This window comes from Acomys minous (genome assembly GCF_964271855.1).
Source record: "Acomys minous genome assembly, chromosome: 5".
Taxonomy (NCBI): Eukaryota; Metazoa; Chordata; class Mammalia; order Rodentia; family Muridae; genus Acomys; species Acomys minous.
Window position 1 is genome coordinate 80,114,372 of NC_140494.1, and position 72,089 is coordinate 80,186,460.

Below are 72,089 nucleotides of genomic sequence, written 5' to 3' on the forward strand. Positions count from 1 at the left end.
GAATGGATTTTTTGGGTGGACTACAGGAGATGAGGGAGTAAATATTGGGAGAGATGACTGGAATTGGGAAGCATTTTAGTGGTGAGGTAGAAATTTAGTGTAACCAAAACTTCCCAGAGTCTACCAGAGTGATCCTAGCTAAGACTACTGGCAAAGGGGGATTTGGAGCCTGGACTGGCCATCTTCTGTGAGAGACAGAAAGAGAATGGAAAGGAGAGAGAGAGGAGAGGAAAGAGGAGAGGAGAAAGATAGACAAGAAGAGAAAAAGAGAGAAGTGTAGAGATAGAGCAGTAGAGAGATAGAGATGGAGAGACGGAGGGATGGAGGAGGGAGAGAGCCAGAGACAGAGGCAGAGAATTTTCTTCATTTAGCTTAGTCATTGAAGTATAAACTGTTTGTAAATGTTTGGATCTTCCAAGTAGTAGAACACAGAGAGACATTGCTGTAGTGTCTTTACCCAGGAGGCCTTTTACACCCACGCACTTGTTCCCAGTACAGCCCAGTAGGGAGACTATGCTTTCTAAGGTAGAGTCTGATTAGCTGGTTTGTCATTCAGCCGTTAGGGAAAGTAATCTTGCCTTGTTAGAGCCTGTAAGTGACAACACAAAGCTGATGTAGCACTATAGTCCCTGATTGCTAGTGCCTGCTTACCCAGATTTTCTATCCCATATTATCATACACTGGTGATTATGTGTGTTAATTAACTAAACCCCAGCAATACTACACCCTGGTGATTTTGTTAGTTTGAAGTAAATCAGTAAAAGGACTGGGAAGAAGTATTGGATATCTCCTGCTGTTTATCGAGTTCAGGCAAGTTATTCTCACCCATTTGATTGGGAGAAATGAGGAAGTATTAGTACACATGAATAAACGCACACACACACACACACACACACACACACACACACACACACACACACACACACACACTTTGAAATTATGTACTGTGCCCATGTGTCAAGATCCTGTCTTATCCCAAAGTTCTTAACTATATCTGTTGAAGTTCAAATTATTCACTAAGTACAATAACCCTCATCTAATATGAGTGAACTTGGAGACAGGATAGGAATTAATTTAAAATGTTCAAAAGATGCTGCTTATCTTTTTATGTACTAATCAATAGAGACAATTTATCTGCTCCTATTTTCTAAAAATAAAGTCATTTTATAGAGCAATGCCACAGTGGAAATTGATCAAAGGCTAACAACAAAAGGAATTGATAAATCTAAATGTACCTTGCCAGGGTGTCTGGGAGGGCCTCATGAGACTTGTATTAGATCCAATTTAATTAGCAGCTAACTTTCTCTCACAGTGGTGTAAAATAGTATGAGAAATTTGCAAATTAGGCCAAGTTGAGAGAAACAGCACATGCTAAGAACAGAGGAATTGATTAGAAAAATAGAAGACAAGAAACAGCTACAGAACAAAGAAAGGTGAAAATGTCAATGGGAAGTTTAGAGTTTGGGACAGAATACTACAACAGCAAGAGAGAGAGAGAGAGAGAGAGAGAGAGAGAGAGAGAGAGAGAGAGAGAGAGAGAGAGAGAGAGAGAGAGACTATAAATTTGTCAATTTTTTCAACAAGGCATGTATGTCATTTAATTTATAGCATTTTTAATAAAATTCTTTGTGATTAAAGTGTCCCCATTCTAATCATTTTGACAGCTTGACATGTAGTTCACAGTCATTAAAATCTGCCTATTTAAGATGTACAAAGTAGCTCTTAGTCTCAAGATGATGAGACCACTGCCACAATCTACTTTAATACCACTTAATCCTTCTAAAAGGAAGCCCTGCTCTCATCCCCAGGAACCAGTAAACGACTTTCCATTTCAGTGGAATTAACTATTCTGGACACTTTATGGAAGCACGTGCAATCTTTTCAGGAGACTCAGTAATGTGTTCTCAAGGTTCATCCATTTTATCATGTGTGAACTATATCTGTTCCTTTTATTAGAGAAGTGCTATACTTGTGAAAACAGCAAATGAGGGGAGGATTTAGCAGTGTCTGTATTGACTTCTGACAACAGGAAGACACTGCACATTCTAAATAGACACATTTTGTGGAATGTGAATTATATGTCAAATTGTCAAAAATAATTGGATCGGGAAAGCTTAAATCATGTATTACATTGTAAAGAGGCTGTAAATTAAAGGCTACAGTTGACATATTGGGAAACCTATGAAAGCTTTGGTAATTTTTTAGAGCACCTCTCTCAATTTGTTGGTGGTGTTAACTGTCCACCTTAAACTGTCCCATGCCCCATACATGCCTAGCACATGTATGATCATTGAGTTTAGCTCCAGGATTTTATATAACACAATCCTCATTTATCAATGCATGAACAGTTATGTCTTTTCCATGTTTTTGCTGCTAAGAAAGGTGGTTATAAATATTCATGTGCAACTTTCTCCAAGGACTCAAGCTGTGATTTCTCCTGGGATGTGCTTAGGGGAAGAATCACTGGGTTGGATAGTAAGTCCGTGTCAACAATTGAAGGACTGCCAAGCTGCTGTCATTAACAGCCACAAAATACTGCTTTACAGAGACCAGCACTTGAGCCTGGGGTTTCCTCTATTCTTTGCCCATATGCTTTACTGTGTGTCTTTCTTATCATAACCATCCTTTGGGCTGTGAAGAAGTGCTGTCCTTAAGTGTTTTTGAATTGCCTTTCTCTGAAGATGAATGATACCAAGTTCTCTGATTCTTATGCCATGCTACACTTGAATGTATGTTTCAAAAAATATCTTCTCAAGTCTTTATATCTTTTATCTTCCTGCCTTCCTCTGGCAGGACCTCATGTGACATAAGTAGGCACTGAATCTTCTATGTATCAGAGCACAGCCTTGAAGTCCTGATCCTCCTGCATTTAACTCCTGAGTGCTGGAATTGAGGGATTAGCTCAGCATTGCCTCAAAATTGTGATATCCCTGCCTACTTTTTTTTAAATCGTTTCCTACATTATCACTGAGGATTCTTTCACCCTGTTTTGCTTTTTAAAGATGGTAATTATCTTTAATTCATCTTTAAAGATGATTATTATCTATCTATGATATACATCATATATAAGCAATTAATAAAATTTCTTCCCATATCCTGAGAACCAGCTATTTTGATGTGTTGTGCCACTTTCATGATGGCATTCCTTAAAACACTAAATCACATTATTCTGAAATCCAGTTCTTTTTTCTTCTATTCATCCTTATATTGTCAATGTCCTATATAAGAGAAAATTGTGTAACACCAAATTGAAAAAATGCTCAGTTACATTTCTTAATAGTATTTTAAAATAGTAATTTACACATTTAGATCCAAGATCCATGATGATTTAATTTTTATCTGTGGTCTATCTGAAGGTAAAACATATTTTAATGTAATTAATCTGTTTAACCAGCAACAACTTTAAAAACATATTCATTTATTACAATGATATATTTGCTACTGTTATAAAAAATTGAGTACTCATATAAAGGCTTTCGTCTTTCCTTTCAATATTATACAATTTATAAGTAAAAAAGCAAAGATGGAATCAATTCATCAGAAACTATGAAGATACAAGAAAAGGCCCTTTCTCAAACTCTTCTGAGACAGTGTGGCTCTGCCAGCATGGTGCCATGTTTCCTCTAGAACGGAGAACAAATGTTAGTTGTCTTAGGACACAGGTATTGGTACCTTGGTATAATAAACTAGGAAACTAGCATGCAACAGGTTCAAATGGGCTTTGGAGCTGGACTACCATGAACTTGACTCCAGCAGTCTTCTGTTAGTTAACTCTGAATCTCCAAGACAATTCTTTCAAAACCTGGCATCATCTCCAATATATCAGACACATAAATAGAACCATGTTCTTTGTGCTTTGAAATAGGTGGTTGTTGCTACTAAAATTGTAAAGACTTTGTTTTTGTCATTGCTATAACCATTATCAAGGGAATCTGTTGCTAAGCAGAGTTTCTTTGTAAAGTATATTCCCAGGGATGCCAAGACTTTGGCTTCTTGAGGTTACATTGTAATTTATAAAGCCATCACATTTGAGAACTGTGCAATCAAGTATAAATAATATGAATACTAAAACACTAACAATGCTAATATGCTAAAAAATTTCAAATTTTATATCACAGTGTTTTAATTCTGTGACACATGATTTTCACTATTGACTGAAAGTGCTTATGGCTAAATTTTAATTCTCACCCTTGATTGTAAATACTTCTATTTTCCTAATGTATGGATTACATTAGGAATCCATTCTAACGTCTTCAGAAATGGTCTATAACATCATGTGTCTTCTTATCTGCTCCTCCCATACCTCTCAGCATATTCCTCACATTATAGAGATGTGTGGTAATACAACATTCCATGCCTTTGTGGCTCTAACTTCCAAGTGGCTCTTGGCCAACACTATTAACAGCATGGCCTCTGCTGTTAAAAGCTGGTGTATTTGCCTGTCAGGTTCCTATTTCTTAGGATGAACATCTAGGTGAGATGAGACAGAGCAGGCTTTTAGAAGGTGCTTGACAGATGGGCTTTGCCTGCTTGTAGCCCAGTTAGAATCAATAAAAACTTGTCACACACAAGAAAAATTCCTGCTCAGAGTAATGAGCACTGACTTATACAATTTTATTTCTACCTCTGCAAAATGCTTCTAGGCAGAGGTCAGTATTTATATGGAAGTGCTTGCCTCTGGTGTTTATTTTCCAGAAGGGATTGTTGGAAGTCTCACTAGACTGAGATTCTGGAGATGCAGGGTAAAGTACTGCCAATTCATTGTATTCTTCTCACTTTCTGTCCCTTACTCAAACACACACACACACACACACACACACACACACACACACACACACACACACATACATGCATGAACACATGCACACACACCCCAGATTAGAAAGATTGATGAAGAGCAAGCAACTTCACTGAATATGTCAGTTCTACTTACTGTGTGACTTCTCAACACATCAATTATCTCCTTTGTAAAATGGAAAGAAGTATCAAGAATTGTGTGGTATGTATTATTTTTGTTGCAATTCATTTGCTACAATTGGAATCAACACTCCATAGATGTATGCTCTATCTTAAACTTACATTATTTTAAACCAATATATTTTATTACAACTCATTAACCGATCATATGTCACTTATAACCTAACTAACCAAAACAATAAGAAGAGTGGGTTAAAGAACACAACAACAAAACTGTAAGAATATCAGTTTCAAGGAATGATTCTCCTGGCATAATCTGGAGGATTTCTTCTGTTGCACCCTGGAGTGACCAGAACCCGGAACCTCAGGAGGAACCTGAGCCCAGAAGCCTTTCCTTGAGAGGTTCTCTCTAGGAACATCTTGAAGTAGAGCAATGAACCAACAAAACTATCAAAGTCTCCAAAGAGCCCCACCTCCAGTTCTGGGCTCATTTATATATCTCCTCCCAGAGTCTGTTCTTTCCAGTTGACAACAATCAAGCTCCTGCACTAGGTGGTTGGTCTTCTAGTGGATTAACCTCACCTGTTCTCTCACAAGACAGTTCACGAACCCACACTTGGGATCATAAAAAAAAACCAGGTTTTTCTCTCCTTCATTAACCAGGAGCTGGAATCAACATAGATGTCTCTCAACTGAATAAGACCAGTCAATTAACAACAAGATCCTTGAGTAAGGGTCCTGTAATGACTCTGAGCCAGCATATTCTTTCTTTGTGTCTAAGTCATTCCTTGTTTACTCATTTTTCATTAATACCCTGTAAGCTAGTTTAAAGTTCTTCTCATTTATAATCAAAAATCAAAATGACCTGAGTCTAAGAAGGCTTTTCGTGTGAGCTCTTTTTTTTTAACTTTTAAAAATTAATTCATTCATATTACATCTCAATAGTTATCCTATCCCTTGTATCCTCCCATTCCTCCCTCAAACCCGCATTTCCCCCTACTCTCCTTCCCTATGACTGTGACTGAGGGAGAACTCCTCCCCCTGTATATGCTCATAGGGTATCAATTCTCTTCGTGGTAGCCTACTATCCTTTCTCTGAGTGCCACCAGGTCTCCTCTTCAAGGGAATGTGGTCAAATATGGGGCACCAGAGTTTGTGTGACAGTCAGTCCCCACTCTACACTCAACTGTGGAGAATGTCTTATCCATTGGCTATATCTGGGTAGGGGTTCAAAGTTTACTGCACGTATAGTCCTTGGCTGGTGCCATAATTTGAACAGAACCCCTGGGCCCAGATCTGCCCATCATAATGTTCTTCTTGTAAGTTTCTAGGACACTCTGGATCCTTCTATTTCCCCACTCACTCATAATTCTTTCACCTAGAGTCCCAGTAAGATGTCCTACACTCTATCCCACTTTCCTGATAAGTAAAAATTTTCATGGGACATGCCCCTTGGGCTAGTGTCCAGATATAAGTGAGTATTTACCATTTGATTCTTTCTGCTTCTTGGTTAACTCGCTCATTATGATCATTTCTAGTTCACTCCATTTGTCCCCAGATTTTGGGAATTCCTTGTTTTTAACAGCTGAGTAGTATTCCATAGTGTAAATGTATCACAGTTTCTTTATCCATTCTTCTACTGAGGGACACTTAGGCTGTTCCCATGTTCTGGCTATTATGAATAAAGCTGCTATGAACATGGTTGAGTAAATGTTCTTGTTGTGTGCTAGAGCATCTTCTGGGTATATTACAAGGAGTGGAATAGCTAGGTATTGAGGAAGCTCTATTCCCAGTTTTCTGAGATAACACCAGATAGACTTCCAAAGTGGCTGTACTAGTTTGCATTCCCACCAGCAATGAAGGAGTGTTCCTCTCTCTCTCCACATCCTTGCCAGCACGTTGTGTCACTTGAATTTTTTATCTTAGCCATTCTGATGGGTTTAAGATGGAATCTCAGATAGTTTTGATTTGCATTTCCAGGATGACTAAGGATGTTGAACATTTCTTTAAGTGTTTCTCAGCCTTTTGATATTCCTCTGTTGAGAATTCTCTGTTTGGTTCTGAGCCCCATTTCTCAATTGGGTTATTTGGTTTGGTAGTGTTTAATTTCTTGAGTTCTTTGTATATTTTGGATATTAGACCTTTGTCAGATGTAGGATCAATGAAGATCTTTTCCCAGTCTGTAGGCAGTCACTTTGTTCTTTTGACAGTGTCTCCTGCCTTACAGAAGCTTCTCAGCCTCATGAGGTCCCATTTATTGATTGCTGATGTTAAGGTCTGGGCTGTTGGTATTCTGTTCAGGAAGTTGTCTCCTGTGTCAATTTGTTCCAGTCTCTCCCCCCTTTTTACCCTAGCCGATTTAATGTCTCTGGTTTTATGTTGAGGTCTTTACTCCACTTACTTGAGTTTTGTGCATGGTGACAAATATGTGTCTAATTGCATTTTTCTACATGTAGACACCCAGTTAGACCAGCACCATTTGTTAAAGATGTTATCCTTTTTCCAGTGAATAGATTTAGCTTCTTTGTCAAAAATCAAGTGCCCATACGTGTGTGGATTCATTTCTGGGTCTCCAATTCGATTCCATTGATCAACCAGCCTATTGCTATGCCAGTACCACAGTGTTTTAATTACTATTGCTCTATAATACAGCTTGATATTGGGTATACAGATTCCTCCTGAGGATCTCTTATTGTATAAGATTGATTTAGCTTTTCTGGGTTTTTGTCTTTCCATACAAAATTGAGAATTAACTTTTCAATGTCTTTTAAAAATTGTATAGGTATTTTGATAGAGATTGCACTGAATCTGTAACCTGCTTTGGTAAGATGGCCATTTTTACTGTGTTAATTCTCCTGATCAATGAACAGGGGAGATCCCTCTGTCTTCTAGGGCTTCTTCAATCTCTTTCTTCAGGGACTTAAAGTTTTTTCCAAACAAGTCCTTCACTTGCTTGGTTAGAGTAACTCCTAATTATTTTATATTGCTTGTGGCTTTCATGAAGGGTGTAGATTTCCTAATTTCTTCTTCTGCGTGATTGTCATTTGTGTATGGGAAGACTAGTGACTTTTTTGAGTTAATTTTGAATCCACCCAATTTGCTGAAGGTGTTTATCAGCTCTAGGAGTTCTCTGGTGGCATTTTGGGGGTCACTTATGTACACTATCATATCATCTGCAAATAGGGATAGTTCGACTTCTTCCTTTCCCATTTGGATACTCTTGATCTCCTTGTGTTGTCTTATTGGTCTGGCTAGAACTTCAAGAACTATATTGACGCAATATGGAGATAGTAGGAAGCCTTGCCTGGTCCCTTATTTTAGAGGAACTTCCTTGAGTGTCTCTCCATTTAATTTGATGTTTGCTATTGCCTTGCTGTATATAGCCTTTATTATGTTTAGGTGTGTGCCTTGTATCCCTGATCCCTTCAAAACTTTAAACATGAATGGGTGTTGGATTTTGTCAAATGCTTTTTCTGCATCTAAGGAGATGATCATGTGGTTTTTTCTTTTAGTTTGTTTATATGATGGATTACATTGATGGATTTCTGTATATTAATCCTTCCATTCATGCCTGGAATGAAGCCTACCTGGTCATGATGAATGATATCTTTGATATGTTCTTGTATTTGTTTTGCGAGTATTTTATTGAGTATTTTTGCATCTATGTTCATAAGAGAAATTGGTCTGAAGTTCTCCTTTTTTTTTGGGTCCTTGTGAGATTTAGGTATCAATGTGACTATGGCCTCATAGAAAGAATTTCATAATGCTCCATCCATTTCTGTCTTTGTAGTAGCTTGAAGAGTATCAGTATTAACTCGTCTTTGACAGTCTGGTAGAATTCTGTGCTGAAACCTCTGGCCCTGGGCTTTTTTGTTGTTGTTTTGTTTTTGGCTTGGGAGACAGACTATCAATGATTCCTTCTATTTCTATAGGGGAAATAGGACTATTTAATTTGTTTATCTAATCTTGATTCAACTTTGCTATTGGAATCTATCAAGAAAATTGTCCATTTCCCTTATATTTTCAAATGTTGTAGCATATATGCCTTTAAAATAGGATCTTATGATTTTTTGTATTTCTTCAGTGTCTATTATATGTCCCTTTTCATTTCTGATTTTGTTGATTTGGATAGAGTCTCTCTGCCTTTTCAGTAGTTTGCCTAATGGTTTGTCTGTCTTGTTGATTTTCTCAAAATATCAGCTCCTGGTTTTGTTGATTCTTTGAATTATTCTCTTTGTTTCTAGTTTCTTGATTTCAGCCCTGAGTTTGAGTATTTCCAGATGTCTACTCCTCCTGGGTGTTTCTGCCTCTTTTGTTCTCGGACTTCTAAATGTGTTGTTAAACTGCTTATGTGGGATGTTTCCAATTTGTTTTTTAATGGCATTTAGTGCTATGAATTTTCCTCTTAGCATCACTTTCAATGTGTCCCACAAATTTGGGTATATTGTTCCTTCTTTTTCATTGAATTTCTGGAACTCTTATTTTTTCCTTTATTTCTTCCCTGATCCAGGTGTCATTAAGTAGAAAGTTGTTTAGTCTCCACGTGTGAGTAAGCTTTTTCTTCTTTCTGTTGTTGAAGTCCAGCCTTAGACCATAGTGATCTGATAGGATACAAGGCATTATTTCAATCATTTTATATCTGTTGAGGCTTGCTTTGTGACCTACTATGTGATCAATTCTGGAGCAGGTTACATTGGGGTGCTGAGAAGAAAGTATAGTTTTTTGTGTTTGGGTGGAAAGTTCTGTGAACATCTTTTAGATCCATTTGATTCATAACATTGGTTAGTGATGTTATTTCTCAGCTTATTTTCTGTTTCAGTGACCTATCCTTCAGTGAAAGTGGGGTGTTGAAGTCTCCCACTATTACTGTGTGGGAGTTGATGAGTGTTTTAAGCTTTGTTAATAGTTCTTTTACAAACGTGGTGCCCTTCTATTTGGAGCATAGAGGCCATCTTGGTTGATTTTATCCTTGATGAATATGAAGTGTCATTCCTCATCCCTTTTGATTAATTTTTATTGAAAGTCTACTTTATTAGATATTAGAATTGCTATACCAGCTTGCTTCCTGTGACCATTAGCTTGGATTATTTTTCCCTGCCTTTTACTCTGAGGTAATGTGTGTCCTTGTGGATGAGATGTATTTCTTGAATGCAGAAGAATGTTGGGTCTTGTTTATGCATCCACTCGGTTAGTCTGTGTCTTTTTATTGGAGAATTGAGACCATTGATGTTGAGAGATATTGATGAGCAGTGACTGTTAAGGCCCTTCATTTTGATATTTGTTACAGCTGAGAGTTTGTGAGGTTGTGATTTTGTGATGATATAGTTATCAATTTCCTGTGTAGTTTTGGTTGTAACTCATCCGTGTGGGGTAGAGTTTCCCTTCTAGTAACTTCTGTAAAGCTGGAACTGTTTGAATTTTTTTCTTTCATGGAATATTTTGTTTTCTCCATCAGTGGTTATTGATAGTTTCACTGGGCATAGTAGTCTGGCCTGGCATCTGTGGTCTCTTAGGGTTTGCAGGACCTCTGTCCAGGCCCTTCTGGCTTTCATAGTCTCTGCTAAAAAGTTGGGTAAACCTCTGATAGGTTTACCATCATATGTTACTCTGCCTTTTTCTCTTTCCACTTTTAATATTCTTTCTTTGTTCTGTATATTTTGTTTTCTATTTTTATGTGGTGGGAAGATTTTCTTTTCTGGTCTATTCTATTTGGTGTTCTGTAGGCCTCTTGTATGTTCATATGCATCTCCTTCTTCAAATTGGAAAATTTTTCTTCTATGATTTTGTCAAAGATATTTTCTTGGCCATCAAGTTGGGCATCTTCTCTTTCCTCAATGACTATTATTCTCAGATTTCGTCTTTTCATGGTGTCCTTGATTTCCTGGATGTTCTGTGTCAGGAACTTTTCAGATTTAGCATTTTCTTTGATGGTTGCTTTGAGTTGTATAATTGTATCTTCAAGTCCCAAAATTCGTTCCTCCATTTTTTGGATTCTGTTAGAGAAGGTCATATCTTTGTTGCTTGCTCTCTTCACTAAGGCCTCTTGGTCACATTTTTCTTTTGTGTGTTCCTTTATCATAGATTCCATTTTCTTCTTCAGATCTTGAAGTGTTTTATTGAATTCCTTCATCTGACTGTATTTTCCTGAAATTCTTCCAGTGTTTCTCTATATGTCTCTTTTATGTCTTCAACCCACTTTGTTGTATCATCCTGCAATTGTTTACAGATTTCATTCGTTTCTTCCATTATCATCTTCCTTACGAAGGACTTGAGGTCATTTTCTTGTATTTTGATTGTGTTTGTGTTCTCTGGGTTGGTTTGTTGTTGTTGTTGTTTTGGTTTGTTTTGTTTTGTTTTTTGGTATAGCTGGTATCTGGAAATGCTGTGCTGTTTTGGGTTTTGTTGTTTGTGTTCTTATGCTGTCCTTTAGTCATGTTCCTGTTTCGTTGATGGGATGTGGCTTCTGGTGTCCTTCACTGGTTGCTGAGAGTGGATACTTGGTGAATGATTATAGGTTGCGTACTCTTGCCTGTGGGGATCAGGGAGTTTTTCCCTGACACAGGCAAGTGACATAGTTTCCACTCCTGGAGACCTTTATCTACATCTTAGGCTCCAGGCTGGGTCAGCAGAGGTAGACTTCTGACTGGTCCCTTTCACATTAGTGTTGTGACTCAGGACAGCTGTTATGGAGGTCTCAGATCCAGGCTGGCAAGTTCTGGCTTGGCAAGATGCTCCCAGTTTCCTGCGCTTCCCGTGTACCTGTAGTCCAGACTTCACCAGGCTCAGACCCACTGAGCTATGGGCACCTTTTAGACCAGTATATAGATACCTCAGGGGTGTTCAGCCTCTCCGGAGAGCGTGGGAGATCCTGCTGGGGCTATGTGAAGTGTCCAAGCTGGGTTCTAACTGCTTGGGTCTGCAGGTTCTGTCCCCTGTGCCCAGCTCCAATCTGGGCCCATTTAATCCTGTGAGCTGTGCGCACTCTCTCTGATCTAGGTGGACCCAGCCCCATGGAAGAAGATCCTGCCAGGGCTGTGTGAAGTTCCAAGCTGGGTTCTAACTGTTCAAATCTGCAGGCTCAGTCCCCTGCACTCTGCTCTAATATGGGCCTTTCGGCCCCTGTGCTAGGTGGACCTAGCTGCTCAGTAGCCTGCTTTCAGCTCGAACTTGGGCCCATTCCACCCTGCAGGCTGCGTCTACTCTCTGTGAGCTAGGTAGTAGACCCAGTTGCCTGTGTTTCTGCGCAGCATGGGGTCCTTTCGCAAATTTGGTGAGGCGAGTGGATGGTGCCAAGGGCAGCTTCCCCTGTTTCCCTGTGATTTCCACAGGCCATGGGCTCCGGTACTGACCCACACACTGAAATCGGGCTCTATCTGCCTGCTGCCGCCCACAGGTGGGTTCCGTTTGAGTGTCTGGAGAGTGGGTTTAGAACCTCTGTGGTCTGCTGCTTGACCTAGGGCCAGGCTTGCTGGTGTTCTGTGCTATGCAAGACCCCACTCACCTGAAGTTCTCTAGATTTAGCTGTCTGTGGCTCCATTCAAGTCCCCTGTCTCCATGCAGTAGCTCAGATACAGTGCTTGCTGGTCACTGCCATCTTGGAACTCCTAAACTTACATTTTTAACATGGATCACAAACCGCAGTATGCTTTAAACTCTGCTCTTGCTGAATATAGCATAGCATTGTCCTATTCAAGCTTGCATATCTCTCATCCAGTATGTGGTCATTTTATCAGGGGGTTCAGGTGCCCTTCTGTGCTTTGGAAAAATTAGAGACAAAGAACAAATAGTATATAAATATATAAAATATCATCTTTTGTTCATGATGTTGTTGACATTCATTGCGCTACTGGAGGGCAAAATGGCATGTGTTTGCACGCTGTAGCTTCCTCGGTGGATTTGATTTCATAGATTATGGCATGTTTTCCTGATGCTTGTTTATTACATACAAAGGCATTACATTCAGTTCAGTAAAATGGAATTCAGGGAACATTCACTACTGAGAATAAGGTTAGACCTCAATCAGAAATGCCAAGCTAAATCCTTTGAAAGATAAAAAATACACATCCCTCATCACTTCGTCATGCTCCACATAGGTACCATCCTTTGATGTTTTATGTCTTATTTGTATTATAATCATGTCTCCTTGCATTCGGGAGGAAAACTGGATTTGCCAGGATGATACTGGCTTTAGGCAAAACATATGCTTTATATTTATCAAAGCTTTTTACAATTCCTGTACACTCTTTACTAGGATTCATTGTTATGTTATTTCAGTTACTCCCCTTGATTTAAAATATCTTATGCAGACTACTTTGGACTGCTGCTTACTTCCACACAGAGATGGAGGAGTCAGCAACAGCAATTTTCATATTTCTTGTTTTCAAACTTTGCAAATTGGTGGAATCAAAATTTAGTTAAAAGAAAGCACACATGAGATATATGCTTTTTTTCCTACAAGGTGGTAATGATTCAATCTGGTTCATTAATTGAAGATTCAGAGAGAACACTCACTGGTGTCTTGTGGTATCATTCATACAGGAAATGCAAGTAGCAGCTGCTTGCTGCAGTGGTAGCTAATGTGCTAACTCACTAATTAGAGAAATGCAAATTGCAAACACATATTTTGCTGCCTCTAGGGCCCTGTTGAAGAATCAGTGCAGAAAGGATCCTTAAAAAAAAAAAAAGGACTCACCTTTGGGGGATCTTTAAAGAAAGATGCAGTTTGTGCTTCTTGGTGCATTTTGCTGAAGTAGCAGCTGGTGTAGATGAACAGAAGTTAAATAAAAGGAAGCTTAAACCACAAGAGCAAATAGAAGCATGCCAATAATAACATGAGTAATCTACTTATAAAACAACCTAAGGTCACATAATTTCCCACCTTGTTGGTTCAAGGGGTAACTGCTAAGAGTGTGTTTTATGACAGTGTTTGGAGGAAGGAAAGGGAAGTAGAAAACAATATTATTATAGTAGTCTCCAAAAATACAATAAATATTATTAAAGTGTATTACAATCTCCCTTTTTTCTTATTTTCCTCTTCAAAATGGCTGATATTTAAATAGCAAATGGTGTAAGATAAATTCACAAGGAGAGGGGAGTGTAAAAAAGCAGAAAAAATGCCTAAAAGTCATAAATAATCATTATCATCTATCTAAAATTATATATCTATATAAGATCTAAGTCTCTCTCTATATATATACTTTATAAATTGAATTGTCCCATCTGAGCTGATTGTGTTTTTTCTCCTCAAGAGCCACTGACTATCTGTAATGGCATGAAAAACTCATATTTGAGTTGTTAGTCAGGGTTGTCCAAGAGACTCCCAAGAGTTTATATGCTATTCCTGTTGCCCTTGAGAGGTGGAAAAGAATTTTTTATTGCTAAAGATACTACACACACTGGACACAGGACTCAGAGGACCTAAGATAGGTCTGACCTGGACATCTTCTCCCTGAGTATAACCTTTCATGGGACCAGAAGATGCCAAGGGAGAGAAGTCAACAATACTCTACGCAGTTGTGTAACCTATTACCACAACAGTGACCTGACTGTCATGGTAACCTTCATGTACAATAGTGCCAGGCATACCTTGGCAGTAACTGACAGCTTTCTAAGTAGACTTAAGGCCCACTCATTGAGGGTAATAAAGAATACTACTGAAAACATAGCTACCTATTTGGGCTTCGAGGAATCGTGGATCTGGGAGGGAAATCTCCAATTGCCAACTTTACTAAATCAACATAATCCATAACTACACTCTAAGTATTTATATTTATGCCCGCAGACAACTGTTGCTCTCATCCCTCATCAAAGAAACTTTCCTTTACAACAGACAGGGACCAATATAGAAAACTGTAACCAGCCAATATATAGGGAACAAGAACCAGAGATTATGTGGTGCCGAGTCTCGGCTTATACATCTATAACACAACTCTTGCTCCTAAGGTTCAGGGGTCCTTGTGGTTGAGAAAAAGTGTAAGATTGTATGAGCTATAGGAATAGGAAGTTTGCTGGGAGATTGTGTCTTCTAAAAGCATCTAAGAAGTTACACTCATAGAATCTCATCCACATTGTTTCCTAAGCAAGACCTGAATAGGGTGCCCCGGCAGATTGGATATATAATTTTAGGGCTACATATGTATATAAGAACAATCAAGGACATAGAGGTCATGATTTTGAGAGTGATCAAGGGGGTACATCAGAGACGTTGGAGGGAGGAAAGGGGAGTAGAAAATGATAATAGAGCCTCTTTATCAATTGTGAGATGAAAAGCTATAGCTACAGACATGGACTAATTTAAGTGCTCATTCTTTGGTTTGCTTCTGCCTAATGATCTGTGTACTTTACTGCTACTGGATTAACCGATTTTTAATTAAGCCTAACTAATTGTGTGGGTTTTTTGTTTTGTTTTGTTGGGGGAGGCGTTACTGATTTTTTGTCTTTTAAAATGAGGCTACTTAACTCCTTGGGCTGAGACCTCAGTTTTCCTTCATAAATTATTAGACTATAAGTCAAGGGCCTGTAAGCTTCTACTTTACAAAGTCCATGGATATTCTGTAGTTGATGAAGTGACATGTACAAAATATGTTCTAGGATTCTCAGAAACAGTGTTTGAAAAATAAGAGATAGGTCACATTTAAGAGACAGGAGGGGGAAGAAGAGGGAGGAGAAAGAAAAAAGAAAAGAAAAGTAAAAAAACATATATTTCATCTGGCCCTGTCTCCACACATTGGAGGAGCACAACTGGAGTGCTGTGTGAATGGGGGTGTTGGTTCATTGTGGCGCTGTCCATCTATACTCACTAAGTGAGCACTGGGGTGATCACATGCTCTCAGTATAGACAAAGCACAAATGTCTTTACACAGTTCTTTACATTAAATCCAAATATTTCTAATCAGTAACGGAATCCAGGAAACTGCTATACTTTTTTTTTTTTGGCTTTTGGAAAGCAGGCTCTGTAGGACACTTTAACTTGTCAATGCAAGGGCTTTCTAATGCCCAGGAGGAATAAAGTTTTCCCTCAGTTCACAAGTACAGCATGTTGACCTTGGACTCATAGACCTACATTCCTCTGTCTCCTGAGTTCTGGGATTAAAGGTATATACCACCCAGTATAGACCTAAGCTATTCTTTTATTTCTTTTCACAACATGGAAGGTTAGCTCGGTTGTTTCTTGCCCAGAGGGGTCCCCATGTTTTTAATTCAATTTAATATTTTTGAACACAGGATTTAGCTTCTTCCCACTTTTCAGTGCCCCTTTATTTCTTGAACCATGCATGCGTGTGTGTGTGTGTGTGTGTGTGTGTGTGTGTGTGTGTGTACGTGTGTGTACAATTTTCTTCATTTGCAAAATGCTCCCTTCATAAAAGTGTAGCATAGGACAGTGTCTAAACTAGGTTTTTTGAGAAGTCCTTTTCCAACACAATTAATCTAAATTAATCACCTTAGCCCCAGGCAGACTCTTCAGACAAGGGCATAAAGCAGCAACATTTGTCACCAAATGTCACAAGAATCATATATAGGCAACATACTAAAATTCTCCTCCTTTGAAATCCCTTAGCTAGGCCCCCACAGTTTAAGTCACCACTGCCTTCCATGCTTCTGCTAGTATTGCCCATTAAGCCCTGCTTAAAGCATTCCACTGCTTTCCTAAACAAAAGCCCGAAAATCTTCATTCCTCCAAATAAAGGCATGGTCAGGCATATTGCAGCATTACCCCAGGCCCTCATACCTTCTTCAGTCCAATTACCACCAAATCAGGAAGCATGGCAGCATGCCGGCAGACATGGTGTCGAAGAAGGAGCAGAGAGTTCTACGCGCTGCTCCTCAAGCAGCCAGGCAGAGTTTGTCTCACTGTCTATAGCATCTTGGGAATAAATAACCTCAAACCCTGCCCCACAGTGACACACTTCTTCCAACAAGGCCTCACTACTTCAATTAGGCCAACGCTTCTAATGGTGCCCATGCTCCATGAGTTTATGGGGCCAAACCTATTTAAACCACCACACTTTATTTCCTCAAATAGTAAGAATTCATTCACCCTGTATAACATGATTTTCACTCAGAAGAAGTAGACATAAGCAGGGACAGTTTTATGAAATGTATCAAAATACCACATTACTCTACAAGAAAATAAAGGCTTAAATTATGACATGATAATATATGTTTTTAGGCACAAAATTCTGGTTTAAGTTAAAGCAGCTAGGTTTGGGAGTTTCATACACTACATTTATTTATTTATTTATTTATTTATTTATTTATTTATTTTGAGACCGAGTTTCTCTGTGTATCCCTGGCTGTCCTAGCTTCACTTTGTAGACCACTCTGTAGACCAGGCTGGCCTCGAACTCACAGCGATCTACCTGCTTCTGCCTGTTGAGTGTGAGGATTAAAGTTATTTATTTATTTATCCATTTATTTGTTTGCTTTTGTATTTATTTTTGAGTCAGAGTCTTGATATGTAGCTCAGCTTGCCCTCAACCTTAAAATTCCCTATCTCATGCTTCCAAGTACAGGAATTATGGGGTTGTGCCATCCCTCTCTTCTTGGTTTTCTTTTTCTTTATTTTTATGGAAGAAATAGTTTATTTGGAAATTACAGTTTCAGAGAGTAAACCCATGACTTGAAGGCAGGGAAGATAATGGAGGCAGGCAGCTATAAGCTTACATTTTGATCCATGAGTACAAGGCAAAGAAAGCCACACTGGGAATCATGTGGGATTTTAAAACTTCAAAGCCCACCTCTAGTGACACATGTCCTCCAACAAGGCCATGCTTCTAATCCTTCCCAAGCCGTTCCAATAACTGGCGACTAAACATTCAAATCTATGGGCCTATGGAAGCATTCTTATTCAAACTACAACACTAGGTAAATCTTCTCCCATTGAACTATGCTTATTTCTGAGCTTTCATTTTCTTTTCTCTTTTTTTAAATTCATATCTTTTTAATTTTTACATATCCATTTATATTACTATACATACATAAAATAAACTTTATACAGCAAGAAGAGCCACAAAACAATCAGGAATATATAAATGTTACATTCATAGTATTTTGGCAATTTTAATTGGCAACCTTGAAAAAATTTCCTGTCTTGGTGAGTCTAAAATTCTGAATGAAAATCAACATCTATCATATTTCAGCATTATCAACTTAAAACATATGTCTAGACCTAAAAATATCTTAACCCCAAAACAATTAAACTTACTTGTAAAAATAAAACTATTTGGTCTTCAACCCCATCACAGACTTGAGAATGAGTAAAATTATTTATCTGAGTACACAAGAAGTTCAGGTTAGGAGCTTCCAAAGCAAAAAAAAATATGACAGAGACAGTTTGCTGTCTGAACAGTCACCCAAAACTCTCTATAACATTGGAGCATCATCTTTAGCCTTCTGGTCCAATATATCTGACAGACATATTTGTGAGGCAGGAACTATTAAGGATTTTCTTATCCTGTCCTAGCAAAGTTTGGTCATCAACTCTGCCTGCATTCAAGCTTGTCCATTTTTACTCTAAATTGTGTCTGTGGCCAAAACAAGTACATTTTACCCAGTGTCTGGTTTGCCACAACTGAAGTAATCTTCATAAGGAGGTTTTTTGGCTTCATCATCTTCTTTGAGGTAGGCTTTGTGTTGCCAGGAGTTAACATGGTTTTCTAATCATAAGTCAGTTCCACACTTTCTCACACACTATCTAACTTTTTCAGGTGATGAATGAGATGTGGAAGAATAAACTGGAGATTATAAACTATAAATATCTTAGCAGAGTCCTATGCCTCAAATGTGATAAGGATGGGGCTCAGCATCTTGACTTTAGAGGATGTCATTACCACCACCACCATCATCATCATCCACAACAACATCATCATCAACAATAACAACAACAACAACACACACGTGTGTGTGCCATTAAATCTATTTTTCAGGGGGACACAGTCTTAGGAGAACCATTCTTCTTCCTGGAGCTGCTGTTTTCTTGTGTGTGAGCTGAAAATGAGTTGCCACAATGAACTGATCAAAGCTAAGCATATAATAAAAGCCTGGGAACATCCTGAAACAGTACAGACTTTGCTGAGTGATGAGGATCACAGGGAGATCTTATAGATTTGGAAATGTCTGGTTCCATCCTAATACTGCACATCTTTATGTTGGTATATTTTTATACATTATGTTAACTGTAACAAATTATGCTTTTAATCATCACATTTTTATAATTATATATAAGCTTATTTTGATCACATATTTTGCAACACTACACACATTAGCCCTCACTCCACTCTCCTCTTTGTCCTATCCCTACCCTAAAAGTCTCCTGTGAGTTCTCATATCCTTTATTTAGCAATTCTATATATAAGAGAAACTGTGTAATATTTGTGCTTCTGAGTCTGGTTATTGTGTTGAACGTGATGATCTCTAGTCCCATCTAGTTTCTTAAAAATAGATTTCATTCACACACATCTTTATTTGTTCATTCATTGATTTATAACTTGGCACGACTGAGTGGGCAGATATCTGTGACACTCTGATTTTTCTGGCCATTCAATGTGTATGGTTGGTACAGCAGTGACTTCCAGTGGCTGCTTTATTTTACATCTCTACTAGCAATGTACAGGACTCCCTTTTTCTCTAGTATCTGCTGGGTTTGTTTTTCCTGTGATGTCCTTTGTGACCTGAGTGAGATGAAATCTAAGTGTGGCTCTATTTTGTACTCCTTGATGGCTAAATTTTTTTGTCAATATACACCTAGTGAGCAAGTACCAGGTGCACATCTTGGAATTAGAGCTCCAATCACATCTTCAGCCTTCAATTGTCCTCTGTATAATAGAAAGAAACACAGGGCCAATGATTAAATGGATATATTATGAGGAAAATTATGTCATACTTAAAGCTGTATTTAAAGAAGGCTTAGGATCTGGACAGACACACAGCCCTATAGTCCCAAGAGACTGAGTCAATTTTCCCTTGTCAGTAAATAAATTCTGTCTCCTAAAACAAGACCAAAAAAAGAGCATGATTTAAACATTCAATAAATTTAGTATTGCCAATTAATTTATATTCAAAAACTATCTTACACAGTCTTTGATTAGCTGTATTGAACAGTGATCAACTAAGATAAAATGTTCAGTAAGAACAATGTCTACATGTATATTTTATATAAGTGGATATACCATGTGTATGTATAATAGATGCATATCAAAGTACTCTCATTTTTATTCTGGTATATTTATGTTAGTAATAACTAGAAAAGTCATTGCTATATTCCACTGAATTTCCCTTAATGATCATAATAGGTTGACGCATACAGACAAAACATACTTAAGTGAATAGCATGGCACAGTAATGAAGATGTCAGAGATGATAGTAATGGCTCCCCGGGATGCATGCACATGGTGAAGGAGCCATGGGTTCCCTTATGAGTATCTGAGGTGGCAAGCTCACCCTTAGTCATGCTTACTCATAGTATTTGTCATTGAGTAGGTTCTTAATGAATGTGTTTAAATTAAGGCCACACAGAGAAGACAATGTTATTATTCATGAAAGGCTCTCCTACTTGACCTTTCAGTTCTGCTTCCAACAGAGAAGATGAATGCAATGGCATCTGCCATCATGCATGCCTGCTTATGGCAGGTGCTGTGACACTAACCCTGGAAAAGATGTTTTCTCAACATTTAGGTGCAGCTGCTCTCCATCTCCTTGATATACTGATTGAAGAAATCTACTTTGAGGATATTTTTATGAACATATTTTATATATTTCTGACAAAGAAAAGCTGTCTCTCTTTGGAGTTTCCTTTCCCTGGAAGGGAAACACAATGACTCATTTGTCTTAGTTGGAAAGTGGCTATGGTAATGTCTGGTGCACAGTGGGTTCTCATATTGAGATGACATAACTTTGCTTTAAATTCAGTTCCATTTTCCCATAGAATCAGGGCTGTTAAATTGTGAACATATTTTTGCTTTCCTGCTTCATAAAATACGAGCTGGAAGCCAGATGGTACTTCCCACAAAAACATATGGAAGACAGTTTACAAGGAGGGCTCTTGCAAGATACATCCACACTTAGCACAGGATACCAACAATTTCACCCACACTTTCATGATCCTTGTTGGGGAGAAGTCTGAACAGATCTTATTCATGGAGGGAAACACCTGAAGAAAGTTTGTATAAACTGCTTCATTGAAGGACATGGCTTTTCAGGACAAGAGATTGGATGATGTAGGGTGCTGTGAACTGTGGTAGGATAAAGTTATGAATTCTTTACCTTAAAGGTATATGACATAGACTTTGGTGTGAGTATGAAATATGGTCTTGAAATATATAATGTTTTTTAAATTATTTAGTATTTAATTCCATATTTATTCTTATTCTGCTCCATGTCCATGGATGGCATGGATAAATATGAAAAGGGGATGCTTTTTACTCCTTGCTTACTGGGCATCACTATAAAAGGGTATATATATATATATATATATATATATATATATATATATATATATATATATATAATGTGTATCGTAGTATTTCTACAGTAGGCTGAATTAAAGACATAGTGAAACACAAAGAGGACAAATGCTTAGAAGCCAATGAAAGAAGAGTAGAATGGCCGCTTCTTATATGATGTGTTCTGTTCTCTAAATAAGATAGATTGTTTTTACACAGCTTCTTCTTTAAGTTCACGATGTCTGTCAGCTATTAAAACATGTTTGTTTTGCCTATACTATGAAGTTGTTTCCAGAAAGAGTATCATTTGAGTTAATATCCGAGTAAACAAAATGTTCTTTAGCCCTGTGGGTGGGAACCATGCAAGCTGCTGAGGCCAAGGGAATAAAGCACTAGAATCAGGAAATACATATACCTTCTCTACTTGAATCTTCCTTACCTTGGGACTCAGAGATCTAGTCTTAGGGCTTGGACCCAAGTATCTCTCACAATCTTCCAGTTCCATCCTCACTCAAGATCCTAGTTCATTGGACCCCAAGAAGCCAAAACTGTATGAGTTACTTTTAATGCCTTTTCTTTGCATCCATTCATGCCCCTAATTCCTCTGTTTCCATGCAGAATGTGAAGAAATAGAAAACTGAATTGGCTGTGTGAAAACCTTATTATGGCTCTCTCATCTTCAGTTTTCTCATATGTGCAATCTAAAATAATGTCACACCTTCATGCTGTGATAGAAATTGGGGCTTATGATTTAAAACTGAGCAAAGTAGAGAGATTAGAAAGAATGCACACACACACACACACACACACACACACACACACACACACACACACACAGTTTGACCACCCATGCATACATGCATCTACACATAGGGATTGACTTTAGCTTTGGAGCTTGACTAGTGGAGAGCAAACAATTAGATCACTGATCACTGTTGAAGAACAGAAAAAAAAAAGACATTTCATAAAAACATCATATCTTAGTGGTAATAAACTTATTAAGGTAAGCTATCTTATTGAGAGTGTGGACTGGGAAGAGAAAACACAGTGAACATTAGGGGTATCATCGTGGTGGGAAGCTCTGTGCACCATGCTCAGGTCTAGCCTAAGCTGCTGGAGCAGCAGGAGAGTTATGTCCCCTTGATTTCCATCACAAAGATGACAGAATGAAGGGTTCACTACTCCTCCCCCTTGTGGCCAGAGGTGAACACGTTTCTAATGAAGAGATGCTATCAATATCCTCTGGAGTATTGTGTCTCAATGCCTGTAAGACATCTAACATTCATTACATAAAACTGCACCTGACATGTCTGCCAATAAGGAATCTGTAACAGAGCTGGAGCCCTTACCTTGGTGGCTTTTGCTACACACACTAACAGAGCTCCTGGGACAAGAGACCTGATGACAAGAAGGGAGGTTGTTCCTGATCTGTTTGACTTCAACACTTATGGTTCTGGATGAGATGGTGCAAATCCTCCACAGTGTCAGGTGCATCCACAGTAATTAGCAAGTGAAGTGTTCATGAGTGTTGCAACACACCGTTTCAATATGTCTCCTCACCTTTTCAGTCCCCCACTGCTTCTGTGTCCTCAGAAATCTCTGTTGATGTTCCTTTTGTGCCACAGGCTGCTGGAGCGAAGGGAATTACTTATATTTCTTAAACTTACTATGGCACTGGCTCAGAATGGTGTTTAGGACTGACTCATATGTCTTACTGCAACACGTATACACACACACACACACACACACACACACACACACACACACACACACACAGATTGTGTACCAATGTACTTATCCTGGTGCTTTTTAATCTGATGACTGGTGTCTGTTGGAGGTTTAAATCACACTTGCATGATTCAACAAGATGGAGTCAGGAAAAAGATATTTAAAATAAACACTGAACATTTTGATGGCTTAAGATACATCACAGCTTTTATTTACTTTCTGTTTTAAACAGAAGTTGGAGACTACATAGTTAGGAAATCCTGTTACAGTTTCAGCACTATGCCAAGTACATTGCATACAATTTTATTCTCATTGTTCCATCAGTAGCATCAATTCTGTTTCTGGTGATAAAAATGCACGTTCTGAAAGGTTGGGTAACTTGTCATCACCTTGCAGCCGTTAAGAAGAAGACCTGAAATTCAATTATATGTTTTCCTGCCTCCAAAATCCTGTACAGATAAGTACCACTACCCACTGCCCCCACCCCCAGCTTCCACTTTTAACATCACACACTGAGAAAGCCTGCTTATTCTTCTGTGGATTTCTAAGATGTGCTGAGATGCTGTGATATCATGCAGCCTGACCATGCAGAGGGGAAAAAAATCACTTCTGTGTGAGGACCATGAAAATCATCTGTTACTTCAGTCATCTGGAAGTGTATCTATCCCACCTGACAGCATTTTGCAAGGATGCTGGGACCATCAATAGAGTAGTGGGCCTGAAGTCTTGGGGATGCATAACCTTATGTTTCTGAGCAGTTAACTCATTAAAATTCACAAAGAGAGACCTTATGATGCCATCATTTTATCGAGCTAACATCATCAATATGGCTCATGTGCTGTGACTTTCTGTAGTCACTCTGGCAGCAGCAAGCATATGGTTTGACTTCTCTGTGAAGCCTCGGGGCATCCAACACTCCCTTTCATGGATAATGGATAAAGGCTGTCATACCGGTAGGTAATGCCTGTTCCATCAATACTGCCTTCACGCAGAGAATTTGGGAGCAATTTCAGGAGTCATGAACTGACCCATATCTATTCTGTCAACACTAAATTCTCAGAAAACATCAGGGAAAATGCTTCCTGTGTACCCAGTCTTTGGTCTTTATGTTAACGTGGGTTCTTGAAGATTATTGGCAGTAAAGTCACATGTTGGATTATTCAAATATCTAAAGTGTGGCTATGGTTGTCTTACTTGTTTTCTGTTTTCATAGTTTCTATTGTTCCTGAGAAATATAGCTTAATTATAATATATTCAAGGAATCATTGCAAGGACCCTTTGAAAGAGCACCCAAAGCTGTGATATAACTGGTGATGGCTTTGTATGTTACTTCCAGCATCTCTGTAAGATTTGAAGTGTACCTGGCACAACTCTTTTTGGATTCATCATTTCTAGCGATTAAATACAATTTTGTTCCTCTTACATTTAATCAAATCTGTATCATATATCAAATGTATAAAAGAGGTCTACCACAACTCCTTACAGTAGGGAGAAGGAACAACACTCATGTGTAAATTCTCAGAACATCTGGAGAAGTGCCTGCAATGTTAATGGAGACAACACAGCATAGCAAGTGAGAAGGAGGAGTTTGGATGACTCCATAGGGAGTTTGCTGCTGCTATGGTCACACACTTCAGGACAGTTTTCTGTTCACTGTTCTCATCTCCGTATTGGTAGATGGATTTGGGTAAATGCTGCTCTAACATAAAATTTCCCATTTTTCCAAACTCCAGTTTATTGTTAAGATCCTTATAGTCCAGTGGTTCTCAACTTTCCTAGTCCTGCGACCCTTCAATACAATTCCTCATGTTGTGGTGACCTCCGACCATAAGTTATTTCATTGCTATTTCATAACTGTAATTTTGCTAATGTTATTAATTTTAGTGTAAATATCTAATATGCAGGTTATCTGATATGCAACCCCCCAAGGGGGTCTGAGTATTCATTCTTCTCTATTCTCATGACAATTACAGACAAAAACTCTAGCTAAAGGTAAAATTTCCAATGACTTGAGCCTCACATAGCCTGGGAACTGGCCCATTGTGTATTCATTCCTCCCTCCTTCAATATATTCTTCACTTGTGTCTTCATCCCATTCCACAGCTGGAGCAAGATCTGAACAGAGAGCTCTCAAAAGAAAAAATAAAAATGACTAAGAAATGCCTTTAAAGATATACAACACCCTTAATAATTAGAGATGCAAACAAATCTCTTTAAATTAAAACTATATTATTTAATTCTTTTGTCTTAAAAAAGGACTTCACAAATAAAGCTGCTATGAACATAGTTGAGCAAATGCCCTTGTTGTATGGCAGAACATCTTTCAAATATATACCCAAGAATGGTATAGCTGGGTCTTGAGGTAGCACTATTCCCAGAGTTCTGAGAAAGTCCCAGATTGATTTCTAAAGTAGCTGTACAAGTTTTTTTCATTCCTACCAGCAATGCAGGTGTGTTCCCCATTCTCCACATCCTTGCCAGCATGTGCTGACACTTGAATTTTGGGTCTTAGCCATTCAGATAGGTGTAAGATGGAATCTCAGAGTCATTTTTATTTGTATTTCCTTGATAACTAAGGATATTGAACATTTCTTTAAGTGTTTCTCAGCCATTTGATGTTCCTCTGTTGAGAATTCTCTGTTTAGATCTGTACCAGAATCTGAAAATAACCTAGATGTCCCTCAACTGAAGGATGGATAAAGACACTGTGGTACATTTACGCAGTAAATACGACTCAGCTATTAAAAACAAAGAAATCTTGAAAGTTTCAGGCAAATGGAAGGAACTAGAAACTATCATCCTGAGTAAGGCACCCCAGACCCAGAAAGACACACATGATATATAACTACTTATAAGGAACGGGATAACAGTCCAGACATAATCTGAATAAATTATAATAAATGAAAATTAGAAAAAGAATTTAGGCTCTAAATCTTTTGTTCCTTAAGTCAAACTTCCACTGCTCTGATGGTTGCTTAAAGATGTTCCACCCTAAGTCTGTACTTACTCTTTCTGTCTTATCTCTATCCATTTCCTGCCATGACTACCAACTCCAGAAATTCTTTAACGCTTTGCTAGTACTACAAGTGATGCTCCACTAAGTCTTGGGGAGCCCTTCTTTTAAGACATATGTTCTTCTACTAACCATGCCTGGCCACACTACAGAGAAGGAGTATCTGAGAGATACTCAAAGTACTTCCCTCTAATTGAGAGAAGGAACAGCCACTGAGGGCTGGGAATACTTCAGTGCATCCATTGTTCTATCAAGCATGGCATCATAACCATTTCTCTTGATTGTCTTTTTGCTTTTGTTACTACTGACACAATAAGGTCCGACAGGTATTAGATACTTTTCTCATTGGGATGACACAATATCCGAGAAGCGGCAGCTTCAGGGATGAAGGTTCTCTTCCTGAGTAGAGAAGCCTCGAGATTTTATATCCTGGCCCCATTTCCTGTTTGCTTTCTGACTCAAATGCAGTATGACTAGCCCCTTCATGGTTGTGTCACCACGCCTCTCTTTCCATGGTCAATGATATATCCTTGAACCTTCCTTCCTGAAGCTGCCTTTTCTAGGGTATTTTCCATCCCAATGAGAAATGTACCAATACCTGCCGTACCTTCCTGTTTGAGTAGTAGCAAAAGCAATTTATTGTAAAGTTTTGTGTATTCTGAAACATTGCCTTCACATTTTAGGTGTTTCTCAAAATGGTTGTAGTTTAAGATAAAGAAAATGGGTGCATGCATAGGGCAGTGACAGAGAGCAAAGCACTGGCACCAAGTGTAGTGCAGACCTGCACTGGGAACTCATCTTTCCCCTGCGGGGTATTTTGATAGCAGGCTAATGATAGCAGATTTATAGTTTGGAGAAAAAGAACTAATTCAAGACTTTTTTTAAAAAAAAAAATGTCCGTTAACCATGATAGCTTAGTTTCTAGATTGTTCTTTTTTTAAAAAAATAATTTATTCAGATTACATCTCAATTGTCATCTCATCACTTGTATCCTCCCATTCCTCCCTCCCTCCGGCTTTCACCCTATTCCCCTCCCCTAGGTCTATGACCAAGGGGAACCTCGGTGCTTATTCACGGAAAGCTCCCCAGCTATGGCCATGTGTCACCGGAACCTGGCTGTAATTTTAAAAATAGAAGATCAGATTTTTTTTTTTTTAGTCAACCACACAGCATTTGCCATGCCATCTCTCTCAGAACATAACTGCTCACCACAAAGCCTAGAGTCCAGTGTGCACCCACAGCTCTCTCCTGCTCAGAAAGTATCGTGACTGGTCCAGGATGTGAGTGGAATACAGAAACCATGAGCACCATGGTCGGAGGCCTTTAATAGGCCAGAAAAGCAGTTCTAAATAGTAGAATAGGTTCCCCCCGAAATCAACACTCAGAAGATTATATAAAGGAGATTGTTTTGCTGCCAAATCCTAATTTCATGGGCATTAAAATTTAATTAACATAATTAAATTATAATTCAATACACTTCTCTGTTGTTTCCCTCCCTTTTTTTTTTAATTGTTTAAGGGATGGAGAGATGTATACCCTTTTCTGTGACTCGGTGGAAGGTGTATGTGACTGGCATATGAGATCTGGAAGACAAACCAGTACATCCTGTATCTTCCCAGATAAATTTAGGAAAGTAACTTAAAGAAGAACATAAGAGCATTCAAAAGACCTTTCTATTCCAGCTCAGAGTTGTTAAGATGTTTTTTATTCCATAACAACCATGTACAGTGACAATAGACAACGTAGCCTAAAGGATAGCTGTGAAAATTATGTAAGGCACAGCATATAATCTACTTAGGAAAACACCTAGAAAGGCCTGTAATTCCTGCGGTAACCAAACACTCTCCAGTTTAAAGTATGTAAAATGTATTAGTCACCGCCATATTGATCTCAATGACTGAATGGTATATGGATATTATTTTAACTTGTTAGTAAGCATCCATATACAATGCAGCCCACAAAAACTAGATTCTCATTTTTAAATACTACATAATGGACTTAGTCTTTTTCATTTATTAAAAGAACATCATGTTGTATATACATAAAAGTTACTTTAAAACAAATTAGAGTCTTTATACTGAATTCCGTCATTTCATTTCTGCTGGAATTTAAAAGTGATATCTGTAAATATACATTGTCTAATAAGAAAATTCTGGTCCTACAAAGAAACATGAGCAAACAGGGAAATGTGTCAGTTGGTACACTGTCTTAGAAGAATGAGGACCTGAGTACTATACTTAGAAATTATGGAAAACACTCATTATGATCATTTCTAGCTCAATCCATTTATCCACAAAATTCAGGAATTCCTTGTTTTTAATAGCGGAATAGTATTCCATAGTGTATATGTACCACAGTTTCTTTATCCATTCTTCTATTGAGGGACACTTAGGCTGTTTCCATGTTCTGGCTATTATGAATAAGGCTGCTATGAACATGGTTGAACAAATTTTCTTGTTGTGTGCTGGAGCATCTTCTGGGTATATTAACCCAGAAGCAGAAAGACTCAAATGGTATATACTCACTTATATCTGCATATTAGCCCAAGGGGCATGTCCCAAGAAAGCCTTCACTTACCAGGAAACTGAGACAGAGGGGAGGATATTCTAGTGGGACTCTAGATGAGAGAAGCATGGGAGAATGGCAAAGTAGAAGGATCCAGAGGGTCCTAGAAGCCTACAAGTAGAACATTATGATAGGCAGATTTGGGCCCAGGGGTTCCGCTCAAACTAAGGCACCAGCCAAGGACAATACAGGCGGTAACCTTAAACCCCTACCCAGATCTAGACAATGGACAGAACACTCTCCACAGTAGAGTGGAGAGTGGGATATTACTTTCTCACATACTCTGGTGCCACACCTTTGACCATGTCCCCTGGAGGGGGAGACCTGGTGGCACTCAGAGGAAGGACAGCAGGTTACCAAGAAGAGACTTGATACCCTATGAACATATACAGGGGGAGGTAATCCCCCTCAGGAACAGTCATAGGGGAGGGGAATAAGGGGAAAATGGGAGGGAGGGAAGAATGGGAGGATACAAGGGATGGGATAACCATTAAGATGTAACAAGAATAAATTAATAAAGGAGAAAAAAAGCCAAAAAAAAGAAATTATGGAAAACAAAACATAAATAATCATAAAACAAAACAAAACCAAAACCCACAAGGATGGTGATGAGCGTTTGTTGTACAGCAGTGGGGAGAAGGGAACGTGAATCCCAGGGCCCACTTGGCCAGCAGGCGGGCTCATTTGTTGAGAGCCAACCTAGTGAGACATGAGAGGCAGAAAGAGAAAAATCAATAACCACGTCTTTTTTTCTACTAGCATCCATGTGCAACTGCACACACATACACACACAGACACAGACACACAGACACACACACACACACACAAACACACACACAGAGTCTACTACCTTTTTACTTTCCAAATAGAGAAGATGCGAGTGCCTGAGATTGTGGTCTGAAGGCGAATAGTGTAGAAGTAGAGAATTGCTCTCTGCTCATGCATTTTCCTTGTCTTTAAGTCATAGCAAGGCTTGTCATCATTACCACAGGCATGTTTACTTAATTTGTAAAATGTCAATTTACTGAACATTAAGACTAAGTAAGATATAACATATATAACTGATTGAAGTAATGCTTATTAATAAAAAGAACAATAAAGCTGTGTACTCGGGTCAAGAAGGTGAAGAAATGGCACAGGGCACACACTGTAGAGATGGGCTAAAACCCAGGCCCGCTGCAACACTGCAACATTGTTTTGGCTTTGCTTTGTCATCTTGCTTCTCACGATGGCGCCTTCAGTGTCTTTTCCTCCTGTGGACTGCCTTGACAAATTAGTTTCATGTTCCACCTAAGCCTCTACAAAGTTTTCCAAAGGCCTGTGTGTTTGGTGGCTCCTGAGTGTGCCAATGACAATGTTTAAAACAAGTACGTCAGTGGCTTCTCACTGGCTAGGAGGAACCCATGGCGAATGACGTGGCTGGAAAGTCGTGTCTCAGCACAGCTGTGCTAACAGATTGCAGAGCGCAGTGACCTTTCTCATCAGAAAAGTTCAAAGCCTTCCTTCCAACTTGTCTTTTAATTTAATTATCGTTTGAAGGGAGGAAAGTCCTTTTATGCAATCACTGAGAAAAAGGCTCTATCTTGGTACTGAAGTGACAAAGAGCATGCCTATTGCAGCACATGAGAACTGTGTGATAAAAGCCCAACTTCGTTTCAGATCAAAGAAGCATTTATTGTGTTGCTCTTCAAATAACGCAAACGTAGGTAGACTGGAGAAGGAAACCGAAGGTTCTCTGTGAATCTCAGAGCCTACACAGGAGAGCGAAATTCTTCAGGGTGACGGAAGTACTGTTTCCAGTCCAGTGTGAATCATTCTATTTTGTTTTCCCATGTGAAGCAAAACAGAACATATCCCGTGGGCTTCTTTATTCTAATGCTATTGAACTAACAGATGTCAGGCATGAATACGGTAGCTAAAGCAAAGTGATCTGTGCTCAAGAGATGAATAAGGGTGATGCATTCTGACCAGAATTGACCCTATTGGGCTTGGTCAGAGCCCTTAAGACTTCTGGCATCCTTCCTGGGCCCTATTGCTGTATTGTCAATTGCTTGGTTGATGACTGGACCCTGTGTCTGTCAGTACCCTAGAGCACTGAGCATTGGCTCATATCTATGAAATTGATCTCCTGAGCCAGGCATTACTTTCAGTGTGTCTTGAATAATTGCGTTTACCTTCTGTTCTACTCTCTAATCTCCCTTCGCGTTTGCTTCTGATCTTCCATTCCTCCTTATCTCTCTGGCTTTATATTACATCTATGGCACTTAAAAACAATATTGCTGAGTTTGATAATAACCTAATGTTAATGCATAGTGCAGCAACTGTCCACTTCTGGGGACAAAAACGAAGGCATACTCTTTGCTTCTTTTGTTTTATATTTCATTTCCATGTAAATTGGTGAATATCACTGAAGTTACATTAATTTCAAGCATAGAAAGTAAATTTATCTCCTTCAACTGGTGAAAATAAATTTTTAAATTATGAACTTAATCCAATTTCTGCTCCCTCCAATGGACTGATATGGATAGATTCATTGAAATCTAAATAAGCTATAGGTTAATATCCCTACAATGTAAATGTTTTTTGGAGGACACAGCACACTATACAATCCTAATGTTGCTACAAGAATGCATGCCAATGAATACAGAAAGTGCAGCTATTCACGTCAGACATGCTTAAGTATATGCATGCTGAGTTTCCTTGAAAAATTACAGAGTACAAATGATTTTAATTAAAAATAAACATACTTTTGCAAAATTAATTACACAGAACATGTAGACTTTGAAATTGCATGGTGAAATACAGTTGTAAACACAGCTATTAAAATTTTACTGAGGAGAGAATAAAATTTCATTGAGGAAATTCTGCTTTCCTGAATCCTTTTGATTTTTCATATCAAACTGTATTAAAACTGATTAAATTTTTCTTTACAAGATATTTTATATTACAAATGCTTTGGGCAGTCAAATATAAAATTTTAACTTTTCACAAAGGCTGTGTGATGATGAAAGTGTGCATCTGTTCACTGAGAAATTTTGAAATAAAAAAGTTCGTGAGCATGTCTCTCGTCGTGTGTGGAACACACAGACCATATATTTATAGAAAGCGGTCAAAGTAGTTTGGTGTCTATATCCTTTCATAAGACATGCCACCATACCCATCTTCACATCTGTTAATATGCAAGAGGACACCCCCATCAAAAAAGAACATTACAGGGTAAATTCGTGTAACTTTCTTTTTCATTTTTAAAGGTATGTATGTAACACATATATATATATATATATATATATATATATATATATATATATTACATAATAATAGGTGGTACAGTGGTGGTTTTGAGTATAATCTGAAAGCCAAAGTCTCACAGTTCCTCTAAGAGATTACAATCTAGGTCAAAACATAAAAATTAAATACCAAACACCTGTAATATATGCAGGACTTTTCTGTCATCTAGTGTGATAACAGAATTCTAATGAGAATGTGGGTGTGCATCTTATTAGAAAACAGTGAGGTGATGGGATTACTCTGCTTGGATTTCCACAGCGTGCCTGTAGCAAGGGCTTTGCCATAACATCTAAAGAGGGACAGTAACAACTATTTATGACACTATTCATTATAATGAAAGAAACTGTACAGTAATGTTTTAAAGAAATTGTAAAAAAAAAAAACTTTCTAAACTTTGCTAATAAGAAACACACCCACATCCTCCTTGTACAAAAGAAGGCTAATTGGTTGGTTTTTTAACATTTATAGTATGTTTTCTTTCAAAGCATATGAGAAGTCATTAAATATGATTTTATTTGTATAATCCAAGGATGCACGGACGCTAGTATGCATAAATACTATGCTTCTGATGTAAATTAAAGTTGCCAGATATTGTTTTGTGAAAGATATTATATAGTATTGAAATTATGACACCACATATAGTTTAAGCTTTTTTTGATGTCTTTATCTATTCTGTAGTGATTGGATAAAATTTGGCAATTAGACAAAGTCAGCCATTATGCAGATAAGGTATCACACTTTGGGTCTTAGGCCTTCCTTGCTGTAAATACTAGCAAATTTAAAATTGTGAGAAAGGGATCTGTAAATTTGCAACATGGGTCTCCTTAAGAATATTGCTCCCTCTCCCCAATCCAGCAAGTTAAGGGGGCACTGTAGATAGGCACATAAGATCACAGATGATGGCTCTGGGAACATGCAGCACACACGTGAACTGTCTTTTTTCTTATGATGACTGAGTTTAGCTACGGTTCTCTAATCTAACTGAATTCAACAGTTTACTCTCCCTTAAACCCTAGAGGGATGAAATGTTTTAAACAACGGGGGTTAGAGCCTGTGCCTTGCTACCCATGAATCGCTTTTAATGATACGCATCATGAGTTCCTTTAGCACTTCCTAAAAAAAAATATGACTGCACAATTCTTTCATTATAAGAAATAGTGTCACAAATAAATCCCTACTTGTTACTGTCCCTCTTTAGGTGTGGTGACAAAACCCTTGCCACAGCCAAGATGTGAAAATATAGGTGGAGTGATCCCATCCCTTTACCATTTGCTAATAAGAATCACACCCACATTCTCTCCCTGGGAATCCCTCACACAGGGTTGATGCGTTGGGTACCGAAGTTTCCTCTTCCAGCCTACTCATTATTGTGGGCGATATTCTAAATTATGTGCTTCTCCAAACTTCTCTTACACTCTGAATACAGTGAGTGACGGAGATCTTCCAACTAGGGTGTGCGGCAGAGTTTGCAGCAGTGTTTGTGAGGTCTTAGTGTTGTAACTTTGGCTTCTTCTACTTACTAGTCTAAGCACGTTTCAAAATCAATGCAGGCCCTCTCTCTTGTCTTAGCTGCTTCTTTTTTCTGACACCTGACCATTCAGATTTTCCTAAAGATACTACATCAATGAACTCAAAATTAATCACATGCCCAGAAATAAATGAAATAAACAAGAGAGCAAAATGTAACAATTTTCTAAGGACATAATACAAATAACCAAAGAGAAATACATAAAATAATTTTATTATCTTCAGCTGTCAGAGAAACATAAATGAAAACCTATATTGGGGTTCAACCTCAGCTCAGACAGAATAAAAATGCAGAAAAAACATAACTACAAATGCTGATGAAGGTGTTAAAGCCAAGAAAGAAGCTACAGTCATTGCTAGATGGGGGGAAACTGAGTACCGACACTGTGGGAAACAATGCAGATGTTTTACTTTTTTCCCTTTTTTAAAAAATTTCAGTTGTTTTTTAATTAATTAATTTATTATTTATTAATTTATTCATTTTACATCCCTTGTATCCTCCCACTCCTCCCTCCCTTCCCCTTACTCCCCTCCTCTATGACTGTGACTGAGGGGGACTTCCTCCCCCTTTATATGTTCAAAGGGTATCAAGTCTCATCTTGGTAGCATGCTGTCCTTCCTCTGAGTGCCACCAGTCTGAACGTAGAACTACCATATAAACCAGGCAAACTACACCTGGATATGTAATGTGCAATCTGACAATCAAAGGAATCTGCATTGGTTACCTCAGAGATGCCCAATCATTCATATTTACTGCTGAATTATTCACTAAATCCAAGAAATGGGACCAGCCTCATGTCCATTAGCAGACAAACAGCTAGAACAAGTATTAAGTATGGAGCGTTATAAGGCCACAAAGAAGAATAAGCATTTATCATTTGCAGAGTCATGGATGGAGATGAGCATCATCATAGTTATCAAAATAAACAAGATACAAAAAGACAAACACTCAATATTTAATCTTATATGTGGAGCCTAGGAACATACTCACATAACATTGTGTCTATATAGATATATGTTTATCAATGTGCCTGTGTATGTGTACACATTCTTGCTTGGGTGTGATTGTGCACATGCACTTGTGTATGTGTGCATGTGCATGTGTGCTTTTGTGGGTACATGTGTGAGTGCATGTGTGTCTAGATGCACGTGTACAGGCACATGTGTATGAGTATTCATATGTGTTTTTGTACATGTGTGCATACATGTATATAGATGTGTGTTTTGTGTGTGCATCACAAAAATAGAAGTCATACTACTTGGCACGTGAAAGAGGACGACCAGGGAGGGGAAAACAGAAAGAAAGATTAAGGTGATGCACTCAGAGGGCTTGATGCACTGGTCATCTTCCTGAAGTCACTGATTTGTTTATAAATCTCACTAATAGATTTGCAGGGCATTGTTTGTCCCTCGTTTGCACAGGGTTCGCTTACACTAACAATATGTATCTCCAGGGCACTAACGAGCTTGGAAGCTTTGCCCATATCCAGTGAGATAAAATCTACTCCCAGCTTCTCTTATATGTTAGAAAGGTTATTTCTGACTACTATTTATGATCAAAATGATCTGGTTTAATTAATTCATACTGGAGTGTGAATAATTCATATTAGGATATGAATGAATAATGAATTTGTCTTCTTCAAATTCTATGTTTGTAGCAAGATAGCACATTAATAGTGAGTATTCAGAGAGTGTTCAGGCAGCTCACCTTATCATCATGCCTTCAAGCATCACACACAGATGACAGGCCACCACTTCACTTATGTATAATTACAGCACAAGCAATGAGGACACATGATTATAATTAGTATCTCTGTGGCACTTTACATTTTACAAAGTATATTTGTCATTATTCCATTTGATTCTTTAAAAGATATTATGAGGTAGATGCCATTATCATTAGTTTGTGCTTGCGGCTATGTTTATTTGAAAATGACTAGGTGTCAATTTATAATTGTAATGTGGCACCTGTTTATTGAAGTCACAAGGCAAGGAGAAGTTCATAGCCACGTTGCAATTATCTGCATTCATCTGGATTTTCTGTATTGACTTATTTGACGATGGAAGATGTAACAGGCTGATTTTTAAAAAGCAGATGCTAGCTGGGTAGTGTGGCACATGTCTTTTATTCCCAGTGTTGAGAAGCAAACGCAGGTAAATCTGTGAGTTGGAGACCAACATGGTTGGTGTACAGAGAGAATTCTAGGACACCCAAGCTTACCCAGAGAAATCCTATATTTTTTTAAAAAAAGAGATAAATAGAAGATATATAGGTAGATAGATAGATAGGTACACAGATAAAGAGAACTCGGATGCAAATAAATAAAGAAAAGTGAACAAATTAGCAACAAAATGAAGGAGCATTGCCAGCAACACCAGCTCCAGAGTCTTCCTTAATCTTGTTGAAAACTACTAAACCTTATCTTATCACCCTATGATAGAAAATACAATTAGGTGGCAGATAACACTTTCAAATTTGCATTCACTCTTCTCCAACAGCTTCTGTAAATATCACCACATCTTAACAGGCAGGATCCCATTTCTTCAGTTGTAGAAAGCAAAGTGAGAAAAAAAAAAAGATGGGAAAAGAAGTGGGGAAATCTAAGGAGGGTTTTCTATGCAGGGCAATAAAATAAAATTAATTACTTAAGGCAAAAAGAATTATAGAAGCGGTAGCACTATCTATTCAGCTTCATGAAAATGTCCACTTAAAATACAGGTGGCCTGAGCAGGGCGTGGTGGCACATTCCTCTAATCCCAGCACTTGGGAGGCAGAGACAGGCAGATTGCTGGGAGTTTGAGACCAACCTGGTCTACAAAGTGACTCCAGGACAGCCAAGGCTACACAGAGAAACACTGTGTCGATAAATCAAAAAAAGATAAAAAGAAAACATGTGGCCAGATCCTCCCTTGTCATTCACCACCACATTAGCAGAAAAAAAATGCACAGATATTTCTGGTTTTGCTCAGTAGAGTAGAAAAGTTTTTAGCACTGTGAGAAGAACACATAACCACATGTGATTCTGCTGGGTACTACCCAGACACCTGCTGTTGTTATAAAGGCTGTTGATTTGGGTAGGTCCAGGAAGTAATATAACTATGTAGATGCAGTGAGTAAGCTGAGTACCCTCATGTACACTTCTTCATTTACTTGGAAGGATAAATATGTTATCTAGACTTCAGTGAGTAAAGAAAACTGTGGTCTAGCCTTAATAACTTAAGTATATGTAAGGTCTGGATTTCCCCTTTGTTGACCAGCAGGGTCCTTTGAGTGGTAATATAAGAATGATTGAAAACAAAGGGAAAAATTTCATCTTTTTGAGAGTTAAACAATTAATGTTCATATTATTGTAAAACACAAACACACACACACACACACACACACACACACAAACTCACACACACACACACACACACACACAGAGAAAGGTTTTCCTAACTAATGTGAAACTATGCCCTACCAGTGTCAGGCTTTATATTAGTATGTTTGAGGTCACAGAACAATGTGAGGATAAACAAACAAATACATAAACAAGAACGGCTTAATTAATAGAAAATTTGATTAATAATGACAGAATGGATAAAGCAGGCATGAGGCTCTCAGAAAAATAGCATAAAATTATTTTATAAAATTGAATAAAAACCTCATAACATATGCACAGAATTATATCCATATCCTATTTTCAATCTGTAGAGTATGAGTTAATTCTAATATTGTCTATGACTTCAAGAATGGTCTGCTTTTGTAATTAGAGTTATTTACATTGAACTTGACTTAAACTTTCAAAATGCACTTCAACTCTTAATTTCAGGGAAATTAATTTATTTGTTTTATATTTTAAAATAGCATTTAGTCACATGGGTCCATATCACTATCAGCAGTATTTTAGGGTGTGGGGGCTTACAGATGCAGAATTCATCTCAGTGATGACTGAATATACAAATTCCAAGCACTCAGATAGGTATTTCCTATGACTCACATCACTTAATTTTTCCTATGTCACACAACAACTGACAGTCCTTGCTCCCTCCATTCCATAGCAGTGTTAGCTGTCTTGACTAAAATCAGTCACTGAACAGTAAAATTGGCTTAAATTCAGATCTTTCAGACATCAGTGGCAGGAAGTTTAACACAATAGACTTGGGTCTGATTATAATTTAAGTTTCAATACAAAATTCACACTATCTCTTCCTTGGACAGCCAAAGCAAGGTGGAGGTTGTTATCCTGAAATCTGTGTGTTGGGTTTGTGCCTTCAAATTTCTATGTTAGTTGTTGAAAATACAAATGGATATTTTCTTGCAGATAAGAGATTGTAAACTGTGTTTTGTGAGTTTGTTTAGCGGTGTTTATTAAAGGTATGTCTTTGAAAATGTTGTATTGTCAAAAAAAAGCATGTTTCTTGATTTAGGCACTTTTTGAGACTTATTTGTGAGTGAGTGTGTGTGTGTGTGTGTGTGCCCTCACGTGCGTGTCTGTGTCTGTGTGTCTCTGTGTGTGTCTGTGTGTGTGTGTGTGTGTCTGTGTACAGGAACACGTATAGACCAGAAAAGAATCAGATCACTTGAAGCTGGAGTTCCAGGAAGTTCTGAGCTCCAGATTTGTGCAGTGAGTACTCACCTTGGGTCCTCTGAAAGAACAGCAAGCCATCTCTCCAGTTCCAAGATGCACAGCTGTAGCACGCATTGGAAAGAACACAACACCATTTTAAGATTATTCTCTCGTGGTCAGATTTTTTAATGTATATTTTCTTTATTATAACTTATTCTCATACACCCGGATTGTTATCCCCTCTGATCTTCCCATTCCCACGCTCCCTCCCTCTTCTGCCTATTTCTGTCCCCAGGCCTGAGAGGTGAGCCCTCCTGCCCCAACTGTCTGGCGATAGCCTATCACGTCTCATCAGGATAGCCTGTATCCCCTTCCTCTGTGTACCCGCTAGGCTGTCTTGCCAAGTACAGTGACCAAATCCCGGGCACCCAAGTGCATTTCAGAGGTCCAGCAGCAGTCCCTGTCCCTCCACTACCACCACGACGTGGAAAATCGGCAGTCCAGCAGTTACATCTGAACAGGGAGTCTAGGTGCTCTGCATGCATTGCCCTTAGTCAGTGGATCAGTTTCTGCAGGCTGCCCTGGCTTCAGATCCGTTGGCCTTGATGGTTTCCCTGTGGAGCTCCTGCTCCTTCCGGGACCTTCCATCCACCCACTCTTCCATACAACTCCCAGTGTTCCACTCAGAGTCTAGCTTCGCATCCCAGTATCTGTCTGGATCCCCCACTGGGTGGAGTTTCTCAGAGGATATCTATGTTTGTCTAATATCCACTTATAAGTGAGAATATACCATGTGTGTCTTTTTGAGTCTGGCTTATCTCACCTAGGATGGTAGTTTCTAGTTCTATCCATCTGGCTGCAAATTTCAAGGTTTCCTTGTTTTTGATAGGTGAGTTGTATTCTATTGGGTGAATGTACCACAGTTTCTTAATCCATTCTTTGGTTGAGAGACATTTAGGTTGTTTCCATATTCTGGCTATTACAAATAAAGCTGTTTTGAACATAGTTGAACAAATGTTCGTGTATGGTAGAACATCTTTCGGGTACATGCCTAGGAGTGGTATAGCTAGGTCTTGAGATAGCACTATTCCCAATTTTCTGAGAAAGCACCAGATAGATTTCCAAAGTATTTGTACAAATTCACACTCCCACCAGCAATGGAGGAGTGCTCCTGTTTCTCCATATCCTCACCAGCATGTGCTGTCACTTGAGTCTTTAAATCTTAGCCATTCAGAATGGTGTAAGATGAAATCTCAGAGTCGTTTTGATTTGCATTTTTCTAATGATTAGGGATGTTGAATGTTTTTTTAAGTGAATGGTGAATTTCTCCACCATTCAATAATCCTCTGCTGATAATTCTCTGTTTAGTTCTGTACCCCATCTTTTAATTAGAATATTTGGTTTGGTGGTGTTTCATTTCTTGAGTTCTTTATATATTTCTTCACAGTATTAATTAAAATTTGTTTGTTAGTCTATCTTGAAACAGTATTTTATACTTAGCTTTCTAATTATCATACAGTCTATATTTTATAGTTTTCCCCATCTCCTCCCACAATTCCTCCTAGATAGTCTTCTATTGCTACCTAACAATCGTTGTGTTCTTTTTATATTTCATAAAATAAAATGAAAATAATAAATTTAAAAATAAAGAAAAAAGGGCCCAAAGAAAATACCCATAAAGAAAACATGGTTAGTGGAGGGGTGCCATGACTGCTTCCCCCTTCCAGTGCTGCACACTGTCTGAATTTTGTAGGTCTTGTGCATGCAGCCCCAGTCTGTGAGTTCATATGTGCATCAGTCTTGTTGGGTCTGGAAAATGCTATTTCCTTGGAATCATCTATCATCTCTGACTCTTAAAAATATTTCTACCTCGTCTTCTACATGGATCTCTGCCTTCAGGGAGGGGTTTGTACAAAACTTCTCATTAAAGAATGAATGATCCGAAGTCTCTCTGCACAGTCTCCAGTTGTGGTTCTCTGTGTTCATTATCATCTGCTGAAAGAAACTTCCTTGATTAACAACACACTGATTATGGGTAGAGCAATGTGTCATTAGGAGTCACTTTATTGCTATGATCCTTTAGCAGAATACTAGTAGTATATTTTCCCCTGGGTGCATGATCAATCTATTCTCAAGTTCTTGGCCATTTTGAAAGTGTCAAGTATGAATACCATCTCATGGACTAAGGCTCCAATCCAATCAAAAGGTCATTAATTAATTACTCTTATAACATTTGTGCTGTTATTTCACTAGTATATTTTGTAGGCAGGTTTCTATTGTAGGAAATGGGCTCTGTGAATGTGTAAGATTTGCAAATACTTTCTTCTTCAGTAGCAAATATAGAACCTTCAAGTACTGTGAACCCTACTTAATAGGGGTGAGGCTTCTTGTTGGGTACCAGTCTGATTTCCCCATATCTAAGTGCATAAGTGTGTTTTGTCTTCAGCAATAGGCTCTTACTATAAGGTTGTGGAGGGTAGCAAACAGCCTTGACAATAGACTGTGGTATTTGGAGGCTTCAGTGAGACACCCCTGGCAAGTGACTGAAGAAGATACAAGCTATCCCTGGTGCTGAGACTTTTATCCGATAGACTATAATATTTAGTTAGGACATTGTTTCCCTCATTATATATTAACTCTTAAATTTCTTTCATACATGTACATATCCCAGGAAACTTCTACAGTTTCTTTCTCTTCTCAGTATCCCAGTCTATCTACTCATGTGTTCTTTCTGTCCTAGTTTTCTGTTTATCCCTTTATAACCCTGTATTTTTGTTTCCCTGCTTTGGCCCTGCCCTCCCTAGCCCCTTTGTAGGAACCTAACCTCTTTGAATTTCTAAGGCATTTGAAAGCTAACATTCACAGATTTAAGAAAAAGTGTGGTGTTTATCCTTCTGGTTCTGGCAAAATAGCTCAAATATTTAGGGTTTTTAGTATTTATTGTACCCATTCATTTATTGAATGTTTGTTTATGACATCATTTGGTTATATTTTAGTCCATAAGGCTCATAATTCTTTTCATTGCATTTTAAATTCCCTTATATTAAGATAGCACTTTATGTTTCTCCCACTCCTAATTGTCCACATATCATTTTGCTTTTTTGAGTAGAGCATTGATACTGAAACAGTATTCTTGAATTGCTGGAGAACAATACAGTATATTGTCAGGAATATCAGAGACTTGAGATATTTAAATGCATCTACCCCTACTACAGTTTGTGTGTAGATGGTGCTATACAGTCTTAACTTCCACCTACAAGTACTGGGGACATTGCCGGGCAAGATTATCCAACTAACCTATGCTGGTCATAAAATAAATCACATGAAACGCTTCACACAGAAGCATTGCTGGATTTTAACAAGGTATTCATAATTTTAGTAAACTAACATTCCACTTTAGATTATTTCTCAGCCCCAAAATATAAAAACTGGGTTGACCTAGTGACATGGCTCAATGAATGAGGTCATTTGTTGACCTAAGCTGCATCCCCAGGATTCACAATCATAAAAATAGAAAACAGTTGTCCTCTGATCTCCACATGTGCTACATGCCTAAGCACAACATACATATAGACAAGCATGAACACACACACACACACACACACACACACACACACACACACACACACACACACACAAGTCCATAGGAAATATACAAATAAGCATTTTTAATGCATAAAATAAAAATGTGAAATCCATCTACTCTAATCTTGGGCTATATGACCATGCAATCAGCCAGATTTAGTTCACAGGCAACATCTCAGAAAGCAGACAATATCAAGACTTCAACAGGACACAGAGTTAGCATTGGCTCCCTGCCTGAAAGTGAGGGAGGGACATGTGCTGAAATTTGTCACATCAATGTTCTTCCTTTCTCTTGCTGTCTGGAGAAAGCTCCCTGGTACTTTCAGACAGGTATTTGTGTTGTGTAAAATTTCTCTGTTCTTAAGGGACTCCTCTTTCCCACGAGGTGCATCACAGTGTATGTAGTTGTACTAATGCTTTTAAATAGTGTTGCTCATAGAGATATGCAATATATTTTTGTAAAAGTCTTGCTTTCATTGCAATATAACATAAGTGTATGTATATTGTGGTAGGGTGTGTGTGTGTGTGTGTGTGTGTGTGTGTGTGTGTGTGTGTGTGTGCTGTATGTGTGCAGGTGCATATACACAGATGGGTGTGTTTTTATCCACCTTAGTGTCATAATTCATCTTCCATTGTTCTTCTTTATTCATTGAGGTAGGACCACACATCCTACACTAAAACCTCTAAATTTTGTCACTTGTGTTTTGTTGGGACTAGTCACATCTCTTTACAAGGTACAGATTATATTATGCTAATATTCAACTCCTATTATATATCAGAGAAATGATTTATGCATCATTTCTTCTACAAACCATTTTAATTTACATTTACTACCATTCTTTTTGCACTCCTGAGTCTCTTTTGGAATTCTTTCTTTTTGCAACAGAAGATGTTTGTACAAATTCATGATGGTTGCATGGGTAGGCTGTCTTAGCTTTACTTTGCTTGTAATAAATTCAAATTACTCTTATTCTCCAAAGGTAGGTTTAATGGTAACAAAAATAGACTCTGACAAGGATTGTCTCTTAGATCTTTGGAAATACCAAATTACTGTTTTCTGGTTGACTGAGTTTCTAATGGGAAGACTAGGGTCAGGGTGATTTTCAGGATTTTGAGTCAATATAATGCTCTGTTATTGAATGAAGATGTTTATTAAGTTGTTACATCTTACTTTGTGCTGCCTAACGTGCACATGTAGATATTTTTGTGCTGCTTCTTCATTCAAATTTCTTATAAATAATATATAGGGTTTATTTGCAGAGATTGATGCATTCAGTGTAATAAAACTGTTGGCAAGGTTCATGTATTTATATGGAAATAAAGGAGTATGAATCTAAGCTTGCAGTTCTGCCAGTAGTTTTTTGAAAATAAACCTTCAGTGCAGCACAATTCTACAGTTTTGACATTCTAGGCAGAGATAAAGTGTAAGCGAAAACATAGAGAAATAAAATACCTTCTTCAGCACAGACACCTAAGGATGTTTCCTATGTCTGAAGATTATAAGAGAAGTGAGACATAACAAGAGACTCAAAGAGCCGCTCAGACAGTCATGGGAGCCTCTCGTAGCAAGCTTAACAAGCACTGCTTTTATGCCTTCAGAGATTTGCAAAAACTTCCAAAACAAAATGAATTCGGGAACTCAATTTGAGGATGTATCTTATTATCTGAACAACTAATTTGGGGAACCACATGTGTGAGCAAAAGAAATTTATGTGCATATTGTTTCGTGTCTCTGTCCTACAGATGTCATGAAACAATTGAAGACCTAGTGCATCATGGGTTTTGATTTGGGTAAATATTTTTTTGATTTCCAGATTTATTATATTCTGACTACAAGTGAAAAGATCACTTAACTTTCTTATCCATATTCCCCATGTGTTCTTTCATGTTATGGTAAGTCTATTTGTATATTTTTCCTCTATGGATATTTACTAATTGATTTTCATGTATAGCCAAAAGTGCTTAGAGTTTATATTAGTCAGTTTTATCCTGAGATATAGAACCACTATATAGAAATGCTACATATCTACAAATGCATGGAAGGACAGATAAACTAATTTATCTGTAATTGCCATTTTATATCTCTCTTATATATTAAATAGAGATTAAGTAGATAAATTGGTTTGTAGATTTATCTGTATATCTGGAAAGAAATGTTTACTTGAAAAAATTTAGAAAGACAAAATTAGACTGGGTAATAGTTGTTTTTTCAGTAGGTTTCTTTGATGAAGTGCTTTCTACCCTTTAAGCTTCTATTTAATTTTAACCTGTTTTTTTTCACATCCATTTCTCCCAGCCAGCATCAAATTGAATAATTTAGTTTATTTTTACTTCTTACCTATTTCTTGCTGTTTGATGTGAACCCTACAAAGGTAGGGAACTCTTACTCTGGATTTTGCACCCAGGACCCAGTATGCTGCCAGGAGTAAAGACAGTTATCATTAAATATTTACAAATGGATAAGTGAAAAGTATAAATTACTAAAAGAAATGAAAACATATAAGAGGAAGCAATGCATCACTGAAAATTTAAGTTGAACTTGCCAACATTTCGTGGCATCATCACTAATTTTAGTGGAACCCAAAGGAGTTCTAACACTGGAACTTTCCTTTCAGTTGAATTCATGTAAGTGAAATTAAAGATCAATGAACCAAGTTCTTAAAAAGAAGCCACAGTAATTGCCACAATTGCATGATTGAGATGAATAATGAATGTGCTAATGACAGTATAATATTAAATATTCAAAGTAGTTATCAAAAGTCAATTAGAACATAATTGTATAGCACTGAGCTACAGTCATTGAAAGGATCCTCCCTTGGGGAAAAGGCTGGTAACAGAAGAAAAGAATCATAATTTTAGTTCTCTCACACTTTTAATTTAATCCATAAAATGTAGAAAATCTTTAATTAGATTATTATAGTTTGTTCAGGCCACTGTGGCAAAATGCTTTGGACTAGTTCAATTATACACATTTATATATTATAATGCTATATTCTGGGAATCTACGTCAAGGTACCCAGAGGTGTAGTGTATGGACAAGGCTACTTTCCTGGTTCCTGAAAGCATCTTCCAATTGATTCTGTACGGTGCATGGCACAGGGATCCTCTTTGTTATGGTCACCCATCCTATTTATGAGAGTTTAGATCTTATGATCTAGCCATCTTTTGAAGACCACCCCTTTATTCTGTCCATTGACTGGGTTCTAGCTTGTGAGCTTTGGTGCCCACCGCTCAGGCTGATTTGAGGAGTAAGTGATGCCTAACCTTGGTCCTCCCTTGGGCTTCATTATCAAAGGGACACTTTCCTTCTATGTTCCTTTTTAATTATCCCTTAATGGTTTCTGTATCTGATTTTTAACTAACTTGAAAAACTCAAGAAATACAACTTCAATTGATGTAGATTATGTAATAACTATATTTTTAGTGATTACAAACTCTAAACAGCAACGACTCTGATATTTAGCATTTCAATAGTCTTGTCTTGTTATCTCTCAGGACATCTAACATTGTTTTAGTAGATGAATAGAGAAATTTCTGGCAGAAATATAAGACAATTTAAAAAAGTTGCCATATAAGGTTATAAAATTCAGAATGTTCCCATTCAGTTTGTCTCCAGAAAGAGCAATGGTTAAATTGAAACTAGCTGTTTTCTATTTGGAAAAATGTGAAAAATTTGTTGTTGTTGTTGTTTAAAGTTAAACATTCCCACAGGAATATATTAGGTAAGAGAACCTCCTTCATTTGACATTTGGTGAAGCACCCTAACACATGTCACTTTTATCTCCATTGGATGTCAGTTAACCAAAGCAATCTGACATACAAGTAAGTTAAAATATGGTTGGTATGTGAATTTGTAAAATCTTATTTTCTGTAGTGATAGGAAACACATTCTTTCCAGCCTTATTATCTGTTACTCTCTATACTTCATCAAGTGGCAGCTAAGGCCTGTTTTTCCCACCTGATGCAATTGTTAGCTTTCAACACTTAAAATATTACAAAAAGAGTTTTCCCTGCCTAGTTTAGTGAAATATGTGAGACAGGAGAAGAGAGAGCTGTTATCATTCAGAGGCTGGACAGGTAAACTCAAGTTCCACAGAGTAACATCAGCATTCTGCTTTCTGATTCCCACAGAACATCTTTCATGGGAAGAAAAAAGTCCACACATATTAAATTGAAAAGAATTTTGCGCAGACATAGACAACTCCATAACATCATCTAGGTCACCAGCAAGGTTATAATAAGGTTATCATGTTTGGACAAAGTAAAGTACCTATGGGTACAAGTTTCCTGCAGCTAATGGCCATTAGTTAAAAGGTTTTGAGAATATTTTTGGTTACGAGATAATATTAATAAGTAATCTGAAAATATACTTTTAAATTATATAAGGGAAGCATATGATATACTGCATAAAACGTATCAATTCATTGTAAACTTAAAACAATTTTCAAAATACACTCACCAAAGCCAAGAAACAGTGCCAAAATATCTGAGGCAATATTCACAGATTAATAAGTAGAAATAGGTAGTGCCACAGTGCTGGATTATTTCAATGCTACACTTTCACAAAGCATCTTGGCAGAAGCCAATGTGGCAAGAGAAGACTTGCACAGAATTATAAAGCAAATAAGGCTAACAGATACACAACTACCATCATTTTATTCTACAAGAGCAGAATAGTATTAATTTTGTTAAAACTATATATTTGTATATAGTATGATATAATATATATGATACCATATATCGTATATCACATATAATATAATATATCATATTATATAATACTATATATGTTTGTGCATATATATATATATATATATATATATATATATATATATATCACAGTAGATGGTTCTCTCTACATTTATCCACAAAGTATGGCAATATATTCTTAATAAGCAGAATCAATAAAAATGTACTTTCTAATAAACAATGTAATAAAACTATAAAGGAATCTATCATGTTCTAGCTCTTAACATTTTTAAGTACACAAAACAACTATCTGATTAGAGAAAATAGGAAACAATTCTCAGAAATTTCAAGGAATATGTTTGGGATGTATAAAGAATGACGTTTGGAAAGCAATAGAAGTTCTTTAAGATCAACACATGCGTGTGGCTCCATAGCATCTCATTTCAGCATTCATAATGCTACACCAAGATGGTCCTGAGTTTGGAGTAATAGGGAAAACCAGTGTCCAAAATAAACAAATAGACAAGTGAGTAACTAAAAAAACAATGTTCCACTTTAATGAAGTCAACAGCCAGGGCCAGAATGCAGAGATAGATTACAATGTGTGTGTTGCATTATAATTTTTATTTCCACCTGAAACTATGAATTTTATCTTATAATTGCAATACATGCATTTTCTTCTGTAAGATTTGCCTCTGAAAAACTGAATTATAGTTATCTTCTTTGTTATTTTCAGAAGGTTCCCATTTTGTGTTTTAACTGCATTTCCATACTATTTATTAAAAATACTTTCCTAAATCTATTATAAATTTATAATAAATAGTGCATTATTCTCACCACATTGACAAAAAATTAAAACCAATTGCTTTCATTAATTACTGCTGATAAGATTTGTGGAAAGGGTAATAATGATTTATGGAAATGTAAAAATTCTCAATCTGTTAGAAATATAAATAGAATAAAGTCATTAATGAACATATCCTCTAGTAGTAAATATTGTGAAGAATATAAATACTAGCAAATGTAGCATCTAATGTTGGAATAAACAAAAACAGTGGAATCCTAACCAGTGTCTACCAGCTAGGGCATTTTCAACCATGTTGAAGAGATGTTAAGGAGAACAACAAAAATGTTAGACTTGTGGGTCTGGTTGAGTTCTGCAGACATAACTGCAGACGGTCCCATGAGATCTTATCAGATTAGCACAACACAATACAAAGAGAATATTAGTGTGCCTAAATTACTTTGTTTTACTGAATTAAAATGATAAACAAACTTCTCAAAGATATAGCAGCCTCTACTTTTTATGAAGAAAGAAGCCAAAGGAAAATATGGAAACTTAAATTGATTTGCTGTGTGGATCGTGGGAAAAAGTGAGAGAAGTTAATTGAGAATAAACAAAGAGTAAGAGCAGAGAAACTCGTGCGCGCAGCATGTCTAATGTGTTAGAAAAGAGCTAATTGTTTCCTTCAGGCTCCTTTGCTCCCTTCACTGCTGGACTCTGTTGAGTCACTCATGAATCTTCATTCCATGTCCCTCCTTCCCCGCCCCATTATTGTTCTGCCCCATTGTACCTGTTGGCATGTATTAACAACAGGGAATACAGTACTCTTGATCAGCTACAATCCAAATCAACATACACCTGTTTTTTTCTTGCTCTTCCATTTCCTGTCTTTTTTCTCCTCACTCCCCTCTTTCCACCTCCCCCAACCCCCGCTCCACCTCCTCTCTCTGTTAGGACATGCAGCAGACTTTAGATTTTTATATTTTAAAGTAGCTAGATCTTTATTGATTACCTATGTGCCTACACACTTTTAAAAAATTTGTCTTAGATAAGAAGGCCCTAAATATTCACTATGTGCATTACTAGATGATATTTTGTAATACCTGTCATAAAATTTAAACATTAAGGCCAGGTGCTGTCAGATGAGTTGGGTCTATATTCTAACGGTGGAGGAAGGTAGAGAGTGCAATCCAATTATAACTTACAAATTGGTGGAAGAAAATGACCTGTGAAAGTCAAGATGTTAACTCATCAACAGCTGTGAAGTAAATCAATTCCTTCCTACACATGATCCCCAATCTGCTTTGAAAGGTTTGAATTGATGGATTTTCAGGCATGTTCGGGCATAATGTCAAGAAAGGACCTTTCATTGCAAGACTAACCTTTTCATAGAACATGTACCAAAATATTTCCTTAATTTAAGCACTATCCTGGTGTCAATAACTGGCAAAACTCACATGTAAGAAAGAATTTTCAACCTTTTAATTCCACACCCACTATTATGAAATTGGCATAACTGTGGCTGCTTCTCTGTCAATGAAAGAACAGGTCTAAATGAGGAAATATCACCTTATTATAACAAATCAAAGATGAAATACAACTTTGAATGAATACATGGAATTAGATGTTTATAATCAATACTTAATGAAAAGCAGTATGGCGCAGAGATGATGACATCCTTGAATGTAAAGAACACGTACCCAATTCTGAACTGCATAAAAAGGGGAAATATTACCGGAGTGTCATCAAAGGCAGATCGAAACTTACATCCCTGTCGTAGCTTGAATGCCTAGAGAATTACTCGCAAACCCTACCTGGTGTTATTTGGCCTTAGAAGATTAATTATATTTTCACAGTGTCTGATGAAATGTTCTTTTCGTTCCCCATCTATAGAATACAGAGGTAGAGCTCCCCGGACACCTACAGTGCAATACAACTTTCTGTAGTGCCTTGACTGATAAGGAACCAGAATCTGGCTTCTTGCAGAAGTTGCCAAATTGCAGTGATATCTTGCTCCACACTGGCTTTTGTACCCTGGAAAGAGAATGGTGTGGAACTCCCTTGACAAGGTAACATTCTGTGAATAAGTCATTGGGTGTTATTCCTTACTTTTGTGTAGCAACCAGGCCCGACTGGGCTGCCTGCCTGTCTTGCTGTTTCACGTCCTGTTTCTAGCAGCTTCCATGTCTGTGTTTATCTTGGTTAGCTAGTCGTGTTTACTGTTCTGAGAACGCGCCCCTCCCTTCCTCGAGACTTTTCCTCCTGTGTGCGATTACCTCTTGAGGGATTTCACCTGGGAGGGGGATTCCTGTTTTGCTGCCTATAAAAAGGCTCTTTGGAACTCTGCAGTACTAAGGAGGATAATAAACCACTGCTGCGGCTGCTGCTGAGGCTGCTGCTCTCTTAGCACGAAGGACCCACTGTGTTATTGTGTGTGTGTGTGCATGAGTTAAATCCACAGCCCCTCGCCCTCGACTCGGTACCGTGGTGGCGCGGGCGTCACAGTTATGCTTTGCTACATAAGAGGTAGAGACAATGTCTTTCGCTGTCTTTGAGGAGAACCATGTAACAAAGCTGACCAATATGACCTCTACGACCTCTGAGTCACCTTCAGCCAAAATTGAATCAGGATCTATGACACCAAGCCTTAAGGAAATACATAGACTGTTGACATTAAATATGGAAAATTATTTTAAGGTGCTCTGTTCTGAGGCTTTCTCAGCCAATACTTACTTTTCCATTATTTAAAAAAAAAAGTTGAAGATCTTTTCCCAGTCTGTAGGCTGTCACTTTGTTCTGTTGTCAGTGCCCTTTGCCTTACAGAAGCTTTTCAGTTTCATGAGGTCCCATTTGTTAATTGTTGACCTTAGGGACCCAACTCTTGGTGTTCTGTTCAGGACGTTGTCTCCTGTGCCAATGAGTTCAAGGCTTTTCCCACATTTTCTTCTAACAGATTTAGTGCTTTTACGTTGAGGTCTTTAATCCACTTCGACTTTAGTTTTGTGCACAGTGATAAATATGAATCTATTTGCATTTTTCTACAAGCAGACACCCAGTCAGACCTGCACCATTTAAGCAGAGAACCTAGATTCCCCCATTCAGATGTAGCCAACGGACAGCTCATTCTCCACATGGGGAAGTGTGGGTGGGAGAGGGGCACTGCCTCTGGCATGAACTCTGGTGCCATCGATTTGCTCACTGCCCCTTGGCAAAGGGGCCCTGTGGGAACACAGAGAAAGGGGATGCAGGCTATCCAGATGAGACATGATAGGCTGTGATCAGAAGGTGGAGGAAGGACCCCACCTGTCAGAGGTCTAGGGGAAGGGAATAGGGAGGAAGAGGGAGGGAAGGTGGGAACAGAAAGATAAGGACAAAGGGATTGCAATCAGGATGTCATGTGAACAAATTATAATAAAAAGACTCTAAACAATGTTAACATTTTAAATCAAGTATAAAACAAAATATTGTATATAAATGTATATTGTATCAAATGTTTCTTATAATCTACATATGGATTTATTTATGTTTAATATGTTATTTGATGCTTATGACATGTAAGTGTTTATATATAAATATACATGTATTTAAATTTGAGTGTTGGTTGGCTTGATTCTGAAGATGTTCATTTGAGAAACATCCTTCCTGGCTGTAGTCTTGAGACAACCTACCCAAACAAACAAAACAACCAATGAGTGGAAACTGCCAGATAATAAATATAAACTGAATCAACCTCTGAATTTGTGGCTATTTCTTATGCAGCATAAATGAATGTACTCACATTGTTACATGCACATGGCCTGGTAATAGATTACAAGTGATTGCCTTGTAGCTCTTTCCTGAAGAATTTATGACTGAAGCCAGGAATCTTGTCAGATACAATGTGATGATGTCTTGAGTTTAGAAAGTTAGAAAACACCCTACCAAGAAGTAACATTTATATTTGTGTAGTAAGAATCATAAGTTTTAGTTTCTAATAAGATGGAAGAAAAATGGATAAATAGAAGAGATAGGAACACAATATTCCATATTTTATTGATTTTCTATGTGCTTTTCATCCACTATACAAAGACTAGATGCATTTAAATCTTTGTCCTTTCTGTAGTGCTTTAACAAGCTCTTCTCTTGAAGTCCCTTATGTCTCAAGTTGACCTCTCGTGTATGCAATGGAAGCTTCCACATCATTGAAGTAATGCACCAACAAAGGAGAGGAAAAACACACTTATCAACAGCAGGGCCACTCGGCAATTCCATATCCTGAAGTCTCATCTCTTAGCTCTATAAGTTGCTTTTATGTCCACTTTTGCTACTCTGAGGGCGGATAACTCTAATCCTCAATTCCAGTTAATGAGACAAAATGTTTAAGCATCCAAAGGTGGAAGCACGTTTTATGGATTTAAAAGCTATTTACTCCAGTAAAATTTCCATTTGGACCGAAGCTAAAATAATTTTCAGAAGGGAGAGAAGATTGTAAAGGCTACATGGAAATAGTGTCTGCTACTACAATTTAACTTTGGAATTCTCTAGAAGAAAATCGGTTAACTGTTCACTGAAATTAAAGGAAACCCAACCCAGACAAAGGGCTAAAACTAGCTAGGTTAAATTGGGAATGATAAAAATAGATCTGAATTGCACATAGGTCAACTTCAGAGTGATAAAAAGATATGAATTGCATATAGTAATCCAAAATATAAAATGGTAATAAATATACACCAAGGGTCAGAGGACAGCACCACATTGCTAGTAAATGTATAATGCTTTCAGCTCCATCTATTCTGAGCCTATGACCCTACATAGTTGAGGTTCTACTCTCAGTGTTGAAAGGACATACAAAAGTTAGGCCAAGGATCAATGCTTCCTGGAGGGTCTCTGCACTAAAAGATACTTTCATCAATTTGCTTCTACTTAAGGAATTTGACTATTAAGATGTCGTCAAAGGCAACAGTGAATAAAATGTATTCTCTCTGTCCATAGTTGGGCAGAAATCAAGGTGCCTGACTCAGGTAAAGTAACATTATTGTGGATTCAGACAAGGGACAGATTTAGATTGGGTATTGTGGCACAAGTAGGGTAGACCTTTAGGAGAGAAAATGGAATAGAGAAGTTTACGGGAATGGCTACAGTGTTCCAGCAATAGTAAGTAGTTGTTTTGTCTATGGGGTAGTGTGTGTGTGTATGTGTGTGTGTGTGTGTGTGTGTGTGTGTGTGTGTGTGTGTGTTTGTGTATTTGTGTGTATGCTTTTATTATATACTTTGAAGGTGAAATTTAAAAATATCCACTTTCCATCACTTGAAACACTATAATACAAAAGCAGCTGGATTCAGTTTCCAAACCCTTAAACAAATTGGATGTGAGGACAAAGGCCTGTATCTCAGCACTGAGGAGGCTGAGACAACGCAAGACACAGATCAGAGCTACATACCAACACCCTGCCTCAGGCAAACAGATAAACAAGCAAACACAAGCAAGCAAGGATGAAAATGGAGATAAAACACAAGGGAAAGCATTGAAGGACTTTAATCAGAAGGTGTCCTGATGAGATTTATTTATGGTCTTTACCTCTTTACCTCAAATGGATTCAAAGAAAATGTACAAGTACATTTAAAACAGATAAACTTTCAACACACCATATTACAATTAAGGCAATGAACATCAAGGTTATATCCCTAAGTTTACAACATACAGTTTTCTTTGTGCTTTGTACTATGTACGGCCATCACCTCTGAAAATTGCCCCTGTATATCTGGGTCACTATGTAGCACCCCTGACTCTGCTATCATATGGCACACTGATTACTGAGAAGCAGTTGTGCTGTCTTAACATGGTTTTATTTTTTATTTTTCATAGTTGAGAAAATGATATGAAAACCTAGTGATTCCAGTTAAATGTCAGTCATCCTTCTTCTACCATCACTCTGAGAGTGAACCAAAAGACAGAAGAAATAGCCTGCTAGTGAATACAAATGGCTGCCCCCACTGCCACAAAGTCACTGAGCACCTCAATCCTACAAACATCTGAATGCCTTACTTTTGTTTCGCTTATAAATCTCAAGAATACAGTCACAACATTCTATAGAGACCAAGTTTGTTCATTTTCTTCTTTAAAATCGTAAGATGTTGATCTTGAATATAAAACTTTAGCAAAACTTAAAGCATCTGTGGTGATCAAATATACTTGGTTTCAATACATTTTGACTATTTTTATTATAAATTGCATGTTCTGTATATCTGATAGGTTTTTAATAAACTACATACATTACCCTCAAGCTTTAAATTGATCTCTTTTCTATGTATATATACCCACACTCTTGAGATTAACAAGAGAGTTCTAGGACTGAGAAGAGATACTGAAATATAAAAGAAACAGGTTAGTTGTGATTCTATGATTAGGGTACTGTGGAAGACAGTGATGCTGGTAACTGACAGCCCTTCACATTAAACAGAGCAGGGACTCCTGGCACCATGAAAAAGAGATCAGGTTTAGAAGTTCCAAGGCTTGCACTTGCTGAAAACTCCACTGGTTTCATGAAGGGCAAAGAGGAGGTCTCTGCCAGGGATGTCTTCTTCCCATGCTTCCCATTCAGAGTGCCTAAGTTCTCATGGGGTTGAAGGGATGGAAGAGTACCCAAGAGCTGAGTTGCCTTGCCACCTTGTGCTCTGGTTTTGTAAATGTTAGCTACTCCTTCATGAGTATGATCTAAATTCTGATGTTCAGAGGAGCAGGATGTTAGTCACAGAATAAGCAAGAGTAGCATTCTCTGAACCAACTTTCTGTTCTTTCGAGACAGTTAAATTAACTATATGAAGACTAGCATGTTGTCAAATAATCCTTTCATATATTCTCTTCAGTGATTCAAAAGAAAAATAGATGCAATTCTAATAAGTGGGGCTATGTTGACCCAAACTAGAATAACATTAAACTTCAAGAGTGGAGAAAGTATTATTATGCAATATGGGTTGTTAGCTCTCTAACAGAAAAGGCACCATTAGTTTTTCCTACCTCTGCAGTGCTTCAAGAAATCACATTGTTCTCATTGTTTGGTTGGTATATAAATTACTGGCTGCACTTTTGTCCCTGTCTTTTTTTCATACATTTTATCTCCTTTTTGGATATTATAGACCTAATCAAACTTAAGCTATTGTGAGGCATTATCCTAAATGGCTTTTCCAATGGATGTTGTATCAGAGGCTATTGACTATGGAACTCTTAGATTGGTAATTAGACTTGTACACATATTTGATGTTATTTAGTTCCTTCTCACTGAGGTGCATGAATGGAGGCTGAATCTTAGGTTGCAGATGATTTAATTGTATGAGTAGCATATATGTTGTGATAATCCTGCAACACAGCTAGGTTATTTAAAAAAAGGGTTGCTGTATATAGGCTATATTATGTTTAGGTATGTGCCTTGTATCCCTGATCTCTCCAAAACTTTAAACATGAATGGGTATTGGATTTTGTCAAATGCTTTTTCTGCATCTAAGGAAATGATGGTGTAGTTTTTTTCTTTCAGTTTGTTTATATGGTGGATTACATTGGCCAGTTTCCATATATTGAACCATCCCTGCATGCCTTAAATAAAGCCAATTTGCTGAAGATGTTTATCAGCTGTAGGAGTTTTCTGGTGGAATTTTGTGGGTACTTATATACACTATCATATTATCTGCAAATAGGGATAATTTGACTTCCTCCTTTCCCATTTGGATCCCCTTGATCTCCTTTTGTTGTCTTATTGCTCTGGCTAGAACTTCCAGTACTATATTGAAGAGATATGGAGAGAGTGGGCAGCCTTGCCTTGTTCCCGATTTTAGAGGAATTTCCTTGAATATCTCACCATTTAATTTGATTTTGACTATTGGCTTGCTTTATATAGCCTTTATTATGTGGAGGTATGTACCGTGTATCCCTGATCTCTCCAAAACTTAAACATGAATGGATGTTGGATTTTATCAAATAATTTCTCTGCATCTAAGGAGATGATCATGTGGTTTTTTATTTTCAGTTTGTTTATATGGTGGATTACATTGATGGATTTCCATATATTAAACCATCCCTGCATGCCTGGAATGAAACCGACCTCGTCATTGTGAATGATATCTTTGATGATTTCTTTGATTTGGTTTGTGAGTATTTTATTAAATATTTTTTCATCAATGTTCATAAGAGAAATTGGTCTGAAATTCTCTTCCTTCGTTGGGTATTTGTGAAGTTTAGGTATCAAGGTGACTGTGGCCTCATAGAATGAGTATTGGTAATGTTCCATCCCTTTCTATTTTATGGATTATCTTGAGGAGTTAATTCTTTTTTGAAGGTTTGATAGAATTCTGCGCTGAAACCATCAGGCCCTGGGCTTTTCTTGGTTGGGAGATTTTTAATGATTGCTTCTATTTCTTTAGGAGAAATAGAACTATTTTATTTGTTTATCTGATCTTGATTCAATTTTGGCAAGTGGTATGGATCAAAAAAATTGGCCATTTCCCTTAGATTTCTAAATTTTGTGGCATATAAGCCATTGAACCAGGCCCTTATGATTCTTTGTATTTTTTTCAGAGTCTGCTGTTATGGCTCCCTTTTCATTTCTCATTTTGTTGATTTGGATAGTGTCTCTTTGCCTTTTAGTGCAAACTTGTACAATCACTTTGGAAATCAATCTGGTGCTTTCTCAGAAAACTGGGAATAGGGCTTCCTCAAGACCCAGCTACTACACTCCTTGGAATATACCCAAAAGATGTTCCACCACACAACAGGGACATATGCTCAACCATGTTCATAGCAGCCTTACTGGTAATAGCCAGAACCTGGAAACAACCTAAATATCCTTCAGTTGAAGAATGGATAAAGAAACTGTGGTACATTTACACTATGGAACACTAGTCAGCTCTTAAAAACAAGGAAATCATGAAATTTGCAGGCAAATGGGTGGAACTAGAAATGGTTATACTGAGTGAGTTAACCCCAACCCAGAAAGATACACATGGTATATAATCACTTATAATTGGACACTTGCCCAACAGAGATGTCCCCTGAAAATCTTCACTTAGCCAGAGATTGGGGTATATACTGGGACTTCCTATTCAGACTGGGTGAGAAAGGTAAGAGAGAATGGGGAAATAGCATGATCCAGAAGGTGCTAGAAACCTACAAGAATACCATTAAGGCTGGCGGATCTGGACCCAGGTGGATCATCTCAAACTACTGTACCAACCAAGGACAATGCATGCAGTAAACTTAGGTTCCCTATCCAGATCTAGCCAATTCACAGCACATTCTCCACAATTGCGAGGAGAGTAGGGACTGACTCAGAAATGAACTCTAGTGCCCCCTATTTGACCACTTCCCCTTGGTGAGGAGACGTGGTGACACTTAGAGGAAGAGTAAGCAAGCTACCAGGAAGAGACCTGATAGGCTGTGATCTTATAGTGAGGGACGGGGTTCCCTTCTGTCACAGACCTAGTGGAGAGTAATAGGATGAAAGAGGAAGGGAGGGAGGGACGGGAAGATACAAGTGAGGGGATAACAATTGAGATGTAATCTGAATAAATTACTTAAATTTTAAAAAGGAGAAGGGAAATACCTTCGATGAAAGATTCTGGGAAACCTGGTGCATGACATGTGGAACAATACCCTTAGAAAGTAAGATTCCAACCTGCTTTCTGTTTTAAATCAAATATTTATTCTCACAGACCAAAGCATTGTCAGCTCTTAGCTGGCTCTTTTGGTGCCAACTTTCTATGGCTTTTAGTTACAAATGTAGAGGAAGTGATTCCTTGAATGCAACATAGTTTCTTTCTAGATAACAGATTTCTTAGGACTTTGTCTACATGTCATTTGCATTTTACAGTAAATCTATAATATGCATCAATTTAGCCTTTTGGCTAAACATCACAGGAGTTGGCACAGGGGATCACATTAATTGTCCATTTAATCTGATAACCTTCAGGAAGAAACCCACTTCTGCCTTCCAGGGGCAGACACAACATGAGCCATAATGCATCCAGCCAATTGCAGATTGCAAGATTAAATTAGCTAAGAAAGGAAGAATGGATTGAGAACTCTGATCAGCCATTAAAAGGAATTGATTCATTTTACTGGCATTTAGTTCCTGCATACACCTTTCACCGCAAAGTTGAATGTCTGCATGTAGCTAGCTGGAAAACAGCATGAGTATGTCATTTGTTTCCAGGAATTTAGAAGTATAAAATAAATTCTTCATTTCATTACTGATACATTTAAGTGAATATTATACCCATTCAAATCCTATATCAGTGTACATAGTATTGCTCTATTGTCATGGTTAACTCTACCAATATCTGATGGTCTAAATCCTTATGATTCAGGGTGGTTTATTGGGAAATTCACCAACATTACCTGAAATCCTATTGTGAATTTGAACTATTGTTTATACTTGAGACAGAAAACAATCAAAATTGTTGATTTTTGAATGATTTATGTGCCCAAGAATATTTTTAAGTTTCACAAAATATACAAAATCATTGCTTTGAAGACACGCTGTTACTAGCTTCCTTATATTTCAAAGAATTAAATAGAAGTGTAAGGGCAAATGCCTCTGCAAATATAGTTGTTTTTCATAGGCACTGGAAATAGACTCTGTGATCTCTATCAAGCCCTCTCATTCTGCATTCATCATTTTATTCAAGTCAGGCTAACTAACAATATCCACTTAGATTATTAAAGTTATCAGAAGAGCCAAGTGAGCTATTTTCTACCACCAGGACCAGACCTTTCAAGTTTCTTGATGTTCATCAGAGAACTTTTTATAAGATGATAGACCTAATAGCCTGTGGGTTTACCTAAAGTCTACCAGTTTCTAGGGCTCTCATGATTAAATTAAAATTCTTTATCTTAAGAAGACTCTTTAAAAACAGATGCTTCTTTTTCATACATTCCCTCAGGCAGTTTGCGATTTTGACTTTTCCATTATGGGTTTCACTAACTTGATCACTTAATTGAGATAGTACTGCTAGACTTCACTGTAAAAGTAATCCATTTCTCTTTGTAATTAGTAAGCATTGAGTATAAACACATAACACTATGAGAGTAATCTATTCTCCATCAACTTTAAATCTATTTATTGATAGTAATAGAATCCCATTTACTCAATAAATAATCACCCAAAATTGCCATCATTATTTAATTAAATTCTGACTTTTCTCTGCACAGGCTGTTACATTTTTGCATTTTTGTCATGTTTTAGCATGTTCTTATATTTCTAAATAGTAGGTTCTTTGAAGCTCACCTTGTACCTATTTTGACAATCCCAGGGTCCACTGTTTTCCTAAGGATCTGGGTTCGTGAGTGGAGAACTGTATTGTAAAACATGAAATATCTAATTAGGTTCATTGCTACTGAGATTTGATTATGTTTACGGCAGCTGAGCAGGGTGGAAATAAGAAGTAGATAGCCATGAATAACCAAGTCCCTATGTGCCAGCCACCTCATGCATAGACGCACTATCGTGTTCTCAGAAGCTTTTGAAACCTTATACCATACCATCTGTTCTAACCCTGCAAGTCCTTTCTTCCCATTTGAGTACTCGTATAGAGCACTGTTTCAGCCTCACTATTGGAATAACTTACTTACATCCAATTAATATGCCATAGACACTAAGTATTGACAAAAGAAGATGAAGACTAAAACTGTAAGCAAGGGAAACAGGAGTTTATGTTAATTAGGCCCTAATAGACAGTTATTTAATCAAATTGTAATCAAGATATCATGGTAAATATATTTTGTGATAAGATTAAGTGTTTTAATTACTTTAAGTGCCAGAAAATACACTAGATCATTGGGTAGAGAAGATTAAGTAAGTTAAAACTTTCCTGAGGAGATACTTTCCTTATAGTTCATAGCTGAGTTAATGTCTCTTTTGTGGCTTGCTTACATAAAGGAATGTATCTGATCAGTCCCCAGTTACATAGGTTCATTCCTGGCATTAACTATATATACAGATGTTCAACAGTATCTACAAGAGGTTAGCTCTAAAATGCTCATAGGGTACCAACATCCATGGATGTTCATATTAAATTAAGTTGCATGTGCTTTAATTCTTCTGCATGTATGAATTCTCTTTAGATAGCCTATGATAACAAAGTAGATACTACGAAATAATTCTCTGCAAAAAAGATGCTAACTCTATATTGCTTTAACGATGAGGATAAAAGATATATAGACAATAGTACGATTAGATGTAAGTTTACAAATACCTGGTGATATTAAACCACAGAAACAACTAAATCAGGGCGTGCCTTATTTTCATTTATCCCTGACTTTTTGGTTATCAGTTTTCCTTTTTTTCCCTTGCTTTTCTTCCAAATGATCTAAGTTGCTAATGTCACGGTAACAAAAATGTTCTGTGGATCCAAGGTAAGGATTGTATTGCATACTAAGTACTTTGTTTTCTCTTTTAATATATTTTACCTTTAATTAAGGTATGTACACATGAATGCTGGGCCCCAGAAGGCCTAAAGAGGGTGTTAGATGTCCTGTAGTTGGAGTCACAGATTGTTGTGATCTACCTGTCATGGGTGCTGGGAATGGAACTTGAACCTCTGGAGTAGCATCACAGGCTCTTAACCACTGAGTCACTGTTCCAAACTTTAAGTTCTTTTTTTTTCATTCTTACTGAAAAAATAAAATTATTAGGCCTCACATCATCTTGGCTTTCACTGTAAAAGAAAAACATGTGTAATATAAAATTACAACTGTTTCTAAACATGTGTTTAAGTGCAATAAAATAACATGCAAAAGTCTTCATATTTTATTACCAAACATTTTCAAGTATCTTGATAATTGATTAGATTACTCGGTATGTGCTTAAATGCTAGTGTTATTGGCATAAAGCTTACAGAACTGAAAAGTGAATGGTTTTTCATGTCTTATATGCCTGGTTCTCATTAATTATATTAATAAGTTGATACTTCAAAACATATGGGATGTCAGGATTCCAGGACATTCAATTTCTACTTACAAGTTAAATATATAAGCTATGGAAAGGGTGAACATATTCCCAAACTTACTTCGGAAAAGTAGACAAGGAGCTTAATGATTGTGGGGACACAAATGGGAAAGTGTCCAAAGGAAAAATAAAATTTCTGTCGAAACATTCAATGTCTTCTTATAACTTGGTGTAGGCTTTTGTTTTCTACTTTTGATATAAAACCTCTAGAATTCCGCTTCATAATTCTGTGTACATAAATCATCACAGAAATGAGAAGCAGATTCTACTCCCAGAGCCCCAAACTCACAGAGAGTCAGCTGTGGGGAAAGTAGTGTTGACATGTCAGGTCTCTCAGACAAGCATGGTGGTTAGAGAAAATTTACATGCCTTGGTTACAATATGAAAACACTAGCACATATAAGTTGAAGTTTGAAAACAAGACACATTGATACTCTCAGGGTCCAAAAGGACTACAGACTTCAGAGTCATTTAAAATTTTCATTACCAAAAGGACTAAACAGGTCATGAGAGAGATGTGAGATATAGGCCATGGCCAGGTTCTTGTAGAAAGGTGGCCATTACAAGGGAGAGTGAATAGATTTAAAAGTCTGTGCAGGCTATAAACAGTGAGGTGGAGAGAATTCTTAAAAAATACTCTAGAAAGTCATAAAATATCTCTCCATAGTGGAGTGCTTTTGTCCTTCTATAGTGTTCACTCTCTGCAGTTTGGTTGACTCCTTAATTAATAATGTACACAACTTGAATGTATACTCCAAGCAAGGGAACCATATATTTTTAAGTGGCACTCAAAAATTGCCAAGGCATGCACACTTTAAGGCAGCCAGCCTTCCTCTCCTGCTGATCCGAATACCAAGAACACAGTGTTTATGTTTCACACTGCATACTTCAATATGTACAGGACATAGGGAGCACCAATCTCAGTCTCAAGATACAAATCTTTTCTCTTTAACTGTCACATTCTCGTTAGCCCTTCGCCTTGGCTCACTGTAGTGGCATTTCAGCTTTCCTCCCACTGTGGTCTTTAAAGTTCAACACCTTAATTTTACTTTTCCTGGACTATGGCTCTTGTGGACAAAGGATGTTTCAGCACACACGTTCACAGTTTGGTGGGATTTAAAGATCAAAATAAAATCTGCTAAGAGTGTGGCTTATCAGAGAGGAACAAGGATTGGCATATTCTTAGTGCTAAATTAGCAGGCTCCATCTCAATTCAGAATGTCCCTTCTTGGATTATAGATGTCAGTGTTAAAGGCCTAATCCATGTATCCTCCACTTACCACACTGGGGCAGAGTGTCTTAAAGAGACATCTTTGATATTTTTGGTGGAAGGTTTCTATAACTAAATTTTCACTCTTTGGGGTGAAACAAAATTTATATTCCATGAATTTATTTTATAATGCATATTCACAAAAAGTATAAAGATTTTGTAGTTGTTATATATAATTAGAAACACAGATTCTATAAACACTCAGGGCTGAGGATGCAGCTCAGTGATAAAATACTATCTTGCCTAGAATATGAGGCCTTATGAATCATCCTCAGTGAAATGTATAATTTATAATTAATATTTCTGATACCCAGACTGATAAAAGTAACAACAATGTTAATGGGGGATTTCTTTTTCTTTCTTGCCTCCTCTCTGCTGCCAAAACCAAGTTGGATCCCCAGATATAAAGAATGGGTCACCTACATTACTCATGCTTTCAGGGGAAAAAAAATCTAAGTACCCTCCCCTGCACCTGTGTCATAGCTCCCCTTTCACTGCTAACTGTTCTTTGACCATATTCCCTTCTTTCATTTCTCATAGATACTATCACACTGTAGGGCTCTACCTGCCTGGCTTATCCACTTTCACTCCTTCCTAGTGTTTCATAATGGACTGGGATACTTCAATGGCTGATTGACATTTTTATGTCATTTTATATCAGGGGTTCGCTGATCTCTAAGGGGAGAGACGCAATGGAGACCTCCCATGTAGACTCATTCTCCACATAATGTTTGGCTGTGGATCTCTGCACACACTACCATCTGCTGCCAGAGGAAGTTTCTATGGTGAAGACTGGCAAGGCACCCATCTATGAGTATAGCAGAATGTGATTAAAATCATTTCATTAATATTCTTCCAGTTGTGTTTGATTCTACCCTAGGGCTCTGGGCTATCAGTCTCCAGTGCCTGGATATCCAGGCAATGTAGAAAATGAACTCTTGATCTGGGGTGGACTTCAAGTTAACCCAAACATTGGTTGACCATTTCTACATGTTCTGTGCCACCACTGACCCTCCACAACCTTTAGGAAGAACAAATTGTAGAAGGAGGGTTTTGTGGTTGGGTCATGTCCATGTGTCTCTTTCCATAGCCTATTGATTACCTTCTTATGTCAAAGACACTAATATTTAGGGGAATGGGATGTAAGCCTATAGCAGCTTGGCCTCTCTATGTTCAATGAGCCGAGTAGAAGTCCTCATCAATGAGACCTTACTGTCAGTTTTCAGAGGGTTTCCTTTTGTCCTTGGATTAGCCAGGGTTGTTTAGAGATCTCCATGCAACCTTCTTAAACAATAACTCAACCAAGTGTTGGAAGCTTTGCCTAGGGACAAAAGATGCCCAATTCAGACTCCATATCCTTTATTTCTAGGAGATCGCACTAAGATCAACCTCATAATTCCAGGACGTTTCAACTGTTGTGGTTCCCGTTCTGTCCCCAAGCGAGGGACAATTCCACTGTCTCTCCCCACACACTCTCCCTCCACCCTCCCTCCTGGTCCCTCCAAATATCATCCTCATGTGTGCCCATTCAACCCTGAGAATATATTCTATTTCTCTTTGGCAGGGAGACCTGTGCTTCTTCCCTGTAGCCCTCCCCTTTACCTAAGCTCTCAGGCCTGGGGATTGTAGTTTGACTATCATTTACTTAACAGCTAGTATCCATTTATAAGTGAATACATACCATATTTGTCTTTCTGATTCTGGGTTATCTCACTCAGGACAAATTTTTTCTAGTTGCATCCTTCTCTCTGCAAATCTCATGATGTCGGGTATTTGTTGTTGGTGGTGGTCGTGGTGGTTGTGGTGCTGGAGGTGATGGTGGTTTTAAGCTGCTAAGTAATGCTCCATTGTGTAAAAGTTCCACATTTTATTTATCCATTCTTCAGCTGCAGGACATCTAGATTGTTTCCACTTTCTGGCTACTATGAATAAAGATCCAATAAACATTGCTTTTAATCTCAGTTCTTACAATTCTACCTAAAACAGAAACAATTGTGCATGCACACCTCTACTGACAGGTACAAAATCTACAAAAACTAAAATAACACTTTACTCAATTTCTTTCACTAAATAGTTGTTGGAGTTTTTTTCTTTCTTTCTTTCTTTCTTCTTCTTTCTTTCTTTTTTCAAATTCTGTTTAGCCATCTTACCACCACATAGCTCAAGCATACTCAGGATAACAATTATTCAGAGGGTGTTTTGAAATGTTGGCTGTGAAATAGGCTTGGATATTAGTTATGTTTCTCTCTTTTGACTCACAGACTTTTCCCCCTGCTTTTGATACAGAGTCTCACATGGTCTATGTTGGTGTCAACTTGGGCATGTACCTAAAAAGTAAAATGATCCCAAATTCCTAATCGCCCTGCCTGTAACTCCACAGTGCTGAGACAGGCATGGTGGTGTAATCAAGCAGTGCCTGGATCTGCCCTAGTGCTTCCCGAATTAAGGAAGGTCTCTAACACCTTTAGGAATTTTGAAACAGAAATAAAACCTGGATGTTCTATACTAATTATTCAGGAAGTACAGAAGTTCAGATTTGCTTGCAATATAACACCTGAAACAAAGGAAAACTTTGCTGTAAATATGCATTGCTCTGAATACGACAAAACAAAAATAAACATTTATTTTGTTACCTTGTGCTTGATTTACCAAGGGTCTTGTTTAGAAGCAAGGCCTAGTCTTCTCATTTCTTTAGACTTTCAAGTTCTCTGGATTAGACCCTTTTCCCCCCAGATGCCTGATAATGCCACTCTGAGATGGCATGGCTTCTTAACTCTCACACCCAGACATCCCGCCACTTCTGCCCAAGGGTGTTCCATGTTCACCTCACTAAACAGCCTCTGAGCTCTGCCTTTTTTCATACTTCAGATTGACAGTTAGAGTACAGTGTTTTACAATGTTCTTTGTCTACCTTTCTAGTCTGTCACATCTTCCCCCAGGTCCCTTGCTCAGCCTTGCTACATATTTCCGTTTTCTATCCCTCAAAATACCTCCTGAAACTTCAAGGTAGCTTTTAGTTACAAATAAGAGCTCCTTAAGACGCACCCCTCTGCACAGCCTGTTCTTATTTATCCTTAAAAGTTGATTGTGACATTCGCCTGATCTGAATGGTCTTTATTGTGTTTTAATCCATATTATTCAAAATACAGTGTATTTGCTAATACATAGCCGACTGCCTTCACTAGTGTGCTGTATTAATTTGGATTCACTTCCAGGAGGTACAGAGATATTTTATTTATTTGTAATAGTGACTTTTGTTTTTGAAACAGCGAGATTATAACAAAGCCAGCACCCAGAAAGCCAGTGTTTCAAGATGCTAATTTTCTTGGATTCTTTAAGGAACATTTATAAGAACAGAGAAATGAAATGGAGATGTAAGTTTGGGTAGAGATTATTGAATAAAGAAAAAATGTGAGCATTTAAAATGAAATATCAAAAAGATTAGGAAAAATAATTGATGGGTAATGTTTATAACTCCTTTCAGGATTGTAGAAATCTTCAAGACTACATGCTATTTTCTAAAATATGTTTTTGTTGATAATGATGGGATATGCTAGATATTAATTTACATTCAGAATTTTAGATGTACCAAGATAAGAAAGACACTTTTTCAAGGTTGTCAAATACAAATAGGAAAAAAAACACTATGAATATAACATTTATATAATTCCTGACTGTTTCATGGTTCTTCTTGCTGTAGGCAGTTTATCATATATATGTATAACAATATAAATGTATATGTAAAAAGAGAAAAGACATAGTCTCACCTGTCTATAATAAAGTTGATAATTAACAACATAAAATAAAATGTAGTCTCAAATATATGTCACTTAAGCACAAGAAGAAATAAATCTGGTTTATTATATTAAGTGATCAGGAATGCTCAAGTTTCTTGCATATTGTGATTGCAATAACTTAAGAGAGTTAGATTGCCGGGCATAGTGCAGAGTAAACTGTAGAGTCTAAGTATCATATTGTTTCCAGTGTAGTGAGGCAAAAATGACAGGAAGAATAAGAATTGCACTTATAAAATGTGTTCACATTATAAATTCACAGTTATCCTAAGGAGAAATGGAAAGTGGGGGTGCTTTAGAGATGCCTTCCTGTACCCCCTCTTCCTTACACATTTTATTTAATTTCTGTGGAATTTCCTACACCTCTCACCTGGAGGAGCCTTTGCAGTCTATGCCGTAGGCTCACTCTCTTGTTGAAAACAAAATGGTGACTCTCTTGGATTTCCCAGACTTGCCATTTATTTAGTGAAAAGAAACCTACTTTCTCTTGTATACTTTGCCAAGTTGCTCCATAAATTATCCTTCATAATCAGAAATTGATTTCTTAGCCCAATCATGAGATGTTATGAATTATTTTCTCACTTCTTGAACAAAAACTCAAGATTTTAATCCAATTTCACATCTATTCTGATTTAACCTAATTAGTTACAAATAAAGACATTATTTCCAAGTGGTTTAATTGCTATAATGAATAATTCCAGGAATATTAATTTATAGCCTTGGCCACTATGAATCCATAAAATACCAAGTAAGTGTTCTTTAAAAGTGTATATATATTTTTTTGAAAATAAGACTCAACTGTGACAAGTGCTCAGCTCAATATTTATCCTCTGATAATACACTTCATGTTTTCATTGAAAAGGGATTTATCTTGAGATGCCTTGCCAGTTATATATCCTTATCCTAAATATAACTTTTTACATGACACTTCTCTACAAACAAAATAAATTGAAGAGGATCTTACAATGTATTGAAAGCCAGACAATCTGAATTTCATTCCTTTTCTTCCATGAAAAGAATACATTTGGTCTGACTTCATGTCTCAAAGATGTGTTTCACCCCAAGATACTTGGCTGTACTCCAGACAAATTTCTTATAACCTGGTATGACTTAAGAGCTTAAATACTTTCTTCGTCTGGTGGAAATTTTCATGGTCAAAAATCAAATAGTTTTTCAATTCTCTCTGGGATGACAGGCTTCGGCCCAAGTATGTTTCAGTGTGTGCTTTCACCCTTTCCTGCGTTCTTTCCCCAGGATGTGGAGAGTGGCCTTAGATTGCCTTCCACACTGATGAGTAAATAGATCAACCTGCAAAGTAACAAGGTACAGCACCAAAAACATCCAAGAGTCGTTTCTTTTGCATCAATTAAAATGTTGTAGTTTCCAATAGCTGAGATTTAAATCATCATTTTTTTTTTCATTAAACACACGGGAAACAGTATGTGGTTATGTAAATTTTATACTTTTAAATGTAGAAAGTGCTTGCACCAGTAACATGGTAATCATCTTGAATTTTGTCAAGTCAGAACCAGGGAGTATTATAAATCATCTAATGTTTTTGGTGATGCAGTTGGAGACATCAGGTCTTCATGCTTTACTGGGCCCTATGCTTGGCAACACTGTAACTGTTCTAGCACAGTTGAGGGAAAATACTGGAATATTCCCCTACATAGTCCTCTAATCTTTCTCCAAATCTCTGTTAATTCTTTCCTTCTCTCTTTATCCTTTCTCGCCATCACCATTTCACTTAGAGCTTGAGAGAAGTTCACAGATGTTTGCAGTTTTTTTCCCAACAGCTTAATTTTTGAGAACTGATTTGTCACTGTATAATTGAATTAGACATATATCCATGAATGGTGTCACCTGCTAACATTATGTAGCATCAACTAAGGTATTCAATGACCAATTTCTAAAGCCAGAAGGGAAGAGGAAGATGAATGTACTCGTGATGTGTGAATCCACATGTCTATGGGGTCAGCTCAGGGGATACATGGGCTAGTTCATAGGGGTAGTTCATAAAGTCAGCTGTAGGCTTGCCTCCTAGAGTCAACTCAGAGTCAGCACATGAGGTCAACTTATAAAGTCAGACTTGGGAAAAGCAGTGCAAGCTACTTTAAGACCACTGTGTGGCAGAGAAATACAGAGTGGCTCTATATCATCAGCAGCACTCCTTGGTGAAGAGATCAGGTAATTCATATAGAAAGAGCATGGATTATGAAGAAGTCAGTTGGCTAGTATCCCCCACCCATGCTCCTCTCATACACCTACACTCAGCAGTAGGTGATAGAAGTGATGGTATTTTATCATGTGGTTTGGGGCCTTGGCATTTTTTTCCTTCTTAGTAATTCAAGGTTAACAGGAATTTACATGACATGAATTACAGTAGAGTTTCATGGATCTTATTCACTTTCTGCAAAGAAAAAGATCCTTTTAGAATTCTAACTTTTGAGTGTTTTGCAGGTTTGGGAAAACCATCTGGAAGAATATTAAAGGCAGCAGCAAATTACTTTAAATAAGTTTATTTTTGAATGAGTAGGAAAAAAAACTCCTAGGAGTTGTAAAGATGATGAGGGAAATTCCCACTTGTGCTTCATCTTTTGAGTCCCTGGAATGAAAAGGCCGTTATATTTCTAATAGCCACATAAGCTCCTTTTAAAGGTATTTGGTTGTATGCCTTACCTATGTATATACTGCTAAAGGTGCCACATATTGCCTATAGACTATGGAGAAGTCAGACTAGAAATGAAGTGGGTTCTCTGGCTATATCAAAATCAAAAGCCACTATATAGATTGCTAGAAGTGATTTTTCCCCAATATCACTTCGCTACTAAAGAATCAGATAAGATGTGCTCACTAATGCATTCATGGCATGGTTGTTATAGATGTAAGTATTTGATTTCCAGTTGTAGTTAATACCATAGAAGTGAACTTACATGTGGTTCTGTAAACCAGGGCTTAAATATGTGCTTGGGAAGCTCACAGAGCCCAGTAGATAATCAACTGCTATTGCCTTGTTAAATATTGCTGATGAGAAAATCAAATTTCCTTCTAGACCTGTGTTCCTATGCCCAGAGATCACAAATGCTCTCATTCTCAAATGGTAATCTTCTTGCAATGGGCAGTGTTCTACAGATACTCATAGTTTATCAGGCTCCTAAGACTTTTTCTCTGATAATAAACTAATGTTAAGCAACATATGATAAAACACCTCAAACATCTCTGTCAGCACTTGTGAGGCTCAGGGAGGATGGTGGTGGAGGAATCCTAAGAAGATGAGCAGTACAAAGTTACTTAAGGCTTCTTTGAAATAAAGACTGAAGCAAGTTCCAGTTTATTATGTAAAAGTTTCACCTGTGATTTAACTCTAGGTTGTTATGCTGTAATTCACTTTCCATTTGTGGAACTCATTTTCTAACAAATGTACTCTCTTTGGAGTAAGAAATCCTCCTCTGGCTTCCAAAATACCTAAGCGTGGTCCATGCTCCATTCCTGTTGATTTGAGTTCTTGACGGGCTGTCATGTTTTTCTTTTTCTTTCTTTCTTTTTTTTTTCATTTTTGAACACAAAATATAATTCTCTCACTTCCTGTTTCTCCTTCTAACCTCTTCCATGTGCCCACCCTGATTGTTCAGAGACATTTGTTTTGTATTTTTTTCCTCTTAGAGTATTTCTTTTGTGAATTCTGCAAAGTTGTTTCTGTCTCATTATTCAGCAATTATCTTGACCCTTGCTTTCTCAGAAAACATATTTCATTTCCTTACTTCCATTTCGAGTAATTTATACTATCTTCCCTCTTGAGTCTGGGTAATACTTTTAATTTTATGAAGATATAAGCTTGGTTCCCACTTTCCTCTAAGTCTCACTTAAACATATACCTGTTTTCTTTCCTAGAGCATTTGTACATTTTGGTAAGTCATGGCAGGACTGCTTCTTCCTGAATACTGTGCTGTCATGTTTGGTACTGACACACTGGTCAAGAACTCATCTCATCCGCTGACTGTAGACCTGTATCTCAGGACAGTTTGCAAATGAGTTTTGTGAGACTTCTCTCTCAATTTCTGTAGATACACAATATTTAAACACACTTGAGTGAAAGATCTTCAGTGACTGAGAGTTTATTTTAACCACAGAACTCTTTAGCCATGCCCTGTAGAGGACCATTGTGGGACTTCCCTCGCTATCACCATTCAGCGTGTGCTCTGCTCTACTTGCTAAGCAGACCTCATTTGCTTTGCATTCTCCTTGACATCATTTTCACATAGAGATTCTTTGTAGTACCAGTACCATATATGTAGTGTGAGTGGCTTTGGGAAGTATTTTTAGAATCTAATTGTAAAAGGCATAAGATGTAATAGGTGGTTCCTTGCGGAGTAGAAAATTACTTACATTAAGTGCAAGGGAAATTGTTAGCACTAGCTGCACCTCAGTTATTTGTGAACAAGAGATGTTGCTAATACGTGAGTTATGGTTTGTCTCCCAACCCAGCCCATGTCTAATTACACTGTAGAGGCAGTTAAGCAGGCACTAAATTCACAAGCAGCAGAACCTCACTGTGACCACCCCCCTCAGCATCACACCATTGTTTTTCTGGTATTTAGAGAACTTCACAATTACATGTTTTACATCATTGAAGGATCCTCTCTGTAATTACATAGTTCAAATACAATAGTGCCGTTTACTGTTCAAATATATGTAGCTATATGCGATTAAATATATTCAGCACTAATTACATGGAAATGTGATGCGATTGGTTACTTTTTCTATAATTAATGTGGACTTTGAAGGTGTATCACACCTCGCTTGCACGTGAAGGCAATGCCTAACTTCTGGTGGCAGCATTTTCTGACCATTCAGGTATGCAATGTCTTTGATGTTTTAACACCTACTTTATAAACATTATCCCAATAAATAAATGAAATGTATTGTGGTAAGTGGTGCATATTTATTACTTTGTGTGTTTTGAAGTTTTTTGAACAAATTTATTTCTCCTTTTTGCTTTCATGTACTATTGGGTAATACCACAAATAAACACCAGATGGCGTTGAATGGAATAGCACATTCAATTTTCCATGAATACTGGAAACATTTTGGAGATGGCATGCATTCAACAAATAACAGTGTTCAAGCTTCATTTGAAGACAAAACCAGTCATGGTCAAACAGATCGTACTTTTGGGATTAAAGTCTGATCCAACATTCAAATCCCAATGTGTAGTTACAAAGAAATTATCCTGCTTTTTGAAGGAATGATGGCTTGAACCCATAAAAGACAAAAACACAGGGTCATATCTAAATTACAATCTTGAATGTCTCTCACTTGCTGAATAGTACTTGGAACTACATTTTGTTTTCCAGGACATTTAAAAATTACTACTTCAAATTTTCTTTTAAGTAGGAAGGTTCATGTGGACCCAAAATTTCTTTTAAGTAGGAAGGTACACATGGAACTGGGAGATGTTAAGGGAAGAGCTTTTGGGGGAGAATATGATCACAATAAAAATACATGATGTGAATTTCCCAAAGAATCAATAACATTTTTAATCTTCATAAAATACCATGTGTTCTCCATGGGCGCTCTATTATGATCATGTGGTATATCATGGAGTCCCTACATGTGTTAATATTAATTCTGGATTAGGCTTCACTCCACTGGTGAGAATTCCCTTGCCTGCATTTAAGGGATTATTCTTAAAAGTAAAAAAGGCAAGTAGAATAGAGAAAGTGTTCCAAGGAAGTAAGCTGATGGAATTGAGTAGATCCCAGAGGACTGCGGTGTTTCATTCCAGCCAGGGAAGGTAGAGGGACGCTGCTAGATTCTCAAGTGGAAACTGAAGAAGTCATGCACAGAAATGGGCATGGGACCAGTTACTACTTAGGTAGTAGGTGTCTCTACTGAAACTCCTCTCAGGCTCTCATATCTTTGAAATTGTTCATCTAGTCCTTGCCAATAATAATCTTGCAACTGTAGCTGAACTTCTTTACAACCATTTTCCCAGTTTATTTACCTATAAAATAAAAGGCTACACTAGACACAGTCCACTTTGAGATCCTATAATTGTAAATTTTGTTCTCTCTGCAGCACAAATATTTTCACTTGAATATAACCATCTAATCCAAAGGTCTCCTTGATGGGTGTCATTGCTCCATAAATAATCATGCCAGATAGCAACCATGACTGAAATGCCACATTATCTCAGCTATTGTGTCCATCCCAGCCACTTAACTGATCCCAATGAGGGCTCTGAACATACAGTGTGCTGTTCTGTACCCTCCAGAAACAGTCTATCATGGAATCCAGAGGTACTATAAATATCTGGCTGGTAGAATGGTGGAAAAAAGACCTGACCAGATATTTTAGGCTATCAAATTCAGGGAGATTAGTTACCCACAAAAAAGTAACTGAAACTATGTACAACGTGGTCAATTAGCTTTGACAAAGCCCCCCCCAAGGCTTAGTGCCCTCATCTGTGAACAGCAGATAACAATGGCACCATGGCTTAGCCTTGATAAATGGGAAATAATCCATGTTATTAGTACATAATGAATAATGATTAAGACAAGATTAGGAACAGAGGAAGATTTCAGTATATGATAGGTGATTATTACAAAGGAAAACATTGTCAAATTTTGATAGATTTGATTATAAGAGTCTCATCTGAGTATAATGAAGGCTTGATTATTAGGGAGGTAGTGCAATAATTGGAGTTAACTTGCACTCACAGCAACCAGAAATTTCAGAAGATCTGCAATTCTCCTAAAGTGTCCTTGTCTCAATTTCTACTGGGTATACCTGATGGCAGTGTTAGCTGTAGCATGCATATTCAGGAGTGTTCCTCACCCCCAAAGCCATATAAGACTTCTAGAAAGTTCCAGGTAGGTGCACCTGTTTTCCTGTGTGTGTGAGTGTGTGTGTGTGTGTGTGTGTGTGTGTGTGTGTGTGTGTGTGTGCGTGCGTGTGTGTGTCTGT